Genomic DNA, 60971 nt, shown 5'->3' on the forward strand with positions numbered 1-60971 from the left:
CGGGATATTTTTTTATTGAATTTCTGAATTTTTATTTAATACTGGCATTATAGTGAGCATTATACCTCACATTAAAATAAACCGAAATCTTTTCTTCGTTGCAATTTCTTGCTTGTTTTAAAAGTTTAGCCAGTGGTATCATTCATTGTGAAGACGGCATTGTTTCCGGGGGCATCAGACAACATAATTTGTCTCTTGAAAAGAAGAAAATAAGGAATGTTGTAATACACTTGTTCTTCTTCATTCAATAACAAATAAAATATTCTCTATTATCTATAGATGACGAATGAATTTTTTAGGCGTGAGTTGAAATAAGTCGAACAATTTCATAAAGTAGGCTATTATTCCTATAAAAAATTAGGATTTGACAGAGGAACACAGTATAGACCCATGCCAAATTGGTAAAAAAAAAAGTTGGTGTGACTGGTATTCGTAATTGTATTTACGAGTTTGACAAATATGCAATAACTTTTTTTTTTCATTTCTTTTACGCCCAGTTTCTCAACCTATCATCGACCCTAAATGAAGGCAGTTTTCCACTCTGGATATTTATAGTCCAGATGAGATAGAATCCCAACAGAAGGCAGCTTAAATATGAGAACAAGAATCTTTTATTACAGTAATTGGTTCTCGCTTCCCTAATTGGTATAGTTATGCTGTAGGGTCGAGTTACATCTACTTCTATAGCCGTGTTTCAACGACCCGTGATTCTTCAGATGGAGCACGCTTTCCCCTGTTTCCCCTCTCTTGCGGTTTCCTGGGGTTCTTTGATGCCTGCCTAGTTTACCGACAAACAGGCGATAAACTGAGCAAACATCAAAGCACCCAGAAAACCGCGAGAGGGTTAAGGGAGGAACGCGTGCCTCGTCTGTAAGGGGACAGGTCTTTGGAACACGGCTTATGACTGGAAGGATTATACCGTAGTCTGTGATGTCCATTACACTCAATCGTAGATCCTGCCTCCATACTGCTGCAACGGCGATCATTTGATAACACTTAACGTCACTTGGCTGGGTGGGGGTAACCCCCCGTGTGTTTACTTTATGATACGTAGAGTACTCCAGCTTATAGGAATCTTAAACCATAAGGAAATTGGAAGATATTTACGATGTTTGAGTGTGAGTAAATTATCTTGTTCGATAGTATTTTTATTTAATCTTATTAATTATAATTTTTCTATAACTAGATGGCCTACCTTTATTTTAAAACTTTATTGACAATCTGATAATATATATGATACATTGAATGCACATATGCATGCATCTAAAAATTTAAAAAGAAAAAATGCCTCAATTTGCCTAAATTTTCTCATAAAACGGGTAATCTCGAAATAGTTTGAAAACTTAAAGCATTACATGACTGAAAATTATTTCAGAAATCCTCTTTTAACTATTTTAGGACGGATAATAAAATAATATCAATTCCTAAAGAAAGATATGAAATAAAAGGTAATCAACTAAAGTAGCGTTTTATCATATTTCTGGAAAAGACCTTATTAAAAAATATTCCTCTCGGCAAGCTGGAAGGCAAAGGTATATTTCTTTACAACTAAATTACTAATTACTATTAATTAATTAAAAAATATTGCAGTTATCGAAAAACTTTAACTACAAAAGTTGTTCGTCTTAATGAGGTGCTCATTTGGCTAATTGAATTTATTTCTCTATCTTCAATGATAAAAAAGTTACAGCGAAATGAAAATTTTAACCTCCCACTCTTTCCACCCCTTTTGAGCTAGATTGGCCATTTACGAACTCATCTGAGATTTTTGCATTTCTAACAACATATTTCAATCCGATTAAAATCCAAATAAAATTACTCTGGTTATTCTGTTTACTAGAAAACGTGTGTGTGTGTGTACACGCACGTACGTACGTACATATTTATGTATGTAATCTTGTCATAGTCCCGGAGGTTTGTCTACGTAAATATAGCCAACCTTAAAAATCAGAGATCATTTTTGGAACTCTCGGATGATTATATACTAGGCAGAGAATTTCACTCAATAAGTGCAAAGAAAACACATCCTTTACCATTGCCAAAGAAAATCAACAAAAGTTCTTTGATCTGTGATCAAACATATAATTATTTTGAAACATTCTTAGAGATATAGCCAAATGGATCTTTGCCGCTACTGAATGATGCAGGGGAGAAGTGAGGATTTCAATATTTTTTGATCGATAAAGAAAAGTTTTTAAAATATTTCTTGTTATTTCAAATGCTTGTTTTCCTTTTATCATTTCTTTCATTCTTTTTTGGCACAGAATTAGGATTTGATCTAAAGAAGACCTACTTACGAACTTGAAGGGAGGATTTTTTTTAATGTTTGTTATTGACTGATTTAGTTATTCTCTTTCAACGAATGACTTTTTTTTTGTATTTGTACACATGTTTACAGTTTTGCAATATATATATATATATAATATAAAGTTTCCATTTATAATATATTGTTAAATATTTTTTGTTTCTCCAAAAATATTATAAAATCACTTAAAATATTTTGATAAAAAAATAAAATTCGGAATTTCCTTATATTTTTACATGTTTCAAAATGTAAGCTTGCCTTAAAAAAATTAATTAAGGCAGTAAAAATTATTGTAAGACATCATTAAGTCAGCATCTTTAGTTAAACTTGGAATCAAAAATTAATTCATATTTATTGGGTTTTTATAACCAATAAAAAACAAACCCTGAGAATTATATTGTTTTCTCAAAATTAATTTTATTAAGACATAATCTTATTGTAAATACCATTCTTATTGCTTTGCAGATTTAATTGTGTATGACAATTTAAAGCTGAAACAAGACGGAATGGAAGAGCGCATGTACATAAATGTAATAAAATACTGATAAGATTTCTCTTGGAAGCGATTAGCAACTTTATTAGGCAAATATGTTAATTAGCCAATGGACACCCCAAAACGTTTTCGTATTCTCCAATAAGGATGTTATGGACATTGCGAGTGCTCAGACATTTACTATCAGAGTTCACACGTAAGATTTGTGTGCTTTTTTGTATAGTACAGAAAACCGGTACTTGTGTATTGAGTATGTGGTGTACAGGCAAACGTTTTTTGTACAAATAATACTATTCACGGAAATATCGATTATTTGCCGAAAATCTAGCGTCTTTACTGAACTTTGCATACGATCTTTCACGATTAATCGTTGAAATGTTATTTATATATAAGTACAAAAATATCGATACAACATTTTGGATTCCTTTTATTAATTTCTCGTATTATAGACACAATATTGTAATCGTCAAAAACTCGAGGTTTTGACGAAAACACATTTTTGGAAAATGTCCATCTGTTTGTATGTGACAACTCAAAAAAGACAATTGAAATTTGGTATACTATCTTAACACCAAATTTGTAGATATCTATCAAATGTTTAGCAAAATCCGCTCAGAGGAAATCTGTCTGTCTGGTTGTTTGAATGTAATTTAACACAATAACTACAAAACAATAAGAGTATATGGATAAAATTCGATACAATAGAATTAACATCTATAATTTATATATCTTTCGAATTTTGAGCCAAATACAACAACGGGTTGGCCATCTGTTGGCATGCACTTTTAAAAACATGTAGGCGCGATAACTCAAAGCTGCAATGACTTAAACATATCAAATTTGGTATGGGATTTTGAGACTCCAAATGCAGTTTCATCTCAAATATTTCTTTCAATCGTTTGGAGGAAAGCATCTAAAACACAAATTTGATTTTTGGATACCATTAGCCGCATGGCAGGAATTAAGAGCCAACCAAAAAAACTCGCCAAGGATTCAATAAAAATGCTAAATTCAAGCCGAAGTTTGAACTATTGTACACCAATGCTTCACAAGGCGTTCTCAGGGTAACATCTTTATTAGAGTGTATGCGAGACATTTTTGTGGTGATCATTCCAATAGTTCAACTATTTGAAACCCCAATTTAGTATAGAAATATAGATAGTGATAAGATGATGTAATGCCGGCGTCATGGCATAGGGGTGGCGCATCTTCCCCGTGATCTCGGCGTCCGGGTTCGAGTCCTGGTTTGGGCAAGGTTGTTCTTCCTGTTCTATCTGTGAGATGTGTGAATGTGCCCTCCTGTAAGAAGGGGTTGTGCAAGCGAATGAGTGATGCTTGAATAGTCAAGTCCTACTCTTGGCCCAAGTTGGCTCTACGATAAAAGCAAGAGGCGCTCCCCCTTAGGCTTAAATCGGCTGTCTTTGAAAGCGGGTTTGTCCGTGGCAAGTGCCATAAGAAACAACAACAGATGGTGTAACAGATTTTATTTTGATTTTCTAGAGTCTCGAGTCTCGATGGTGGGTTTATCGGGGTACCCGTCCTTGGAGAAGGACTATCCCCTTAATGATGTGACTGATAGAGCATAACTTTTGAAATAATGCCATGGTACTGTTAAAATTATTGAGTTAGGAGTTCGTATGTGGATTTGGCGAAGCTAGGTATGTGATTGGCTTGATTTGAGTGAGATTTGGAAAGTCGATATGCTATTGGCTGTTACTGTAGGAGTGGGTGAGTGGGTGTGCTGCCAGCAGTAACGGGTCTATACGATATGGATACAGTGCAGGGGAAGTTACATGTTAAGTTTAATAGCACTAGATGGCGCCGCGAGCAATTAATGTTTACATTATTTAAGCAGGTAAAGTGAAAGGGTTGTAACAGTTAGTGAAAGGGTTAGATGTGTTAGAGGAGTACGTTTTTTGGTCTTTTAATTCGGGGATTGGGATCGTAATTAGGGATTAGTTTTATAGCTTCGTTATCTATATTTATAAGATTGTTATGGAAGTTAGTGGCTATTTTTTGTATGAATTTTTTGAGAGGTGGGTAATCGAGAGCTTTATAAATTTCAGAGTTGGAGAGATATCTGGGTACTTTACAGATACTTTTTATAATTTGATTTTGTTGCTGAATAATTAATTTTAGGTTACTTTTGGCAGCATACCCCCACACTGGGCAGGCATATGTGAGTACTGGACGCAAATATTTTGATTTTCTGTGCTCTTGAGTTGCATTTATATGGTTGCGAAAGTACGGGCCGATGGACGGTCAACACCTTATTGCTCCAAAATTTTTGCTTGCGCACGCAAGCTTAAAAATTGATAATGATAGCTAGTTAAAAAATTGATATATGAATCTAGATATCTATTTCTGTTGACGATTTGATATGAAATATACCGATTCACAGTTTCGGATTTACAATTACAAGTCGATTTTCATCCGTCTACTATTTTATGCTTTTGAATTTTCTGAATCAAATAAAACATCAGATAAACATACAGACACGATTTCAAAAAAAAATTTTCATTCTCGGAGAGATTTTACAAAGTGGAAATCCATCAAAATATTAAGGTCGATATCTTTTACGGTTAAAAGACTTTCTCGGTAAATACTTCTTTAATGGGAAAATCAAGTTGCTCCTATTCCCACGTCTCGTAGAGGGACGTTTTAACTTATCTGTATTCTAAAAGTATAATGAAACATATCCATTTGTAGTTTCTACCATCATTTTAATCAAAATATGAAATCATCAATGATTCTTTTTCTTTAAATCCTTACAATGTAAATCACAAAATCGTCTTTCAACGGAAGAAAATGTATCCAATATTAGCTTTAAAAAACATTAAAAATATTACTTTATCGAATTTTCTTCTATTTATTGATGGGAAAATATATTTTACTTTCAATTAAAATAAGTATTTTAATGTTACTTTTGTTTCAAAGATATTTAACGTAATTGATTCACTTTTTTTCCTTTTGTCTTTCATCTTTTCCGTTATGCTAATTCATCATTATTTAATTCGTGTTTTTGTTACTGAAAGAATTAGGATTGTAAGACTGAAATCATTGTTTTAAAATTTTCCACATATTTTCACTCATTTTCTTAGATTTATTGAATTTATGATGTATTTTATTCTATTGTACTCATTCCAAAACAGCACAAAAATAATGCCGAGAAATAAAACTGTATTTTCTAGCTCTAGCTATTGTAGTTCTTTAAACTCAGCGTATAAAGCTTGTTTTTATAAAGTTTATATTTCTACAAATTTAGGCTTAAAAATATTTGTTTTTTGACAAATTTAGGCTTTAAAAATTTATATATCTACAAATTTAAATTTTGTAGAAATATAATTTATAAAGGAAATTTTAAATTCTAAATTTGCTCAAATATAAACAATTTTAAGCTTATATTTCTACAAATTTAGGCTTAAAATTGTTTACATTTGAGTAAATTTAGGTTTTTAAAGATTTTTTTTTCACATTTAGACTTTTAAAAGTTTATATTTCTAGAAATTTAAACTTTAAAAAGTTTGTATTTCTACCAATTAAGGCTTAAAAAGTTTATATTTCTAATAATACAGACTTCATATTTTAAAAATTGCAACTTACGTGTCTTAGAAGCTTACACTGTAATCAGACATAATTCATTGCAACGTCTTTTCAATTCTAACTTTGAGAGGGAAAAGTGCAATAAAAAAAAACTGAAGTGTAGATATTGAATAAGACTACGTTAAGCTTTAAAAATAAAATTTTCAAGCATTTTTACATATGAATAAATTTGGTAGCATTTGAAGTTGATAATTATGATAGGAAATACTGATGATGTGAACAGAAATAGAAAAACAATGAACTATGATACAATAACTTCTTAGAATGTTTCAGTTCGACAGTACTCACATTTCATAAAAACTTGTATTTCTAAAAATTTGAGCAGATAATTAATTAATTGTGCTTTATGTCATTAGAATGCCAAGACTGTAATCAGATGTTGTTAATGGTAATTGCTTTACAATTATATTCTATTTTAATTTCTTAGTAAAAAATAGTGAAGGTGGGAAAACTAAAGTGTGATGTCAATAATGAATGAAATTAAAATTAAATCCTCCCATATATTCACGCATTTTTCCTTTCTAAATATAAATAAACCTTTAATCGAAAATTTTGACATATATATTTTTAGTATTTCGATTTATCTGTGCAATATTTTCACTTCTTGTTGAATAAATCTTACTCGGATTATTTGTTAACATGGCCACACTTATAATTATAGTAGTTTAAAATATGAACATAAAGAGAAAAATAACGAAATGTAATTAGATATTAACTTCCTAGAATTTTTCAGCTAAATAATGCTGACTTTTCATAAGTTTCCATTCTCATAATTTTAAATCAGAAATTTTATCAACTTTATAAGCTTTATATTATTTTGAACGCTGAGACTGTAATCAGAAAGAGCTTTTAAATTCAAATGTAAAATCAAAATTGCGGAAGAGAAAGAAAGAAATTAAATTGTAATATAGATATTATATAGGATTGCAATTTACTTTAAAAAAAAGAAGGCAGCAAACGGTGATAGCTAGAACTTTCAATTAAATATTTTATTTACTTGCTCTTAATGATTTTCTCAACTTTTTGAACTATAAATTTTAGTAAACATTATTATTACTATTACTATTTTTTACTTTTATTATTTTCCATACCATTTTGAAACATATTTTTCTCTCTCTAGTACTTATGTTTTACTTCCAATTACTTTTCCATTTAACATACTTCTCTATCTATATTTTTATTCATACGGTTATATACAGAATAGAACATGAGTGTTTAAAAATGTGCACACTTTAAAATATTTTCACCATTCCTCGGTTCTGAAGTTTCGCCTTCATTGTAAATACAAAAAAATAAAAAGAATATTAAAAGCTTATCTTACACTGAAATTTGTTTATTCTACTATTAAAAGAGATATAAATCATTACAAATATTATACAGAATTTTCTTTTCTCAGCTTCCTACAGAGGAAAAAAAATCAAGCGATTAAATGTTTGATGAAATAATGAAAATAATTTTGGTTTCATTCAGAGCAATGAAAATATTATTGAAACATTCTTCAAAAATCTTCAAACTTCAACTGAATTTAGAGTAAAGAGTTCTTAACAGCAAATATATATCATTAAAAAGATAATTTTTTGAACTTTAAAACTGAGTGCTGAGATAGATATATTAGGATGTTTTGGGATATATTATTAATTTCCCTTAATTTTTAATTAAAAAAAATTTAATCACTCAGAGATGCGCATTTTAATACTTCAAATTGCATATATACGAAATTTGGTAGTTATGAGTCAAAAGATTTGGATCGTAGAGTTCTAATACACGCACACGCACGAACGCACACACACACACACACACACACACACACACACATTCTCTTGTATTAATAGTAATGATTTTGAACAAATATTTAATTAAATACGATTCGAAGATGTTGACTTTTAAATTTTTCGTAGATCAATTTATCTATACACTGTTTTATTTTTCATCGAATAAATCGTTGGCAAATTATCTAATAACATGTTAAAATTGATAATTATGGTAAGCCTTAATGATAATATGACTAAAAAGATAAAATCGAAAAGTTATAATTTGTTAACAAAACCTTACCAAAGATTCTGATTGCGCTAATATCACCAGATATGATGATTCAACTATTAACACCAGCAATACAAAATTAGTATTTTAGAAGCAAGATATAGACATTTCAATATCCCCAAACATATTGTTTCATTTCAATATCTCCACACACAGTGTTTCAAGATATATTTGGACTGCTGAATTGGGAACTTTAAATAATCCAGACTTTCTCTAAGTCTTAGCTAAGTCTACCCTGGACTATATCAAACATGTGTGTTGAATAAGATCCTTAATACGAAACCAGAAAGACGCTTATTGTTTGCCTCAAGGCTATGAGCTTGGGTGTAGAATGCAATCAAGGTAAGACCAAATATCTGCAGGTTGGATCAACCTCATATTCATATGGACGGACATCCGACATATTGAAATGTCGCAATATTCGATTGTACACAGAGTGGAGGATGGCGTAATATTAAAATCTTCACTATAAATATGTTCACTCATATAGCTTTAACGGTTAATGATACATGTCTTATATAGGACTTTATTTAAATTTTTAATTTAATTTAAATTCGTGGGTTTATGTTTTAGACGTAAATAAATGAAAATAAGTTTAAAATGTTTTTTTAGAGTTTTAGCGATCTGCAAATGTTTCATGAAATTTATCGTTTCAAGTTGGCAGAGTCATTTCCTTACATTTTTCTGGAAATAATTTTAAATCGTAATTCGATGAAATTTTTTTTAGTTTCAGTGAATTATTTTTTATTTATTTTGGTAATGACTCAAAGAGAGAGGGAAAAGGTAAATGTATTTTTCTAAATTTTTTCTAAAGGATTTAATTTTTTATCCCAAATCATAATTTAAATTTTTTTAAACTAAACTTTCTAATATGTATCAAATATAGTTTAATTTAATATTTGGTGGTTTCGTATTCAGATTTGATCAGTGTCTGTCTGCTTGTTTATTAATGATGTACCAACCATACTATTTTATCTAAAATAACTGCATTTAAAGAAAATGTATTTTGGAAAATAAAAATGGAAAATTGGAGTGATTTTTTTGAAATTTTAATAGGGATTTTAGTTAATTAGAAATTAACAAAAAAATTCTGAGTTTCTCAGTTATAATTTACAAAACTATTATTGTATAAAAAGGGTTTTCACCCCATTTCCTACTTTTTAAAAATCCTCTTTATACTGATTTTAATTTAGATGCTGTGAAACTTTTCTGCAATTTTTTTTAACTTTTGCAGTTTTCTTTAAAAAAAAATTTCCTAATAGCCAGCAATGTAATCATTGTTGCCCTGAAATTGAAACTGTTTCCCATTTTTCATCTAATATTTGATAGGCAATTTTCTTCCATTGTTGAATAGTAGAGAAAAAGGTTTCTGATTTAATATACTTATGGTTTAAAAGATGAATAAAACAGAGTAGCTACAATATCGCGAAATTCAAAAAACATAAATAGGACTCTTCAGTTTTTAATACCGCCATGATGATATATTATTGGTCTCCATTAGAAATATTCGTGCATACAATGTATAGAGACAATTAAGACAATAAAATAGACATATAAATAAGACATAAAATAGACAATAAAGACATAAGACAATTAAAATAATCCAGTTTTAATATCTGACAATTTACCAAGATCAATATACATGACATAAGTTATATTTAAATGATTTAACTGAAATTGAATCTAACCAGTAACCCAGGCGATTAATAAGAAAATAAAGTTGCAGAACTGGGAAAGACAATTCGTAATTAGAATATTGATTTTCCGAAAATTTAAGGTTTTATGAAACCGTAAAGACATGCGATTTGACTTCATTGGGAAGATTCATTTATATACAAAATAAACAGCGTAATGTAAGATTATTAAAATAGTACAATTTTAATGATTTTTAACTTAAAATTATATTGTTGAGGAAATCAAGAATATCAAATTGTGCATAAAAATTGAAATTAAACACCAATAATATTCCCGATAAACTTACAGCTGGCCAATGACAATTAATTACAAATAAATCTAAAATCAATTGAATCTTACAATGCATTTTTACAAAACTTGTAATCGGCAAAGTTGAAATGCTTCAAATTAATCTAGGATTGTTAAAGAAAATAAAAATAGAGCCTTGTGGGATCAGATATAAGCTTAAAGTAATTAATCCCCTATTTAGAAGCAATCAAATTTTATTTTGTATTGAACAAATTAAAAAGAAATTTCCTTTTTAATTAAAAAATATTCCATAATCCAAGTATTTTGAATATCATCTATAAAAAGAAGAACGCTTTAGAAAACAGAGGAATAATGAAAACTTATTTCTATTTATAATAATTTAAGACTGTAACTATAAACTTCTTTTCGAGATTTAAATACGGAATAAAAGAGAGGGAAAAAAAAGAGCATAAATATGAGAGTCATAAAAAAGAAGAGAATATTCCTATGAAGGGCTTTTAAAGCAGATAATAAGAATTTAATATTAATAAATAAATATTACGATAATGACTTGAAGATTAAAATTTCTTTCAAATAAATTCATTGCGAAACCATTTTTTACACAACCTTAAAGGAGTTTTAAATTTTTATCATATGCTTGAAGATAACAGTATAATGAAGAGTTTTCAACACAAGCAAAAAGTATATTCAAACACATTTCTAAATTAAAAAGAACGAGAATGGATGAGTGACTATACTTGAGTTCAATATTTTGACTACATTTATGTTCAATGAAATCATTCTAATTTATTACTTCTCACGGGAAAATTAAAAGTATACACAAAGAAACCAGGATTATGTTGAAAGATAAAATTGTTCAAACGGAGCCTATACGGTATTCTAGAGTGACCATTTTTATAGGCTAGTATATTTTCTATAAATTTCGGCAGACATGATTTAAAATGGTTCAAAAAGCTTCATTGATCTAATTGTTAAGACTTATAGTGCTATATATATATACAGTGGCTCAAAAAATTGAGAGCACACATTACTTTTATTTGATAAATCCGACTTTCAATATAAATAACACATTACCGAGAAGTGTAAACATGTTTTTATTTTTACCCATAACAAATGGTTCAATTTAGAGTGAAAATAAAGAAAAATCAACGGTAAACTTCTAAATTGAAAAGTTCCAGAAGTATTTTAAATAAACCTCATATTTTTGCCTCAAAAAATTGAGAGTACACTAAATGAAATTTTTGCAATATCTCGCATAGAAACAAAGTGTCACTGTTAAGTTGCATGTCTTTTGACTCTTATAATGGCTTCTAAACGTCATGGTACCGATTCGACCAATTTTTGACAGTATCTGAAGATATTTTATTCCATTTTTCTTGCAACATCTGCTTATGGATTTTGTTTCTAATTTTGTGTTTTTGAACCACCTTTTAGAGTATGGCCCATGAATATTCAATGGAATTGATGTCGGGGTACTGTGGTGGTGTGTGTAGCTGCTGTATACAATGAAAAAGACACCATATTTTGACATTAAGTGCCTTCTGTTTGTAGTCGCTTTCTGCTAGAAAATGGAATTTCCATATAAATCCAAATTTTTAATACTTTTCTTTAGATTGCTGCGACCATATGGTTCTTCCAACTTGCTGCAGAAACTTCTCAAATCATAGGTAAGTGTAAGTGCTTAAACTATGCGAAATGCCATTCGACAAGTTGGATATAAAAGTCGCACTGTTACAGAGACACCGTTCATCAGCTTGCAAATTCAGATAAAGCATTTAAAGTTTGCAAAAACTCATCAATTGAAGACCAATAACTTTTGAAAGAAAGTTAATTTAGTAATGAAAGAAAACTCAAAATTTTTGGCAGTGACAGCCATCGTACTGTATGAAGAAAGCCTAATACTGCTTTGGATCCAAAAAATTTACGTCCGGCAGGTAGACATGGTGGTGGCTAAGTCATGATTTCAGGTTGCATGGCTTCAACCGGGGTAAGAAATTTAATTCTTATAGATAGCATTATAAACCATATGGTTTACTTGGATATACTTAGAAGCAATTTAGAGGAAAGTGCTAAAAATTTGAAATTAGATGGAAATTACATTTTTCAGTAGGACAACGACCCCAAACAGAATTTTTGAGGCAAAAATATGTTTATTTAATTTGCTTCTGAAACTTTTCAATTTAGAAGTTTTTCGTTGGTTTTTCTTTATTTTTACTCTAAATTAAACCATTTGTTATGGGTAAAAGTAAAAACATGTTTTCACTTCTCTGTAATGTGTTATTTTTATTGGAAGTCAGATTTATCAAGTAAAAGAAAGGTGTACTCTCAATTGTTTGAGCCACTGTATATAACTTGTAGTTATTCCTTGTATCATAGAAACTTACAAAGAAAGAGTTTTACGACGTTTTTTTATCTTTTAATTTAAAATTTACAAACTATTAGATATTTTCCACAATTTCAAAACATATTATTGAATAAAAGTGGTGTTTACACTCCTTAGTGAATGTTTTTGTGCGTGCGTGCTCGCGCTTGGGCGCGTTTTTGTGTGTGGTGGTGCTCTACAGGTCTGTTTGTTTGTTCTACAGTTAGCAGATTTGGTACTTGTATACCTTGGAGGATGAGAAGTCAACCATCTAACTCTCCGACCCGCCCTAAGGCACACGGATTTAAACCATAGAACTGAATGACCGGACCGCCGCAACAGCAATTGGCGGGAACTGTGGTTGAGTCCTAAGGGCCGTCACCGGCCACGGTACAACCCTCCCCGAAGGAAGTACGTCCCGTCATCGATGGGAGGAGCCAGATCCCCCACCTATTAGTGTACCCTCCAGGGTGGCGAGATCCAACCACCATGCCGGAAGCATCTCATCCTCATTTCGAGGTGCCCCCCCCGAGGGTCTTGGAAGATGAGAACGTGCATTTCAGAGAAATTATATGAAATTTTAAGTAGAATTTAATTAATTTAAAATCAAACTAAATTTTTGCTTTTTTTTGCAATAACTTTAAAACATATTATTGGGTAAAAATAAATTTTTACACCTTCACAAAATATAAAAAATTGTTAATTTAATGATTCCGATTTCCTTATCGTACGAATTTTTGCTGAATTGTGGTAATTTTTTTAATTTTTTTGGCTGATTTGCAACAATTAATCACATTTTTGCCCTGAAATTTAGACCATTCTTCATTGTGTCATTAAATAATTAATCACGTAATTTTCTTCCATTGTTGAAAGCTGAAGAAGAAGAACAACATTGTGAAGTTACAACATCTCGAAATTTATAATATTTTATGTTTTTAATTCTATGTTATATGATTGTCTCTAGTACAAAGATTCATGTACGCGATAAATGAAACTCTACTAAAAAAATTAAAATAATACTGCTTTAAAATCTGACAATTTAGCGAAATCTTGAACACAGAATCATACAAAACAACTTATCTGAAATCAAATATAACCAATACTCCCGGCGATCCAATTAATCAGCAGACACAACTAGCACTTAGTAAAAACAGTAAATGCAAGCACATGAGATTACTTATCTTTGCGGGAATCATCTTAATCTACTGTATGAAATGTTCAATTAGAATGTCATTTAAACGTATATTTGTTTGCATGGCTTTAGTTCAAAATATTATGTCACAATAGCCGACTTTGATGACCAGTTGTTTAACCGGAAATATTGGTTTTACTTTATCTCAATTAAGTCTCTAAAGCACATAATCTGATAACCGTACCTTTAAGCATTAAAATTTTCACGATTATTAATACGGCATTATTTTCTTAGTCTTAATTATTTTGTATAATCCCATGAAATCATAGTATCATTAAAAACGTAATTGTTTCATTTTAAATGCACGTTATCTTTTGCATTATTGAAAGTTCATTTTTTTATTCCCCACATACACTAAGCAATTAATAAGAAAAATCCTTCACGCTAGTGCGGTGTGCAAGAAGTTTGGAGAGGCGCGTGCCAGCTCAGGTGTCATCCTTGTCATCTGACCGCAGTTCAAAATTACGAGATCCATTCCCAAATAACCCTAGTGTCGCTTTAAATCGGGACGTTACATAGCTAAGCTAAACTAAACTAAGAAAAATCATTCTTCCTTGTATTTCAACAATCTAAAAAATAACTCTGTTAATTACATGATGGATCAAAGATAAATTTTCAGTTTCATTGTTATAACGAAATGCATTCTTGAAAATTATGCAAAAATATGTCAGAATTGCAAAATAACTTAATTGTTACAATTTTAAAAATATATTTGTTTCAATTTTAAAATGATTTAAAAAGCAGTTTTGTGCAATAATATTTTCATAAGATACTAAGGAAAACGCTTAATTTTTGCTTAATTTAAAATAATTAAAATTAAATAAAACTTAATGCGCATTTCTGTACTCTGAAGTATATTTGGAACAAATTTAATAGCTCTAAACCAAACGGTCTATTCTGTAGAGCAGAGGCAGACAATCATAACACACACACACACACACACACACACGCATTTTACTTTACTGCTAGTAGAGATTATAAACAAAATAGAAATATTTTTTTATATTTTTCAAAATTTAAATCACTAAAATAATTGAAATATGCTTTAAACTATATTTTATTTTTATATTTTGTTCCACAACTGAATATATTTGTATTTTAGCACATGAGATGCTCCTTCGATAGGTCTTTAAATGGCGTTCCTCTTAGGTAAGGAGGTCGCTTACACACCATGCCTTTTAGATTTCTCAAAACTACATCATTGTGGGTAAAAGTGGAGTTCTTCAGCCATCGCAGGCGGCAATCACAGTACAGAGGAAAATCTGGAAATGAAATTGATTTAAGAATATGCTTAATAGTTAGTAAAAAAAAAAAAACAGTAATACAGAATCTCGTTGAGTAATTTGTAATTTTAACAATAATGAATAATTTTTGTTAAATTCCAAAAAATCGAATCATTTGTTGAGCATAAATATTTAATTTCAACTTAAATTAAAACAATATCTAACTAACTAGTTTGAGTTAATTAATTCAATTAAAATACTGTGGCAAGAAGTGTTAAATATAAGAAAAAGTAACTAATAAACTAGGATGTGTTTTGAAAAGCAAGAAATTGTATATTTTCTTTTAATCATAATTCCATTGAATTTATTTTATAAAAAGATAATTTTAGAATACCAACACAAGGCATTTATTTTACACTTATAAATGGAAATGTTTGTGTGTGTATTTGTGTGTCCATACAAATCTATCATAGATCCGTCACATTATTTACCATGAATTAGTACACAGGTATTCGAATTGGTGACTCACTATACTTCAAAAGCTTGAATTTTAAAACCTAATTTAGAAAATTTTCTTTTAAAATTTCATGTCTATTTGGAATTTTTTTTGCAATTATTTGTCCACAATACCTTTTCTAATTATTAAAGATAAAAATTAACTAGCCTTCGAAGGGAATAATCAGAAGTTACCGCAAATAAATTTGCTTTGCTCTTCTGACGTAATTCACAGAATGTAAAGTAATTTTTAAATGATCACCCTTCAAATATTAAAACTAGCATTAAATGTCCGCATTCGGATTTCTAGCTCCATCGTTTTACACATTCTTTTAGGGTTTTTTTTATATAAAATAAGAGCTGAAGATTCGGCGAGTTCAAAATTAGAACGATAAAAATAACTTTTTCATTCATTTTTAAATTCATTCATTTTGTACGTGAGATTTTCTTCACTTATCAACGAAAACAAAGCACATATCTATAGTGTGAAAGGCTAAACCTTCATTTATTTTCAAGGATCCAAATTATAAAATCAAAAAAAAATACTGTTATATAATTTAAATTCTAAAAGCATTGTTTCAGCTAATTTTCAAAATTCACTGCCCCTCTCATTCTTTTTTGTGGGTTTTCATTCCCAGTTATTTGTTTCAATTTTTGTCTCTGTTGTTCATTATTCACCAGCGAAATTATTATTGCGAAGAAAAATAAATTTTGTAATTCGTTTTCAGATCTTTATTTATATTATTGTAATTTCAATTTCTGTGATATTTTCAACATGTTATTCTCAAACTCACATGCAACTACCATACAGAATCTGCTAACCTCTAATAAAATGGACTGTATTCGGAATGTCTCTGTTGTAGAAGAAAAAATTTGAAATGTTACAAAATTTTTCTTCTACAAATACCGCCACTCAATTGTAATTACTCAGCGCATTTAATTGCTAGTGCAGCAGCTTTCTTGCTGTCTAATTCTCCAGTTTTTCTACGTGTCGGCGACTCCGACCACTCTCACACACCATCGCCTTTGACTATACACACACTTCTGACGATACACACGACTTCTGAGTGCCCGTCTTTTATAGTTCCGGGACGCGGGGCTAGAATCTTCTGACCAATCAGGGCGTATCTGAGTGTATCTCTGTTATTACTGGATGGATCATGAAACTTCTCGAACTTTCTGGTATTATCCATTTAGTCGCCAAACTCGCCAAATTCAATGCCAAGTCGCCAAATGGTCGCCAAGCTCAGCACGCCGTGCCGGATAGCAAAATTACAGATTTGTAACAATAGTAATATACTGAAAAATACATTATTGAAGACATAATGTATGATTTATTGATAAATTTTAATATTCGTTTTGTGGATGGAGTGTTTCTTAATAGATGTGTAATAAGGAAAAGCATCTCTTCCATTTATTTTATAACTTAAAAAATTAATAAAAGCACATTTTACGTGAGTATAATCTGTTACTTTTTCTTAAATATAATATTATACAAAAAGAGATTATTCTAATAGCCATAAATTTCGAGAATGTGATGAACGCTTATGCTTTATAACTTCAAAAATACCATTGTGTAGTTATATCCGTCTGTGAAACGATAAATCGAACACAAAAAGAAAAAATTATTCTAAAAACCAAAAATTTCAAGAATATGATAAACTTCTATGTTTCATAAATTCGAAAATATTTCTGTTTAATTATGCATGTATGTGAAACGATAAATCGAAAATGAGATGAGAAAAACCGAAATAGGATATTCCGAGGTAGAAAGAAACCATATTAATGTAGCAAACAACAAATGTATAATTCAATTCTGATAAAGGAGTGCACATATCAGTAGTGATAATATTAAATTCGTTAATATTTAATTAATTTCAAATAATACTTTACAGCGTATATTTTCATAAACTTCTGCTTGTTTTTAATATTCAGCATTTTTAGTGCCTTTTGCTTACTTAAATACTAATGCTTCCAAATTATATTGATTTCCACTCCCACCCAGGTGGGGAGATACTGAAAATATGGTGATTAGAAGTTGCCATATAAGTAAGCAGTTCATGATGGATACAAAATTAGTGTAGGAGTAAGTTACCTTCAGTTCAATGACGGATCGTAAGGAAAAAATGGACGCATAATTCACTCCATGATGAGTGCCCGACTAATTATCATGGTAATCTCACATTCAGATCATCTCTCGTACGTAGCTGGTAGAAGCTAGATCATTTATATTCATATTATTTTCCAAAAAATTCTTCATTCCCATATAATTATTCCTCTTTCTATTTTCAGACAATGTCTTCTCGTCCATTTTAAATCAAACAAGTCATTTATTAGGAACTATGAAAGAAAACGCTATGAAATGTTATTTCTAAACGAATATTTAAATAAGTAGGAAAATTCAATTGCAAAATCGATTAATTATATTCGATTTCATAAACTCTTAGATTATATCATCCGAAATCACGAGTTTTGAGTAGTTTAGACTATCCTTAAATTTCCTATATATCGAGAAGATAAATTCTTAATTTAATATTATTAATTGATTGATAATGTTTTTATACAATTAATACTTAACATTCAGAAATTTAGTAAAATGAGAATTTCAAGGGAAAGAACGCTTAGAACAACACATCCGAGAATAAAGACTTGAGTTTAGAATTTGGAATAGCATCTTGTTTACAAGACGAAAATTCTTTAGGGCATAAATTTCGAGAGGAGAAATGAGCAGAAATTATGAATATTTATTTCAAATATTAATTCAAAGATTTAATTTAATTTACAAGTAATTTAAAATCATTTCTCTGATAATATGTTTTCATCTTAATTGTAAAGCAATGATAAGTTTTAGAGATTAAATATATATATTTAGACGCACAAGCTAAATATTGTAGAAATGAGGAGAAAATTTCAGCATTAAAAAAGAAAAGGCCTTGAAACCATATCCTTTCTTAATTTAACAAAATAATTTATGAGAAATACTATTTTAAAACTAGCCAACTTTGGCAACAAGTTGGTTCAGCGAGAATAATTATTGTGTTTAATTTTGATTAAGTCTCTTAAGCATAACTTGATGCTCGCTATTTTCACAGCGAAATGTTTTTTAAGTCGTAACATTTTCAAGTATAATAAGATGTTTTATTATAAAAGCCTTACACCTGTTCTATTCATTATGTTCAGAAACCTTACTGATGGGATTGAGTACCATAATATCGGATAAATGTATATGGGTAATCCATTTCATATTGAATATTTTTATTTGTGACAATGAAATGTCAAAATTTTTATTGTGACAATGAAATGTAAATTCTGATTCAATAAATCTGCAAGAAAAGTTAACAGAATATTTCTTAGATTTAAATAATGAAAGATAATCACATTGTCACATTTGAGGAATCAACGAATTCACTTTGAATTTCATTGTAATAATGTAACCGATTATTTCAAATTTTGCAAAAAAACGTTTTAAATTGTTTTAACTGGCCATAATTCTGAATTCACGGAATTCCCATTGATATCATTAAAATACTATTTTTTTTAATTTTAAAATGGGTTCAAATAAGCTTCGTGCCATATAATTTTGGGGAGTTATTACTAACAAACCTTTCCATCTTTAACAATTAAATTTTTTTTTTAAATCACTTCTATTTAGACATTTCCGCCTTCCAAATATATATATGCCAAGTTTGATTGCTATAGGTCACACGATTGTCCTACAGATTCTCAATGTGTACTCATCTACGTTGTTCTTTTTACTAGAAATCATATATACACATTAGTCAATTACAGAGATTTTAAAATTTTCCCTTCTTTAAAGTTTCCAGGTATTAAAGTTTTTTTTTATCCTTCCTCTGAAAAAAATCTGAATTTAAAAAAAAAGGCATTTTATCTTTCAATATCTAAATAGAATACTTATTTCTAAATCTCCCATTTAAATTTCAAAAAATGGTGTTGACTCACTTAATCCCTAATTGCATTTACTTTTTTTGGCTTCCAAATTTATGTTGTACATGATAAATTACAGGACAAATGTTCTATTTCAGGATTTTTTCAATTTCTTTTTATTTTTAAAAAGAGACGATCGTGAAAGTTCTTTTCCTGTTTTTCATGAATACTAAAAGAAGGATAGTAAAAAAGACTTTTATGTTCCGACTTTGTTAGAAATTATTTCTTCCTCCAAAAAAAAAAAAAGGTGTTAAAGTTGGCGCAATCAGAAGGAAATGAAAAATTCAGTACATACAGAGTACATCCATTTAAGTTGGAAAGTATTTAAAAACCAAAATAAATGTACATAGAAATAATAAAAAATATATATAAATACATATAAAATATTTAATAATACAAAAACTAATAAAAAAAACATACATAAATGTAAACAAAATTTATAACTAAAGTAGACAACTACATTAGAAATTCAAATGTTGTCATTTTTAACATTTTTAATGTAATAACTACTTTTGCATAAAATATTATAATACACAAATTCTTCTTATAGTCTGAAGCTTCTTAAATTAAAATGACAATATCCGTTGAAACCTTTAATTTTTTTTAAAAAAAGCTGAGAGCTCTTTTTTTTTAAAAAAAAAAAAGAAATTAAATCGATACTGTCCTTTATATAATCTGCAAATCGTCTGCTTTTCAGTGGCATTTTAATATTCTGGATTTCTGCCAGCATTATTAATTAAATTGCTTAGTTATTAATTAAAAACTATCTTTCCCGCCAAAAAAAACTTCATTTCCCAACCACAACAAATAAGTAAGGCTTTAGTTTTTTTCCCCCACGCTAATGAGGTTAGGCTTAACATTTTTCGCCGCTTATTTCAAACGATAATGTTTATTTTCTTAATGTTTGGGCGCCTTTAAAATTAAGTTTTGTTAATTAATCGATCTTTCAGATTTATTCTGAAGAACTTTTGAATTAAAATAAAACACAATAAAGGAAATTAAAAATTTCTAATCTGCAACCCCAAATAGAAAAATTCACGCATTTGCGTTACCATAACTGGCATTGAAAATTCACGCATGCGCATTGTGTTCTGATGGTTGACAACTATTTTCAACGGATGTGGACTTGATTTAAATTATTTTAGGTTAGTTGTATGCTTTTGTAATTAAATTGTATTTATGTTAGTTATATATATTTCTGTATATGCTTATAGTTTTAAGTACATTGTTTTTTAACTAGTTTTTTTAACCTGTTTTCGACCGACTATTTTAAACGATTCTGTTCATTTTCATAGTGTTTGATGCATTTAAAATTAAGCATTTTTAATTAATCGATCTGCTCATGATGAATATGAGGAAAAAATTTTAACAAATTCTTGAGATATTACATAAATTAAGAAAGATATTCTTTAAATGCTCAGTGACTCTGTTTTCAGTAATCATATTATAAAAATGCTTTGTTTCAGTAAAAAATATTATTACATTAATTGCAAATAAATCATTTCCACTTTAAATTAAAGCATAAATTCTACGGGAACTAACAGAAAATTAGAGCGATACATATTACGTTATGACTGAATTCCTTTATAATATTATGGGTGAATTATATGACTATCAAAATTGGAAGTTTTAAAATATTTTGATGAAGAAGCTATAAAAGTAGGAATTACATAAAATATTTAATTATTAAAATATTAGCGAGCATTGAGATTGGCAAACCGGTTGGTCGAAAAAGGCAGCTAGTAAACAATCAAAATGCAAAGTTTAGTTGAATTTAGCTCAACTGTTAAAAGATATGAAATATATGAGTATGCGTAACGATGGTGACTTTTATTTGCATGGAGATGTGAATATAAATTTATAAACACGTATAATAAACACAATTTAAATATGAATGCACAATATACAAACTTCTTATAAAAAGGGTCAGGGAAAAAACCTATAAAAAAGTAAGAAAAATGAAAAAGACATAAAAGCAATACAAGCATATGAAATAACCTTATTCTGTTATACGATTTAGAGAAGAAGAAAATAAAAAGATGTATGTAATACAATATAGAAAAATAAAGAAAACTATATATGTAATGAAATTTAGAAAGTTGAAAAACTATGGTGGTATTATTAACTGAAAAATGGAAAGAAAAAAATGTGTCTGTGACTAGGTGTTTTATTAGAAATAGTTTGCATATAAAAGATACTAGGTGTTAAGAAATTAATACCACTATAAAACAATTTAATTAAAATTCATAAAAATTGCCTAATCTGATAATAAAAATTAGGACCTTCAATTTACTTTACACAAACATCAGTTGCCATAATTAATGCAAATTTCATATTAGATATTTTGCCCAAATTACCTGCCATTAGCCGGGTTATATTATTAATACCTTATAATTTCTTAGACAATTCGATATCCGTGTTCATTAATGTACTATGAGTGTGTAAAAATTTATGGCACATCTTGTAACATTCTTTAAGACACGCGTTAAATAGTTAATTAAACTATATCCTTCGATTATAAGAAGCAATTTTTTTTAATGTTAGCAATTCTTTTTGGGGTGGAGGAGAGGAAAAATAGTTTTCATTTCATTTACGAGTGTGGACTTTTTTCATCTCCATTAATACGGTTAAATAAAATGAATAATTAAGAGAAATAGGTATCTTTTACTAACTCTTCTCATACGGTGTTTTCCTTTTCTAATTTAAATTAATTCCCTGTATCACTCCGAAATCTCTATCGGTGTCTGTGCTATTAATAAAACTGAATGAGTATGTTTTGGCACAAACAGAACAATTTGTTAGACCTTGACTTATCAAATTTGGTACAGATATGCTTTGGAAAAAAAAAAGTTCAACTTTTTGAAATTCTAATTAAAAATAAAGGAAAATTTTACATTTTTGCTACCATATTTTCCGAAAACATTATAGAGCAAAATTGATTTTTGCATTATCTCAAAACTGAAAAATTCCTCTTTTCTATAATATCAATTTAATAACGTAATGTTTCTTATAATTATTATTAATTTTTAAATCTGTTTTTAAGTAGATTTGAAACAGTATTTTCGGTGATGCAATGAAATTCAAGGGATTCTTTGATTTCAGTGATGAAATGAATATATTTTAATTTTTGCTAAATGTATTTCAGCTTGGAATATTCTTCCACTATTGATAATTAAAATATAAAAATTAGAACTTTTTTTATCCTAAGATTAGGCGATTAATCCCTCAAATGTTGTTAATGGCATCGGAAAATCGAACTCGTGTTTTAGACGGGTTTTTTTCTGAACCTATAGAAACAAAAAATTCACATAAAACTGGACTTACAGTCACAATATCCCATACCAAATATGATACATTTAAATCACTGCATTTTTTAATGATCGTTTTTATATTGTTACGAGTCTGTGAGGCGGCTTTCCAGCATAGTCGGTCCCATAGGAGGTCTCAGAGATTGGCGACAAACTTGGCAACCATTTGGCGACTCTGGCGCCAAAATGGATTATACCCGAAACAGTGAGAATTTTCCCGATCCGTCCAGTAGGAACGGAGATACGCCTCGAACGTTCCTGATTGGTTGAGAGGTTTCTAGCCCCGCCCCCTGAGACCTATAAAAGGAGTGGCCCGCAGCTGCCGAGTAGTAGTGACCCAGTAGTGGTAAGTCGAGTGTTGAATTGAGTAGTCGGAAGCGACCGAGAAGAATGGTAGTGGACCAGTGGAGTCGTCGTAGTTGTGAACCGACGGTGAATTAAGTCGGGGACCAGTGGAGTCGAAGAGTAGTCGGAATCGACAGCAAGAACTGGCCTTCCAGAGATTAGCGGAGCAGCGACGGAGTCAAGTGAGTGCTGAATTAAGTTGTGCGCTACGGTTGGCATTAGAGTCTGTTGTCTGCACGTCTCGGCTGAAGATAATTGTGTGCTGTATATAGTTGTCGTCTTTGTGTTGTCCTGTGTGTCTTCGTGTAAATAAACATCGTTGTTTCATTTTCTACTGCCGCCTGCTGATTGAGTGTTCTCCACACCATATAACTCCCACTATCCAAACGAACCCCCGGAAATTTCGTAACAATATTTTTCTGAAAGTAGAGAACGACAGGCAGTCAACCATTAATTGAATTTGGCTCAAAATTTGTCAGGTATCTACACTATACATAATAAATATGTGCACCTAATTTTTATGCATTTAGCTCTCTTCATTTTGCAGTTATAGTGTTAACTTATATTCGACCAGCCAGATAGACGGACTTCCTATGAACAGATTTTACTCAAAATTGGATTTAAATATGCAAATTTGGTGTAAAGACCGTATACTGAATTTCAATTGTGTAGCTAAAAGCGCTTTTGAATCATCTTTGTTATAGACAGGCAGAAGAACATTTTCCAAAATTGCGTTTTTCGAACTCAGGGAGTGCTAAATTGCAAAGATTCGTCAAAATCTCGAGTTCGAATTTTTTGACGATTGTTATACTTTTTCTGTACTACGTACACGAGAAAGTAAAAATAGAATCATTCTGCAAATCGCTTCGATACGTTTTAAAGTGCTGCCAAAATTAGCTATAAAATATTATCAAATTTAAATATTATTTATTAGTTATTAAAAAATTTACCAAATAAAAACCATGTTGTTCCTCATTTCAATTTTTAAACACTTTTACTTATTTTGATATGTCTAGTGTTTATAATGAGAGTAATTTTTTTCATTTCTCGCTTGCTTATCGATATGCTAGAATCCACTACTTTTGCGTCCTATCGAAAATAACATAATATTTAATATTTTCGGAATAAGTAATCAATACATCCTTATTCTTTTTTAATTTTGATTGAATAGGATATATCGTATCGAATAAGAAAAATTATATTACAAGATATCGTAATATATATATATATATATATATATAAACAAAACTTCAAAATATGAGCCGATTATTTTGAAAATGGGGCGAGTCCATTTGTGAAAAAAATGGAGATAATGGTAGTTGTAGATAAAACTTGTTTTAAAGTTTTAAAAAAATCAGATTCTAATATTTTGGAGATGGATGTTTTAGCTCTTAACAATATTGATAATCTAATCATTTTGAAAGTGATGCAAGTCCATCTTAGATTGAAATTATTTTTGACCGAATATATTACGGCAAAATTTAGCTCCGGTTGCTGCATGGTGAAGGAAATGTGGCCGTTTGATATCGTGTCTGAAATCTAGGGTGCTTCTATCTATCTATCTTTGATAATGAAAATCGGTGGTTGTACAGTATTTCATAAATAACAAAAAGTATATCTTAATTTTGTGTTTCGATAATAGTATGTTTACTTCCGAAACCGATTGTTCAGTCCAGTGACAATGAAATAAATATCATTGATCACAAATTTTTGTTGACCAGACATTTAATTTTACCGAACGATGGTGATTTTGGAGTGGTAGAACTGGCAATCCGGAAAACCTGTTCCTTGTATATTCCCCAGGATTACTATAAAGTAATACGAAATTGTCGAAAACCTAATAAATGTTTAATACATGAAATGAAACGCGGATATTTATTCTCAAACCAACCTCTGGAGAAAGCGGTTTTAAAAAGAAATAAAAATACCAATGGAGAAACCGTGAATTGTTTAACTAATGTTGGATCAGATTTACAAGGGATGCACCATACAAAATGTTCTACAAAACTTACGAGATGCTGAATTTGAAATTATAGATACGCCACCACAACGAGGAAGACAAAGTAATTTCAGAAATATAAAATTATCTTTTATGTATGGAAAAAAGGAGATCTATTACATCTGAAAACTGTAAGGACGTGATGGATTTATTACCATATATATCTCCTGTTCATCGTAAACATTTTAAAATGTTAAATCCTGAATAAAATTCAATTTAATTATACCTACATATAAAATGAAAATGTATAATTTCATTGAAATTCTTAATAAAACTGAATTTTTTTTGTTATGTGATATTGTCGCAAAAAGGATGTTCTGTAAATAGTTAGCATGGCTAGGAGGTAAAGCACGAGCTTGAGAAGCACAAGGTCTGCAGTTCAAATCTCAGCAACGCGACATTACATTTAAGGTTGGACTTTAATTTAAATTTATTGTTATTCATTGGTTAACATAGTAATGCAATCGAAGCTTCTAGAACTTTCTATAAACTTCTACATAATTCCTAATTATTCTGTGAAGATATAAATTTGGTGTTCCATCAGCGGTGGGATCATTTTTCTTAACCTGCTTGTTAGATGTAGCTTAAAGCGAATAAACTTGATATTGTTTTACTTTGCGACTTGTTATTTTTTGCATCTTCGTGACAATATTTTCTACAAGAATATTCTTTGTTTTGTTTCACTTTTTATCAAATAAATAAATAATTATAAATTTTTGAACAGCATTTTTTTTTATTATTAAAAAAAAGACTGATGCAACTGAAATATTTCCCAATTAAATGAGCGTTTACAATAATTCATTCATTTTGAAAGTGAGGCAAGTCCATTTAATTATAATAAAACTCTTATTTTTTTAGTCAGCACTGTAAACACTATTTGATTATAAACTTACATTATCTGGTGCCACAAAATACAAAAAACATATCTATTAATACTTACCAATATTTTTAAATTTATTGAAAAGCAAACCTTTAAATATCTCGCAATAACAAAAAATGGACTTGCCCCATTTTCAAAATAAAAGGCTCATATATATGATAAAAGAATTGCTAACGTAGTAATTTGAGATAGTTAAAATTACAGTTATTAGATTAATCAGTCCACACTACTTGGCAAATAAAATAATTTTTTGAATTGTAATCTAAATGATTAAAAATAAAATAAATTTTAAAAGCTCTAATAATTTATTTTATTCATAAATAAGAATAATTAAATATATTAAATAGAAAATGATAAAATGCTTTAATGCACTTCCTTTAATATTTAAAATGATACAGAAAGTATATTTTCATAAACACAAATTTGGAAATAAAAGGGGTGAGGAGGTGAGGGGAGATATCATAAATATATTAAAGGATGAAGAAATTAAACACATTAGCGAAATTAAACTTCAATGAAAATCAAAAATAAAAAGGAAACACTTGAGTAATTGTTAAAAAATATATTTTTTTAGAAATGTAATTAATATTGCCATTCACTTAATGTATTTACATTAGAACTTTACAATTTCTGCTCTGATCTCCAGGTTTTTGATTTAAAAATCCTTTTTTACGTATTAGCTTATTAATAAAACAGAAAATTTTTTTGACATTTTTTTTATTCCGTTCTTTTGTACTTGCTCTTAGTATATATATATATATATATATATATATATATATACTAATATATTTAATAAAACAAATTCATACTGAAAAATAGTAAATTTGATACAAAATATTGCTACCAATAGATAAAGAAAAAAATTTCATTTACAGCGAAAGATGGCAACAAAAGGCCTTCTAAAGTCACGTTTGACTAGCATTAAAATCACTTTCGCTGAGTTCTAAGAGGTTCTTCGAGATTTCCAAATAATCCGCTTCTCGAAGAGTAGTTTGTGCATCGAGCGGAATTTTTCTTGTTGCTGAACGCTGCCGAGGAAAAATTTGATAACCGTATTAACTTCTGTTCTATAAAATAAAGTATATGAGGTATCGCCTGATATTTTCAAGAAATTATTTTCTTTTTCAGCCTTTTTGTTCTTTTTCTTTTTAATGAAAGTTGAAGAACAACAATAGGAAGATTTCATAACTTTTTTGTGGAGCAATTTTTAGTGGTTTTTGCGATTTTATTTCATTGAATAGGTTTTTTTGTTTTGTGTTTTAATTCTATGCTGAAAACTGCAAAGAAGACTATTTTCTAAATATTGTCAGAAATATCTGGCATTGAATATCTTTTCAATGCCAGATATTTCTGACTTTCAATGCCAGATGCATATGCCAAGAAGGAAAGTATAATAAACCACTAAAATGAAATATTTCTTATGAAAAAATATCTGTGAGCTGTGGTCTTTATTATTATTATTATTTTGATACTTATTTTTACTTGTCTTAAAAATGTGTAACATTTTGCGAAAATAGTTTTATACCAATGTTCCGAGCCTAATGTTTATCAGGAATTAAAACTTCCGTAAAGTTTTATCATCAAATGTTCCATTTTAATCGCTTATGCACCTTTCTTTCCATTATGCACATTTCTTCGTTACTAGAAAGATGTTTCTTTTCTATTTGATAAAGTACCAAGGTCAAGGGGACGTGCGTCTCATGAAAGAGCCTTACCATTAGAATTCTGCAATAGTATTTCCGAGATTTTTAAATTGAGTTTATTCTTATTGCTAGAAAGAATTCGAGGACTATATGAATTTTTATACAAAAATATAAAATTCAAATGACATCGTTTGTCATTTCCAAGAAATATTGTTTTTTTACCAGTTTGTAATTATTTATTGTTATTTACCGATTAGCAAATTTCATAACTTTTTTATCTTTATTTTCTTTATCTATACTTATCACAAAGGTGTGTGTGTGTGTGTGTGTGTGTGTGTGTGTGTGTGTGTGTGTGTGTGTGTGTGTGTGTGTGTGTGTGTGTGTGTGTGTGTGTGTGTGTGTGTGTGTGTGTGTGTGTGTGTGTGTGTGTGTGTGTGTGTGTGTGTGTGTGTGTGTGTGGCAAATTGACACATACATATTAGGAGAATTGAAATTGCAGGTCGAAGCAACTTTTTTGAAATTTTAATTAGGATTTTAAATAACTAAAAATTATGTGAAGTTTTAGCGTTTCCCCAGAGTGACTTCCGAAAATATGATTCTTAATGAAAAATGATTAGTTCTCAATGATGAAATGATAAAAATTATTTCTATATCATCTCAAAAAAATTATCTTTTCATTGATACCAGTGTTTTAACTGGCATCATTGAAAAGATAACAATAAATTCCTAAAAGACTTTTAATGAATTAAAAAAAAATATTTAATACATATTTCCGAATAATTTATTCCCACGAAATAAAAAATAAAATTTAACCTGCGCGAGCACGTTACTCACGCAGAAGAAAAATTAGCTTTTATCAACATGTTGCCATTACATTGACAAAAGCTCGAATTAAAAGATAATTTTTACCGTTAAGTTAAACCTATCAAGGCATAATTTTCGATATATATCTGTATGAAATGTGATATTTTCTAAATATAAATAAAAGCTAGGGAAAGATTTCTTTTTAAAATATTTATATTATTAATTCAGTAATTCGGCTTCATTTAAAGCGAAAATAGTTTAATATATACAGGATATCCACTCTAATTAGATCCCAATGCCCAATTTCAAAAACTTTAGTAATAGGCAATAGGCATCTAATAAAAAAAATGATCTTAATGGAGAAAATAATTGTATTTTATGCAATTCGAATCAATAAATATTCTGATGAATTATGATTTTTAAATTTTTAACAGATCCTATATCCCGTGAGTCATACTTAATAAAAACTTTTGAATAATTTTTTATATTAAAAAAAGTTCAACTTTTTTGAAATTTAAACTAGGTGTGTTATGAAAATTTTATTATCTCTATTATATCAAGACATGCGATTTTAAACTTTTAAAATGCACGTCTTAAAGTAATTATGTCAATCAATTTCTCCAAGACTCATTGACCTGATAAAGTGATAAAATTGTGGATTTTCCTAAAGTAATGAATAATGAAAATTTTGCTTGTTCTGAAATAATGATACTCAGAACTGCTTTATGATTGGTTGGATATGATTCCAAAATATTGAAACGTTAGATTGCCAAGATTATTTTACTGAATATCATTCACATAGTAGAAGGACTGTATAAAATTTAATCCTTACTACTGTTTTCAGAAGTATATTTATTGCCTAAAATAAAATAAATTAATAATAATAAATTTATGGCCTAAAATAAAATAAAATATTATTAAAATACTACATTTAAATTCTTCTGAAAGTAAAATTGAATTACATGAATAATCACAGATAATAATTGAATAATTCTTTGAGACATTCAAAATTTATTAAAAATATTCTGTAGTACATAGAAAAAATTGAATCTAAATGATTATATATTTTTTTTTGTATCTTAGATTTTTAAATAACATATTTGATTCCAGTAAAAAGTTAATGTATTTATTGAAGTTTTATTGCTTTGCTTTCAATTTCATGTTCAAAATTTACAGGAACTGACATAAAATGAGAACAAAGTACAATGAACAGAACCTCGTAGGGCTCCTATAATAGTATGAATTATATGAATACCAAAATTTAAAAAATTTTGCTGAAGAAGCTATTAAAAAACCAAGTTACATAAAATATTTAATTGAAAGTTTTAATGAAAAATAATCTTAGCAAACCAGCTGGTCTCCAAAGGCGTCTAATTAAAGAATAAATTTAACACCTTTATGGAACACTTTTTAAAGAATAGACTTTCGGCAGAGAAATTTCATCCAAAATACAGCATATATATATATACTTTTGAAGTAACTATATTGGAATTAACAGATCCTGCCTAAGCTTCCCGATTATTTGTCATGGCATGTCATCATCATGAAAATGGAGGTAACAGCCCTGCAGCTCTAATATTCATATCGGAAAGCAAGAAATTATTACCATACCGAAAACTTCTCATTTCCATATTTAAATGTTTTTCTTGTGACCGAATCCGGGTTTGAAGAAACGATTTTTTATGTACCTTTATTAGATAAAAACAATATTCTGAATTGCATCTGTTTGTACTGCTGCGTTTTCGAGTTGTTATTTTCACAAAAAAATAGTAGGATAAAATTCCTTTGGGGGGCGGGGTTAAATTGATCAAAAACTCGAGATCCATCAGTACCTCAAGGACAACTTTACAGACACACACACACATATATATATTTGCATTCATTACATACAAGAAACAAACTTAACTATAAACGGAATGATTTTCATTCACGTTATTCTAAAACATTTGAGTAAATTTTTTAAAAGTGACTTGAATATCCTTTTTACCATTCAAATCAACTGAACTCTTAATAGCCTTCATTATTGTACAGTAAATCATAAACGTACAAGGTTGAATTGATAAAAGGAAGGTGAAATGGAAATATGAGCAGAAAAAAAAATAGAAGTAGTAGTTAAATCTTGATAGATTAGAACAAACTGATTAATTGCCATTAAAGACTTGTTTTATCGTAAGGAAATTTTACATCGATGTATATTAAAATATAAATACATCAAACTTATTAAAGAGACTCTTTTAAGCTAAATTTATTGCTGAAAAAAATCGGAAATATTATTTTTAAATATTTAGCCTTTGTTATTTTTAATTATCCATTATTATCATGAAATACTCATTTGGAATAAAACTGAGTTTCTTGTTTCATAATTTTATTCGAATGACAACTTTCTGGAATAATTTTATACACAAATGGCTAATTTCTATCAAAGTTTTGTTTAAATTAAAATTTAATTTTTATTTAATTAAATTTAATAAATAAATTAATTAAAATTTAATTTTTTTTATTTAAATTAAATTAGATTTTTAGCTTCTAAAGGAAGCAGAAATTTCAAATGGAAATTCAGATTTATTTAAATTATAATTGGTATTCTTTTTATAAATTAAATGGAATTTTCTTAAAAATTAAGACATTTTAAACTCTAAAATATATTTAAATCTGAAAAAGCATAATTTTGATATGAACCATACTTACCTTCCCCCCTCCACTCTACAGAACTCATATGAACTCTATAATTATTCACTTTAATTAATAATGTGCATTCCAATTTTCTTGAATTTGCATATAAGTATTTATTTTGAGATGAAGGGATTTCAAAAAATAAATAACTGCGCCTTTTTTGCTGATTTTAAAATGAACCATCCCCTTTATAAAACAGAAAAGTGCTGTTACTGCTATCTTACTCTATTGCATATGAAGATAAATATTTTGCAAACATTGCATAATACGCAGACAAAGGGCTTCAATTCGGGGTTTCAAAGATATATTTGATATGCTGCACTGGAAACTTCAAAAAATTGATAGACAGTAGTCTCAAAATGTTAGATAACTTTATGGCGGGTTACATCAAACATGTGCATCAAACACGATTCTAAAATGAACACAGAAAGACGCATACTATATATCTCAAAGCTATGAGTTTGGATTTAATATGTAATGAAGGTAAGGTCAAATATCTGTAGTTTATATCAGTCTCATATTCATATGGACTTATATCTAGAATTTCGAAATGTTACAATATTCTGTTGCATATAGAATGAAACATGATACAATAGTAATCATTCTCTGGAAGGTCATCTAATTTAAGAGTCTTTATATATATTATAATATATTTTATAGCTTTTATATAAAGATCAAAGATAAATAATGATCAATAATTTTTAAAGAAAATTTTAGACAAATGTGAATTCCTTTTAATTTTTAAAGTTATAATCAATCATAATAATCAAATTCTGTATATTTATATTAACATGCATATATTTATAAAACATATAAAAGATTATCTATATATCTACTTAATTTCCAAAAATAAATGTTTTTAGTCAAATATTTTGTTAACCTCGTAAATTCATTTAAATATCTCTTTTCGGTAACTATATTCATTTATAATATAATATATTAATAAAAGCTTGATAATGTATCGCAATCTATTATGTTATTTTAAATATGTAGATAATTAGATAGTAATTTTAAATATGTAGATATTTAAAATACTTTCCAAAACAAATCAACCAATCCCCCATTCCAAACCCTAATCCAATTTCGTCATTTTTATTTCATAAGAAAGCTCCTGGTCCTTAGATATGAAATTAATTGGAACTCTCTCCATTTATTTTTACCATCGTATGGAATCTCAAAAACATTACTTCACTGTATATTCTCTATGGGAAAAAAAAAACAACGACAATTTTTCAGTTCCTACTATTGTACCGATTTCGCCAGTTTTTGTTTCACATAAAAGCTTATGATCCCTAGATATGTCATCAATGATCACCGAATTTCCCACAATTCACGAGAAATACTACAAAATAAATCTTAACACACCCTCCAGTCCCAGCAGCTAGATCGATTACGCCACTTTATATGCATTGTGAACCAATCAGAATATTTTATGTTTATTCCTCAAGGATAATTTAAAATACTACCTTCCTTTGCTGAGACAAGATAAAGTTAATTAAAGTTGGTTGACATTACTGAATTAATTTTATTCATAGAGTAGATGAAATGCTGATGTTATTTGTATTATCTGAATTTCATTTTTTCAAACATATCAACTTATATATAAACATTCTTTCTCTAAGGTCATTAATTTTGTGAAAAAAATACTCTTAAAACTTTTAACTAAAAAGCATTGAATTTCATTATATGCGTATTTGTAAGTTATAAATAGGCTTATTAATGTAGATTTTATATAAAACAGCATTTACAATTGTATGTAACTATTTTTCTATCAAGACACTAGTTAAAAACTAACAATTCAAACAACGTATTTATAGATATGTAAATTTTTCATTTTTACTATTTAGATGTGATACTCAGATAGGCTTTGCCTTTTTTATAATATTTTTCATAATTTTAGAAATTGCATCATCATCCTTGGAAATATAGAAAAATGATATTTTTTGGGAAATTTCTTTCAAAATGGTTTCCGAAGCGAAAACATATTGCTTAAAAGATAGATTTTTTTTAAAAATCTAAAACCAGTGAAGTAAAATGTATTTGTTTTATGCTAAATATTTTTGATCTCTTAGAATTTTCACTTTCAAAACTGCTCAGCCTATCAATAAAGAATAAATTGCAATTTAAAATCTAATCTTTATTTTCCTCAGAAGTATTAAAAATATGAATGTAATGAAAATTTAAAGTCAGGCAAAAATTTGTTGCCTATCTCTAGACAAATTTTGAACACAAATCATTTTTATATTAAAAGATTTTCTGTAGTTGTATTTATGCCCCATTTTAAGGCAACACTAGAGCTACACCTGGGAAAGCACCCCTTTCTCCAAACTTCCACACCAGTGGCAGAACGTTTGGTCCCAACGAATTTAACATATACCACACTCGACCACTTACATGTCGGTTCCTCGGTGAAATCGGGTCTCGAACCTAAAACCCTCTGGTTCCGAAGCTGAGACCTTACCACAAGGCCACCGCGGGCCGCTACGTTATCTGAACAGAATTAATTAGCTACTCATGGCCAAATTTAAAAACAAAACAATAGTAAGTTTGGAAATATTTATGTCCCCATGTACAACAAATTAAATGAAAAACGAAATTAATTATTAATTAAAGAATATTTAAATCATTTTTCAATATATTTCATTTACATTTTCCATTTCAATCGCAATTAACTCTTTAAGAATAAGAATAGATCATTAAACTATTTAAAAGAAAGTTTAATCTCCTCTTGTTGAATGGTTTTAATCTGCATTTAGCAGCTTAAGAATCGGAAATCTTTTTCCTTAAACTTTCTTCTGAATTCTTTAATCTTTTAAATCACCAATAAGAAGAATACGTTATTTAAAAAAAAAAAAAAATTTAATGGCTTATTATTGCACGTAAGCAATTAAAGGTTGTAAAAATAAATCCGCGATCTATAAAAATCTTTAAAACAGAAGGTTTTTTTAAAAGATTTTTAGGAAAAATATAAATAATGATTCCTTTTTTTTTTTTTTTTTTTTTTTTACTATGCCTTTATAACGAAGTAAATTCTTTTAAATCCCTTAAAGACCTTGCATTGCTATTGAATGTCTAGAAGTAAAAGAAGTCAATTCCTTAATAGGAGCTAAAAACATTCTTCAGAAACCGTTTTAACTATAAAAGTACAATAAAAGGATTAAACTTAATCCTCTGCTTTTATTATTTTTATTTCATTATCGTTCAGATTTATTGCTTCTCTAGAGATATTTATAAATCCAAGAAAAGATGATTTTGAAAAATGCAAAAGTAACAAATAAAAACGCCACTTAGTTTGCTCACAATTTAAATATGTATTATAATAACTTTCTTCAATTTATTTCAGAAAGCTTTATTTTTTTTTTTTTTTACTTTCAAAAATACAAAATATGCAATTGCAGAAAATATCGTAAGATGACTAAGCGACAAGTCATCGCATACATACATTTTTTATTGTAATGGGCTTCTATGTATTACAACTATTTTTTATTTTTTAGTGCATAATTTCATATTCTTTACTTGATAATATATCTTTTTATGTTAATACTTACATTATTTACTATTACTTTACTTACTACATAAAATCTTATAATACGACTTGAATTTATATAAATTTGTAGAAATTCATAATTTAAAATCGCATTTCTTTGTAAAGGGTGTCCCAAAATTAACCCAAGATTTGAATTTACTACCATTTGTGTTGTAAAGTGTTGACAGCCCGATTAAAAAAACATTTGACAGATGATAGTTTAGGGTTTGTAAAATGGAGTATTACACGATACAACAAAGTGTTCACACAAGATTTGAATTAAATAAAAAAATACATTTTTTTCCTTTACATTGTTATAATTTTGTTGAACCATAAAGTACACATGATTGGTTTATGTATGGAATAAAACATAGGGCAAATGTCTTCCACGGCTTTGGTGGTACATACGCTCTCTTTAATCAAAATTTTCCATGACCATTTTGCATAAATGTGGCTAAATTTCATTGATGCAGCGTTCAATTTCCTCCTTCAATGGCGGCGTCCTTGTGGGCTTGTTGGTATAGACTTTTGCCTTCAAATTACCCCATAAAAAGAAATCCGATGGTGTTGAATCACATGATCCAGGGGACCATTTCTCAAATTTCGAATTGTGGCCGACAAACTTTCATTATTTTTGAAATATAATTCAACAATGAAAACACGTTGTTCTATCTGTAATTCGCCATTTTTACTAATCCTAAACCATCAGCTGTCAAATGGGTTTTTAATAGAGCTGCCAACACTTTACAGTACGAATGATGGCAAATTTAAATCTTGAAGTAAATTTAGGACACCCTTTATTTTTTAAGTTTTTCTGTCACATTTTATGGCATATCTATTAAATTACTTATTTGGCTTCAGTTTTAAGAAATACTCCGACATAATTTATGTTTATTCTAAATTTTCCCCCAATTTTACTTCTGGCAATAAGAATTTTTTTCAAAGAAATCCATTATTGCTGAATAAAAGTCAATTTTTCTGGAAATGGTATTCATCATAACAATAAGAAATCTTTAGAGACTTGCATTGTCCGCTGAATTTTATCTATTAGCCCTAAAGTATTTTATTATCTAAAGAGACGCTTTGCATTTAACGTTCAGAAGTTTAATTTTGATGGTTATAAAGATTAAGCGAATATTTATATTCCTCTAAAGTTAACTATACAATGCTTTATCATTTCTTGTACTATTTCCAGACTATCCATGTATTGTACAGCAATTATAATAGTTATTCAAACTTATATTCTAAGTCAATAAAACCTACCCCTTTACATTGTAATTCAGTATCAGTGAAAAATTTGAAAAACATTAATGGCTAATCAATATATCTAATGAAAAATATCTAAGGAAAGATTGCCAAGTTATAGACAAGTTAATTATGTAATAGACAAATTTATTACATAGATAATGCGGAAATATAGCTACATCGGTAAACAAATACCAGAAAAATTTATTTTTAGATGCCATGTTAAATTAATGGGAGATTTATGAAATTGTCGATTAATATTTATGACATATGTAACATAAATGCTCAGAGAAGTCCGTAATGCAAGGAAAAGTTAAAAACATTATCATTCCTTTGATAGACGAATGCACAAATTTCAACTTTTGTTTCGGCGTTAAACAACGCAGCCATTTAGATGTTGTATTAATTTAATTGTAAGTTACGAAAACAACTAATATCTCTCATTTGCATATTGAAAACATCACAAATTAAATCCTAGAATAAATATTGTATCTTTAAAATCGTACGCATAAAAATGTTTATATATATAAGCCATAAAATCTTTAATCTAGAATTTTACTTTGCATTTACGAAATTTCGTGTTTTTATAAGAGAATTTAAACGTGTGATAAACAGATAATGTTCGAAAATCCATATAAGTTATTTGCAATGTTTAACACAAGATCAGATGGTTTCCAGTAATATTTTACTCCTCCATTAAATAGCTAAACGAAGCACTTTGATTGATTGATATGTGATGAAAATGGGAGTTTTAATAATAAAAACTGTTATCTTCTAATGCCAAAAGAGCATACTCAATAATTATCAAAAGATTTCAAAAATTGTTGAAGTATCAGATACTATTTATTAGAAACAGCGTTTTGAATAAAGGCTTTAACTGGTAAAAATGATTCAAGATTTAAATTTTTTGCACAAAAATTGGACCTTTGAATTGCGCATTTGAAACAAAAACAAGATAATGAGCTTAATGTTATTTTAAATATTGCAAAATTGACAACGAATATTAGTGTGTAAATCAAACAGAGTCGACATAATAATCATCCGGGTTAAAGGACGTGCAATTATGGTATCTTATTTTTCAGCTAAGAAGTAAGAGATAGCATGGCAGAAGAAACGCCAACAAATTCTTGATATATCAATTTTGAAAAATTTGACTCGGTTTTTGAAGACTCAATTTTTGAAGAACTTGTTTTTCCTGATTTAAAAAAATTAAAATATATACATATTTTACAGCATTTTTCATAAAATTATTCTCGGCAGTAATCATATGCCTTAATCTAGTTATTATACATTTTAATCTTTATGTGCTTTAAGAATTTATTTATAAAAAGTTTAAATGGTGCATTTTTCTTTTGATGGTTTTTTTCTTTGATGCTATGGAATGACGTTTTAATAGAATGCATTCATGAACGATGCACGCAGAATCTCCTAAATGTAGCGATGCCTTTTGCATCTTCACTCTAAATTCAAATAAGCGTATTACTTGCAATCACATTATACTAAAAGAATTAATCTCTGAAAAGACAAATATCTCATTGGAGCATTTTTAGAATTTCACATTATACATTTACTCAGAATATTGTTTTGATATCATTCTGAAAAAAAATATTAAACATATCGTTAGGGAAATTTTATTCCGAAAATCAAAGATGTGATGTAGTTAGTATATATTGAAACAACCCAATAAATTCAACAATAAATAACAAAGCTTTAGTGCTGGTGTCCTGGAATAGGGGTAGCGCGTCTTCCCCGTGATCTGGGCGTCCCGGGTTCGAGTCCCGGTTTGGGCATGGTTGTTCTATTTGTGAGATGTGTGAATGAGCCCTTATGTAAAAAGGGGTTGTGCAAGCGAATGAGTGATGCCTGAGTAGCAAAGTCGTACTCTTGGCCCTAGTTGGCTCTACTATAAAAACAAGAGACGCTCCCCATCAGGCTTAAATCGCTGTCTTCGTAGTAGCGGGCTTGTCCGTGGCAAGTGCCATAAGAAACAACAAAGTTTTATTTTGCAAAAAAAAAAAAAAAGCATAGGGCTTGCAAAAAAAGCAGCATACAAGCAAGAAATCTGCATTTAGCAAACTATGTAATACTGGTTTTCTAAAATCACATTAAATATCTTCCATAATGTACCGAAATAAAATAACAAATTATGAAATATGGTCGTATAGAAATTAAATAAATATTTATTGTTAACTAATCCCATATATCACAATCCTATTAAAAATGTAAATGTTCAGTTTATCTTTCTGCTGAATTTCATGTAATTAAACTTTACAGTTTTGCGTCTTGTAAATAGTATAGATATTAAGCCTAATCCTTCTTCGGCTTTTAATAGTGAAAGAAAATCACGCGATTTAATATTGGATGAAAAAATGAAAGCGGTTTAAATATGAGGACAACAATGTAATCTACTGTTGGAAACCGGGCAGAAAAAATATTTTGAAAAAAAATTGCTGGAATTCAGCAAATATTCGCACGACTTTTAATAGTCGCTCGAATGTTTAAACTAATATAATTAGAAAGACATTTTTTTTTTAATTTTGAAACAGTGTAAAATTTATTTTTGTGCTCAAATATTTTTAGAAATTTGTGCGGTAAAACAACAAAATCAAGCTTCATTTTTTAATTATTTAAAATTTTAATTAAAATTTCGAAAAATCGCTCCGGGGTGCGCATTGCCATCCTCCAAGCTGCACATGTACAATTTGGTAGTTGTAGGTCCAACGGTTTGGCCTGTAGAGCGCTAACACATATATACATTCATTTTTATTAGTAGTATAAATATAAATATAGATAATTAAAAATTTTAATGAAATTGGGAAGATTTAGTCCATTTTAAGTATTTAAAATAATTTGCATAGTATTTAACGATGAATTTTACAAATCATTACAGCTAATTTCCCCAATTATCATAAGGTATAATTATAGTCTTTTATGTATAATTAATGTACATGTTAAGTGGACAAATGCATTTACTGAGAAAAAGAATAAAATCTAGAGCATGTCATGGAAATAAAAAACGATTGTAATAAACTTGACTCTGCTCACATTCCCTGACTTATCAAAATAGACTCGTCTGATATCCCATGATGCTTGGTTCTCAACTGCATTCTTCTGAATACCAGGAAATAACAAACGAGAATAAGAATGACCTCAATATTACCATCTTATCATGCTAATCTGTGTAAAGCAGAATGCCATGTTTCAAATTGAAATCGGCTTATTTCATGCACAAATACATAGAAAAAAAGAAAAATCTGATATAGCTAGTCCTGGAATTTTCAGATAAATAATTTCACAAATTAAAGAAATGCAAATCTTTTGATATAAATAATGAGTTCGGGTTGAAAACCCAAACCCTTAGACCGACTATTTAAAAAAGCTTCGAAAAATGTGTCGTAACTTTCATGCACTCATTGTCAATATTTAATAAAGTCATTGGAAAGTAATTTTCATAAGCCTTGGTGAGCCTTAACAATATTTGTATCAGAATCGCTTCTAATATCATGAAAAAGTAAAAGTTAAAATCCATAGAAATTTCGCCATGAGCTTACAGTAAATAAAAATATCGGTTTGAATTTTAGAAGATTTATCCGAGTGTTTATTTGGAGTTATCTTATGCATTATTCATGTAAATAAAAAGAAATATTAGCTATTTGATAAAATAATTCAAAGTTAGTAAATGGAAATAATGACATGCTGGATGACTTCAGTTAGTTTTAAATTTTCTAATCTTTTCGCAAAATTTTATAAGATGTATATATATTTATATGATTCTTATTGAATACGAAATTTATGTATTCTTCATATGGATTTCGCTACTCCTTATATACATACTGAAAACCTTGAGCGTTATATTTTATGTATATTAACGTTTTTGGAAATAAATACTCTATTAAATAAAACAGAAAAAATCATTACCCGACAGTCCTTGCACTAAAGTTCTACCAATGACACTGCTGAAAGTTGCTTCAGGAAGAACGCGCAGAGGATTTCCAGCCAATGAAATTGTTTGCAGAGATGGCATTTCAGTGAACAGGTCTGCCTCTAACGACTGCAACTGGTTGCTCCTGAAAATCAAATTGATATTAGCCTTCAGAAATTTAGAATTTTCGTCAATTTTTCTAATTAATTCAAGAAAGTATTGCTAATAATTATAATTAAAATATGATTCTGATGAAGACTTTATACGAAAGTAATATGAATAATTAAATTCCATCGCCAATTTGAAAAAATGTAATCCACATTGTAAATAAATTGTTCGCATTATTCTAACAGATTTATATATATATATATTTATTTATAATTATTGTTCTATATATGAAACTGTTCTCTTGAAAAGTTTTCAAATATAATTATAAATCCAATCGCACTTTTTGATGTAAATGTATGCTATAATTCTGTAGTGTAACATTTACTAAGATCCAACCGTATAGAGTTAAAAGTATGTATGGTTCCCCAAAATTAGTATGATATGAATGGTTCCCTAATATCATACCATTGTACATATTATTTGTATAAACATCTAAATATAACATAAAGGTGTGTTTTCCGTCAACTATTTTAGTTTCAATAAAATATTCATCTTTATTTTAAAGTTAAAAAAATGTCTTGGGGAAAATACACTTTATAAAATATTATATAACAATTTTTCCAATTGTCTGCTATAAAATAAAATTATAGGATCAGGTTTCAAATTCGAGTGCAAAAGGTTTTAAATAAGCCGAAACTACATAACATTCTATCATGAGAAAGGTATTGTTGGAAGGTAGAATCGGGCACAGAAATTTTCCAACGTGAGAGCAAACACGAATTCTCTAATTTAGCTTAAAAGTAACATACAATAATTAATTTTATGTCAAATTAAAAGGAATTAAGATAGTTAGCTAAAAAATTTCTTAGAAAATTTTTGATCATCCACCCAATAGTCCAGATCGTATTTTTAAAAAGGTGGCCTGCTCCTAGTTTAACTGGATGATAGGTGTACGGGAAGATGAGGCGGAAGGTCAGAGATTGACCACTTGTGGCTGGGGGCCCACCACCTCGAAGAGGATGTCGGTTTGGTGAATTGACCGGTGTTATGGACGATTTATGATAAAGACAGCAATCGGCCACAACAAATCCTGTCGATACTGCTTCGTTCAGTGGTTGCGGGACGGTCAGCTGTACACAAAAAGTCCTGACCGTATATCTAGAGATATCCATCTTTTCCTTAAATGAAAGAGTTTCTGGGCGGTAATGTTTTAGAAGTCATTAAAAGTTGGTGAATGCAGTGACCACTTGGCTTAATGAACTGGCAGCAGAATAGTATAACATGGGAATTCTGAAGTTCGTAATCAGATATGAAAAATATTTAAAAGTTGGAGTTAATTACGTGCGTAATTGAAGGAAGCTTCGGCATAATGCAGAACTGTTTTCTCCAATACATTTTGTGTTTTTTATTTTCAATAACAAGACGGTCTTTATTCTGGATGACCATCGTACATAACGCAACCCCCTTGGCACATATCTCGATTTTTTGGCGATTGAATCTGCAAGCCGCTACAATGCGCAGATACCAAAAAAATACTTTATTTGAGAGTAAGAGAGAAAGCTTTAGGGAGATCTCCCCCGTTGTTCAAAAAAGCATCAACAGTAATATAATTTTCTTGACAAGGCTTATATATAATATGCAAAACATAGAAAGTAAACAGATTCTTGCTTATTTATTATGAAAAATGCATTTTTGGCACTATAAAAGAAATCCTATGAAGGTTGATTCGTTAGTGCTCCTGGTTGTTTATTGATTATGATGAGTTAAATTATTTGTTTTTATTTTAGATTTGTTTGTAAATAAATAATAGGACTACTTTATAGGCACTTTAAAATCTCTAAAGCTTTTAAATATATTCAAAGACGTGGATAAAACAAATGCTGTTTCAAATGTTACATACTATATGAAGATAAAATACACCTGTAAACAACATTAGCACTAATGAAATCAAAAATTCTAAAGATTTACAAAGAAGCCATAAATATTCAATGACTCCTTCCAGGGCAAGAGATGATACTCCAAATCAAATTACGATAAGGTGAAAAATCAAATACTCTTTATAAGAAGAGAATCATTTTATATAATGACTTGTGTTTCTTGCGTGAACTAGTATATGAATGTCATTATGAGAAACTCAGAAAGCACGCGAAATGAAAGGAAGTTCAGGGTGATATAAGTATTACATTTCGTCTTCATCCGACAATAAGAGGTATACCTGAGAACTTTATATAATATTGACATATTTTTCCTGTTAAGTTCATATTTGATTTAATAATTTATTTGAATAACACTTCTTGCATTTTCTGTTCCATTAGAATTAATTTTGTTTGTTTATGCTGCATTTATGGTGAATAATAAATAAGAGAAAATAAATAATTTCGCCACGTTATCTTACTGCATTATTTCTTGAGTAAAATGTTACTTATGTTCTCATATAATTTGAAACTTACATCTTGCACGAATTATTTTATTTACAATTTATATTTTATTATTTATGTTCTTTCGTTTTATGTATAGCTCAAGAATTGCGTTATACAAAGATCATTTATGCGCATATCTATGTTTATAAACATACAAATCTATACCTTTGAACTATCGTGGCTGACATTCTGGACTTATTTTACTTATTTATTTATTATGCTTTGCATTATTAAGTACAAATGAAAATGTGCATTATTTCATCTTAGTTACCCATTTTGTTTATATAACTAATAGTATTTGATTCTAAAAACACTTTCTCTCTGTTTGACTTTAAATTAATCCAGCAGATTTCTAAACTGGCCAGTAATATTTTGTGCCAAATATTTTCAAAGCCTTTGGCGATCTAAAACAGTTATACATTATGTCAATCTGAAGTAATCATAAATGGAAACTTCTAGATTAAGATTTCTTTTCGAAATAAGTAACAAACAATATAAATAAGAAGCATAAAGTTTTAAAGAATTTACTTTAGAAAAAAGTAAGATTTTTCTCAAAATTTAATATATTGGCCAATAACACATTAATCCACTAAATGTGAAATAATTTTTACAGAAAAAGCTTCTTTAAAATATATATTCAAAATGTCAGGTTTCATTAAATGCAAACTTTCATATCTTCTGTACAGAAGTGAGATAGAAAAAAAGATACTAGAGTAAATTTTAATAATTTTTAAGCTGGAAATTGCATCCTGCGATATGTATGATAAAAAAAAAGCATTCAAAACTTCTATAGAGTAAACGTTGAGCTTAAGTCTACTAAATTTGGCATGTAGTTACTTCTTGGGCACTATGTACTCTTGTGTACGTTGTCTCTGTATTTTAATAAAGAATACATTTTAAAGACAAAATAAAGATAAACAAAATAAAGAATAAAGCATTAGCGCTTTTTTGTATCTCAAATTAAAGATTTGAATCTCTTTAACATTTTTGCTAGCTATGATGTTCAACACCTATACTAATTCAACAAATAAGCAAGAAATGTAAAGGACTGAAATAAGAAAAATAATGTACTTTTAAACTAAAAAAAAAAAAAAAAATTGTATTTTACGGAAATGTAAGAACTTATATGTTTGAATTTTTGACTCCCGAAATTACTATCAACTGTTTAATGTCAGTCTTAAGTAAAAGTATAACATCAAATACAAAGGATGATTTGGTTTAGTTTTCATTACTTATTGTCAGGGATATTTTTAAAGAAATGTTAACTGTTCAATGAATTGATAATATTCATTGAAATAAACTGAAAATGTTCATTTCCCATATTCCCAGTCAATGAATTTATAAATATTAAATAAATTCTAAAGCAAATAATTTGTTTCCCCACGTCCTTGGCTATAAAATTTTGCTTTTCAAGTAGAGTTACATTCATTTTTATAATTATGGCTTTAACCTAATAATCTTGAATAACACAAGATAAGTATTAAATTTTAAAATCATACCAACTATGTTCCAAAAGTCTGCAGATATTTTCTAAACCTAATTGGAAAATGTATTGTACAAGTAAGTAAAAAAATAATAATAATAATAAACGTTAATATTATTTTACCAAATAAACCGTATCGATATTAAGTACCCTAAATTTATTATTTATTCGATATTCTTTATTTTATTGATTACAAACCAAGCAGAAAGGATTGCCACTCACCTGAGATCAATCTCTACAAGATTCAATGGTTCCATTGGTAGATCAGTTCTTTTAATAGATTTCAGACGATTTCTTGGCAACATAAAATGAGTCAGATCATTAAAGCTTGAAAAAGCCCCGCTTCCAATCATCTCCAATCTGCTATCCGATATTCTGGCAGTTCTGACTTTCCCATCTGCCACTCTGCCGAAATCCGATGACAATCGCCTGAGGCCGCAACCTTCCAGTTTAATTTCCACCCCTGCTCCCGATGACGAGTTCAGGTACTTCAGGGGTGTCCAGTTCCAGCCCCGCCGAACTCTAACCCCTAGAAGTTCGATCAAAGCTGCATTCTCAAATGACACTCCCTTGAAAGCGGAAGTATAGGGAGTGGCATCGAACAGATAATCGAACGTTGCATTCGTTATTTTCATGTGGATGTTCTGAGCTTTCCCAATTTGAGTGAAAAGATTGGGAGGTAATGAAAAGTGTTGCCCGCCAGTGATTGCAAAAGAAAAATTCGTGCATGGCCGGAAGGTTTTGGTAAGTTCCTGCAAAATACAAAAAGAATTATATTAATTACGTCATTTTGCAGGGTATTTTTGGGAACGGTAAAAAAGTGCGTTCCATCTTAAAATTCAAGTAAAAATTCAAAAAAAAAAATTCAAAAGTAAAAATTCAAGTATTTAAAACGTATATGTCCCAAGTCTATTTATACCCCCAACATTTACCGGGCGACACAAAAATTCGTAGAAATTATAAAATTCACACGCTAATAGACTTGAAAATAAACAGAAAAGTCTTTTTTCACACTGGAGAGGACTGGAATGGAATCCGGATTCTTGTCACAAGATCTTCTATGGCCTAATAACATGGTGTACAATTTAATTTATATGGTGTTTAATAACATGGTGTACAATTTAATTTATATGGTGTTTAATAACATGGTGTACAATTTAATTTATATGGTGTTTAATAACACAGTGTACATAGTTTACATTTTTATTAATTTTTATAATCGACAGATAGTTCTGCTGTTTCAGGTGCTATGAATTACATAAAATAAGACCCTAATTAATATAATAGCTTACAAATGTTTAACGCGTGTTAATGTATGTTAAATAAGTATAGTGTGAATCTAAAAACCATACATTCTCACAGCATTAAGCAAATATTCGAATATTCATATTCTGGCATACCATCAAAAATGATCCTTAACACTGCAGAAACATGTGGCCTTATATATGGTTGTAATACAATAAAAATTTGTTACATCTGCACTCAATTTTCTATCCTACATAGCGCATTGTAGAGATATAATGGTTTAAATTATAAAGTAAACTACTACTAAATTATGTTTTTCAGATAAAGAAAATCCAGGTTTCATTTTCATCCTTTTTCGAACAAAGCCTCTTTTATAATTTCATTCATTTTTATTAATTCTTAAAATAGCTTGGACTTCTTAAAAGCCTTAGAAAATAATGTTACTAATCTCAACAGGAGAGTTACAAATAATCACTATACAAAAATATAATTGCAAGAAAAACTCTTCTGTGATCTTTTAAACTATCTGTATTATTAATTAAATAATTCTGTATTATTTAAGTAAACATGGTTTATTTATATATTAGATACCCGGTCTAAACGGGGCCCAACAGTAGTTTTTTAAATCGTTTATAACAAATTCATATATCTAATAGGAAAAGCAGTCAAATTGTGATAAAGAATTATATATTATGTAGTTAGAGTCATTACATGTTCCGATGAATTATAAATTTTAAATTTTTATACAGACCCTTGATCTTATGAATCATATTAAATAAAACATTCTTGAGACGCTTACATCTTAAAGGGGAAAAAAGTCCATTCTTTTGAGATTAAAACTGTTTGAGTAATGAAATTTTAAATATTATTACTTTATAAAAATATACGATGTTAGACCAGTTTTTCTAGACAGTACAGTTTGTACAATTTACATACAAATAAAAAAAAAATGTGTATCTGTTACAATATATAAAATCGCTTTTCATATCATTTTCATTAATGCGATAAGTAATTGATACTCTACTGAGTATATATACTGCAATAAAGTTAAAATTTTAAATTAGTGATTACACAATTAAACATTTGGATGCAATAATATTTAGTGTCTTTAATTAAGCAGAAATATTGAGATCATAAAAAAAAAACTTACTTGAAAATCATCGTAAATCAAGGAATCGTTGCAGTTGCAGCCACATTTCTCTTTACTCCAGAAGCAAGAGCAAGGAATGGGTGCTTCCTTTCCAGAGCGTCCGACGGGATCATTAATATTTGAATTAAAAGGAGAATTACTTGATGAATTTCCTTTTAAATCTGTAGCTCTGTTTCCTTCAGTTTCGTAAAGACTTTCCGATACTCTATTTGCAGAACTGAGTGCCCCTTGGTTATTTCCTAAGTTTTTCGGAAAGAGTTGAAGATTGTTATTTTCGTTAATTTCTGAATATTCTTTTAGTTGTGTGTTAGCACCAACTGTGTTAATACTGGAGATCTCTATGCTACGTAACGGACCATCAAAATTGTGCCAAGAACTGGAAACATTTTTGGGTATATTGGGTAAGGGAATCTTCTTTTTTTGTATCCTTTTAACTTTTTTTCTGGTAAAGTTGCGAGAGAAAGGAATGTTAGAATTGGTTTCCTTATTTTGTTTGAATGTAGTCATCTGAGAACCATATTCCATATTATTTCCATAAATGTTATTTCTGTCTTCATTTCTTTCAGAAATATCTTCACTTAAGTCCTGATTCATTGACTTGGTGCTAACTCTCGAACCAAACAATGAAGCAGCATTTTGTCCAATGTCATTTCCAGTTTTGTTATTATTTGGGAAGGAATTTCCATGTTGTTGGTAATCTTGACCATGAGCAGAATATATAACAAAGGACATGAGACACATGAATAGAAAGTGATTTCTTTCTAAAAGCTTGAACATTTTCGTCTGAATCCTGAAACATAAGTCTTAATTATAGAAAAATAGCAAATAGTTTAATTATTTTTTCTTGTCTAAAAGTATGATTAATTTCCCTGGTTATTTTTTTAATTAATTACAAATTAAGGCTGAATTATTTTTCAAATTGTAACATAAATGCGCAAATTTGTTAACGATTTATTTTTTTTATAAAATACATCGTAATTAATGTGGCTTAGTATTCTTCATCTTAGTATTCTATAAGTACTCCTCGACGTACTGATGTTTACATTTTTGGTCTTACTCCAGATGAAAGTTTTATAAATTCGCAAGATAAAACTGTATTAATTTTATTACGTCAGAAATTTATACTGAATTTAACTGTGGTTTTTTTTTCTTGTTGTAATTATTTTACTATCACATTATTGAGTATTCTTTTCCGTTTAAGGCGGAATATATTTTTTAATCTCATCATTGTAAAGGGACGAGACTCTTTATAACTTCATTATGAGGTAGATAAAAATAAAAGACAAGTTTCAGAAACAATTATATAATTATTTTCTGAGTTCCGCATTTCACAAGATAAAATAAACACCAACACGAAAATGCACGCCATTCACTTAAAATACAATCTAATAATGAACCCCAAGAAGGATCATGAGAAATATTCCTTGATGTTAATAAGGTACGCCATCTATTGTATCAAAAGAAAAGATAGTAGAATTATCTAACCGCTACATCATTTATTTAAATATAAAAATTTTATTTGGGTAATTGGTCGGAAAAAAGTAGACATTTCCCTCTCCTAAAACTTCTGAAATATTAAAGAGAAATATTCTTTTTAGTATGTGTGGTGTCCTATTGTAATTTAAAAGTATTTAATAGCTAGTTTTAGTGTAATAGATGTAAAATTTAGAAAATTAAAGTATTAATATTCCTATTGTATATGCATGTGAAAGAAATACTAATCTCTATCTCGCCAGTAAACATTTAGAGTATTTTTTGCACTCTCAGTTGACTTGTATAAAACCAAATAATAACGTGCTTGCAGTTGTTTATTTATGTTTTCTGGACATTCGTACTGTAAAATGTATTATGCTTTCTGGACATTTGTAAACTGTGTCCTCGCCTCCATTTCTAACGCTCAAAACATTCTCCATAGTATTGTAATATTCAAGTTTGTGAATGAAAACCACGGGACTCTTCGATAGAAGATTTCTATGCAATAATTAGAAAATTTTAAATGCAATAAAATTCTGATTTATTAAGTATACTTTTCTTAGTACTTCATACTCTACCATTTTGTTTTAATTTGCATAATAGGATTAAAAAAATTAATTTTTTTTAAACTTACACACTAATAATCTTTCTATTAATTTTTGTTTCCTTTATTTCTTAATTTTTCTTGATTTCTTTTTTTCATTTTCTAGCCTTTAATAAAATACATGAAAATATTATCTTTTTTTAACATCACGACATAAACCTGATTCGTAACGAATCATGCTGTAAAAATGCTTCGTTCCAAAATTAATGTGATTCCGAGCAGGTGTTGGTCATCAAATCTATTTCTCGTGTTATAAAATAAAAAAAAATCTCATTAAATTTTTAACGATATAGCTTTTAATGTACGTGGTTTAATTTCCCACCTCAATTTACATTAAAAAAAGAAGAGATAACGCTGTATTCATTCTGCGTGTCCTTGTTTTTATTTCAATAATTTTCTGATCAAATCTTACTAGGTATAAGTTTACAATTGCTATTCACTTTAAATAGAAAGCATTTTGGCTAGGAAAATCCAATGCTGATTTACAAATCATGACCTATTTGTGGAAGCTGCTTAATATACCTACTTGCGAAGTAAACAAGTTTTTCTTTATAACGGTTTTATCCCCCAAAATCGTTAATGGGAGCTTTAGCGTGAGTTCAAAGATCACGGAGAAAGAAAAATGCTTTGGAGGTTGATGATCAACCTTGAACGTGCAAAAATAATGATTGTTTTTACGGTAGGAAGTGTGACCCTAAAGTGTGGGAAATACTTTATCGTTAAGCTTTGGAGCACGTGGATGATGTTGAATTTCCATTTATCATACGCAACTCAACTTTTGAAATTTGAATGAACTCGAATATTTTATTCGAATAGCAGGTGGTCATTTGGTCACTTGTGAATCAAATAAAGACATGGAAAACACCGCAAAACTCATCTATGGCTAACGAAAATTTCTATGTCTATTTCATTTATGTAATAATGAATCATTAATAACGTTTCAACATAAATCGGCAAACAAAGAAATATGCATCAAAGATCATATTGCATCCTGCCACTTAAAAATTATCGTTATTTTTTTCATTATTATTATTATTATGCAAAATTCCTTACACTCAATGCATAATGCTCAATTCCTTTTTTTTTCGTATACATGTTATAGAGAAAATATAATATTCGTCAAAAATTCAAATCCGAGATTTTAACGAATCTCTACATTTCAGATCTCTCTGAGTTCAATAAACATATTTTTGGAAAATGTTTGTCTGTGACAAAAATATCACAAAAACGCTTTGAGCTAGATGATTGAAATTTGGTATACGATCTTTACACCAAATTTACAGATTTGTGCCAAATTTTGAGTAAAATCTGTCTGGAAGAAGTTTGCCTGTCTGGCTGTTCGAATATAAATTTACACGATAACTTGAAAACGAAGAGAACTAGATGAATAAAATTCGGTATACAGATTTAGCATCCGCAGTGTAAACACCTGTCAAATTTCGAGCCAAATCCAACTTAGTCTGTCGGTATGTAAGTTGAGAAACTTGTAAACGCGGTAATTCAAAAACGCGGTGACTTAAACATGTCGAATTTGGTATGAAATTTTGCAATTATAAGTACAGTTTTGTGTCAAAATTTGGTTTCAATCGATTGAAAAAAACGTGTTCTAAAACACATATTCGATTATCGGATGCTATTAATTCATGCTAGGGATTAATCGCCGAAAACTATGCCAAGATGACACAATAAATTCAATAAAATTGCTAAGTCCTGTTAAAAAGTTAATATTTCGTAACTATTGTATGCCAATACAATGCAAGTCGTTCTCTGAGGTGACAAGTTTGTTAAGAAAGTATGCAAAAAGGCTTTGTAAAGACCACTCCCAATGCTTTAAGTATTAAGTGAAAAGCATTTAATACTCTTTTCATGTCATTAAACTAAAAATCATATGTTGGAAATAGATAAGACTTCATATTATATTGTTTCAGATTCTACCCAGGTCCTCAAGCCTAACTTTGACCATCAAAAGAGATGATATTTCTTATTTATCACGATATGTCTTCGTTAATACAAACCTCTGTCTGTCAGATATATTATATTAAGTAACATTAGAGCAAACATTGCTATCTTCTATTACAGCTTTGACACACTCCGTAAGGGAACGAATTGAATCGGAAATTAATATGATTTACGTGTTACTTTTTTTCTTTTTAAAATAATGGCTCACCGTTATAAAATCTCCTTCCTGCACCATTCAATGAGCTATAAACCGTTTATAAATATATATATTCAAAGTTCAAATAGTTATGAATGTCGATTATTCGAATGGCGGTTCTTATAAGATAATCGCATTATTTTTTTTCTCGTCTTTGCTAATCTAGGCACTTTTTTTTAATGTGTAGTATATTTTATAGATAGTAGGAATTTTTTTTTTTTTAGAAATTTAATTTTTAGGACGATAAGAACTTGATTACAAATAAATATTTTCCTTAGTAATTAAAGATCGCGTGCTTATTTAATCTACTTTAAAATAGAACGAAGGATTAAAAGATTATAGCACCGATCTAATATTTGTTTTAAGCTACAAAATAAAGCAAGAAATAACAGAGATAATTTTGATATTTTTAACTTCTAAATAAATAGGCAGTGAGAAATGTCTTTTCTTTTAAAAATTGTATTAGCATTTTTATATAATCAAGTTCGTCACAAATCCGATTACCATGCGTAAATTTAGTAACGAAAATATAATTTTATTTTATGCATAATAAACTTTTGAAAGAAGAAAATAGAATTTTAAAAAAATGCGGGAAAGCTTTATAAATCTTTTAAAATGAGCAGCTAGGAAAAATATATCGAAATTCTGAAAGAAGCAGAAATACAATCGCAGATTTGTAAACACCGCCAGTATAGATTTCAATATTTTTTTCATCTTTATTTCAAAATACAGTAAACTCTTGATTTATGGTCTTCCTTAGTCAAAATGTTGTCAAAAATGTCAATCACAAATAATAAAATATGTTTTAGAGCAAAATTTAAAAGTAATCGACCTATATTTTTGCAAAAATATAAATTTTCAAATCTGTTAACTCAGAAATCTACTGCTTATCTTTACTAATCATAAAGTTACAACCAAATTTGACTTAGATATAATTTGGAAGGTGAAATTCGCTCCATGGAGCAATTTTTTTCCATAAAATTTTAATTATAACTATGGTTAATTTTAAAAGTAGACGAGTTTCGTCTTTTTTCAGTATAAAATAAGAAAATATTTTTGTACATAATTACTTTTTATGTCATTTTAATATTTTAAAAAATTGTCTTTTTAATGATACCAATTTAGTTGTGAAGCAATTTTTTCTAAACGTTGAAAATTTTTAAAAACATTTTTTTGCGAAGATTTTCGTTGTTACAATGAAATTCAACCCACTTTAATTGTTTCATCAAATGCTTAATAGCGTGCTTTCCTTCTATAATTGAAAGCTCAGGATGAAAGATTTTGATAATTATCAGGACAGTTTTAGATTAATCAAAAATTGGTCAAAATGGAATCAAAAATGGATATTGCATTGCAGCAAAAGACAAAGTGAGATTTGAAACTGATTATATTGATTGTCTTGACTGTTACATTTTAAGGCACTATAATATCAGAGGTCTAAGGCCAGTAGGCCAGGCTCATGTGCCCATTGAACAAAATAGGTGTAAGACTATTAACTATCACAATATAAGGCTTAAAAGTATTTTTGATAGATTCATGAGCATCAAGTTATTCATAAGAGATTTAATTGATTTCAATGGCCCATAACCGTAGGGAATTAGCTGGTCAACCAAGGCTATTAACTAAACCCTAGTTCTATATGTAGAACATATTTTTTAAATCGGCCAAAATAATTTTTATGGTAATATATGACCGGTTTTCTGCAATTTTTTTGGATTTGACACAATTGCAGCGCCAATTGATTCCATGAATTACTTACAATTTTACTATATAATTCTATAAACTCTCAAGATCCAATAAAATTTCATATTATCTAATTTTAAGGCATTAGCCTTAAAATAAGGTTAAACGTCAGTAAATATAAAATCTAATTTGTTCTACTTGTAAAAATTTATTCAGAATACTTTACAATAGAATATTTTTTAAGATAATAATTTTGTGTAGTTTTTATACACAACTGACATCAATTCATAATAAACTTTGTAAATAATTACCTTATAAGTGGTTTTTACGTTTTTACTATTTAAATTCTTGTTATTTATTAAAATAGTATGTTGGAGATGGGGGAGGTGGGTTAATATAATTTAGCCAGATTTTTTTTCACTTCAATTCGGGACATTCTACACCAGAAAGAAATGAAGAATCCAGCGTAAAGAATCTAAAACGAAATTTGTTAAGAAACTATCGTATATAATCATTTTTCATGAGATTCATACTAGATTTTTTTAAGTAATAAGCGGTTCTCTAAAAATAAAGGTTTTGCTACCTTTTTATATAAATGCTTTATTAAATCTCGTCTAAATTCCAGATAAAATAGAATACTGGGCTTTTCGTACCATCCAAAATATGTAGTCATTTTAATTAATATCTTGTCAGATATGCAAAATATTATTAGGTGTTTTTATAAAAGTACACTGTTGCAAAATATACTTCTTGTTCTATTCCAAAATAAGTGCGTAATAAGGAAGTGAAATTTGTTCTTTTAAAGGAAGAAATTTTTATAAATTCACTAAAATTAAAATAGTGATGATTTCATATCTGTTGAATATACAAAAATATTTAACTCAATTGCTTATAATTTTATATTAATTTGGAATTTTCGTCGCTGACAGTCGTTGTTAAAATGCGCATGTATTATCTAAACCATCTATATTAAGAATATATTTTATCATTCTTACTTCACCTTGACATTTAAATTGAGATACTCATAATTTTATTTTTACAGTTCTACTCTTCTAGAAGGTCACTACAGGAGGGAGAAAAACAAGCACACGATAATGATTATTTACCGTTATAAACCTTCACCCCATCATGATCCTTGCATGTCTTATAAAATGTGGTAAGGAAATAAATTAACTCCATGTGTAAATTAAGTTAACTTTTATTTTTAGATAAAAATCTTAAATTCTTGCAGTTAAATTTTTTGATAGCCTGTAAAGTTAATTTTGCTCAGAAGAAACATTTTTCTCTCATAATGTACAGACACTCCCAAAATTATTTGAATTCTTTCGAAAGTTTTTGTAGTAGACTGTAAGGAACAAATGTCTTCATATATTTTTTAGAGAAAATAGTAGACTTATTCTCCTTTAAATCTTTATAAAAATTTTCCCTGAATCCGTAAAGATTTTCAGTAAATATATTTTTTAAATTTCAATTTTTCATCAAATATTTTAGTAAAAATTCTATAAATATTTCAACAGTTGTAAAAAAAAGGACTAAACTTGCTTACATAATATAATTTTTTTCTCTTTTCATTTTAGAATTTTTAATTTAAAAAACTCACGAAATTCTACAATTTCTATCTCAGAATATTAAACAAAATTAAATATTTAATGAGAATGGCAAAAAAATGTTTTAATAATTGCTTTAAAAATAATAAAATCCATTTATTTTTATTTTTAAATTGCAACAATTGCGAAGTTGCAAGAACTAAACAAAAATGAATTTTTTTTTTTTATAATTACTCAGAAAAAAAGCCAATAATATTTTAGATTCAAATTGAAACCACAGCATAATTAAAAGCATACGAGAACAAAAAAAAACATATTATCTCTTTTTACAATTAAATTTATTTCTAAGCTTTAAATTAACTACTAAGATTTAGATTTATATTAAATCATTTAAATAAAAAAACTAATCTTAACTAAACCCCCCAAAAAATATTTCGAAAACTCATAGTTAAGCAATTTTATTCATTCTGTTAAAAGAAGCGGATGTATTACTCCTTTTTGTGTCAGAAAATTCTAATAAAATGGTGGTATGAATTTCGTACATAGTTGATACTGTTGTTCTGTGCCTTATCTCTGCTACGTTCTGTTCAGCAAAAAGTCTGGAATTTTTCCCTTCAGTGATTTTTACCATGACATTTTCATAGGGATGTTTTCACCACATGTCAACTTACGCAAGGGAATCTTAGGTATCTTTGAAAGTTATGTAGAAGTGTTAAAGATTTTTTTATCCCTTCGTTCCTTGCGTGGGAACCATAGAGTCAGAAATTTTGTTAAGCTCGTGTTAGAAATAATTAAATAAAAAGTGGGAATTGGATCAGGGAATAAGGGAACATTTAAAAATGTAGTTAAGAAAAAAATTATGAAATCAATTAAGATTTAAATTAATATCATTACACACACACACACACACTTATATATATATATATTAGCAGCTCTCACATGAGAGCTAAGTAGTTTTTAACATTCAACTTTCGCAGCTGTGGTTAAGATGAAAAAATTTCAAATGTCAGTAATTTCTTTTCTTTAATATAATCTACAAAAAAACGCGGGAGTGATGTATCCTAAACTTTCTCTTATACATAGCAATAAATGCATTTGAATACTATCCGCCATATATTTTTAGAGAATGATAATCACAGAACAGTCCATTAGCGTGCGATCTTTGGTGACTTTTTTGGCGATTAATCTTAAGAATGCGGATAATAAACAAACAACAGAACATCGCATGTGTATTTTGAACTTCTGTTTTCTAATCGATTGAAATTAAAATTTGACACAGAATTATAATTATAGTTACAAAATCACATGTCAAATTTCATATATTTAAGTCATTGTATTTTTGTATTATCGCGTTTACATGTTTGTGATAGTACAGATTGACAGACTTTTAACCCTTGACTCATTTCATTCCACATTTGATAGGTATCTATTCTTTATAAGTTAAATATGTGCATCAAATTTCATCTATCTAGCTCTCTTTATTATTGCAGTTATCGTATCATATTCGGTTAGCTAGTCAGAAAGACATAATCTAAACGTATCTCGTTTAAAATTTCATGGGATCTTGAGGGAAATTGAGATTACATACTAAATTTCATTCGTCTAGCTCAATACAGATAGGTAGGCAGCTCAAGAGAGACAGAAAGACATAATTCCAAAAACGCGTTCTTTGGACTCTGGGAGTTCTGAAACGTTCAGAATATTCAAAAACTCAAGTCTGAAATTTTTTTGTACATTGTATATATTTCTCTCTGAAGACTTTTTATACTAGGAAGGAGAATAAAGCCTAAATATAAGTGGAAAGATGCCTGTAGCATGAAAAACGCCAGGACTAAGGAGAAATTTTTAAAGGGGCTAAAACAATCAATAAGGACATAGGGGGAACGTAAAAAAGGATTTGTTTTAATTATTTTCACAAGTTTTTCATGTATACTCAAAGTGACCACATGTATGAAAGTGGGAGGACGGGGGGATTCATATATCGGCAAATATTTTTAAACTTATTCCTTAAATTTATCTTAAGAAAGACACTCTGTGGGTTCATCATAATTATATCAGTAGGTTATAACCAATTTAAGCCTTGAGGGTGAAACTTAAGCCTAATTTTTAAGCCTACATTTTATAAGAGAGCTTAACCACGTTAACTGGACAACAATCAATTTTATACAACTCTAACGCGAAAAAATTAATCTGTCACTATTCCTGCACGATAGCATATTATAAAAATTTATATGCAAATACAGTTATATCAATAATTGGCAATTCAATTATTCTTTCTAAAGATTATTACTTTAATTTATTGAATGCATAATTGAAATTTTCGCAGAAAAAGCTTACACCGAAAAAAAATTACTAATGTTTTTGCATTTTGTTACACATTTAATGTAATGTAGTACATATTAAAATATTAAGCAAGTTTAACCCAGCAAATAATTTATAATTTATTATTTTAATTTATAAGAAATACAGCTTATAATTTATAAGAAAAATAAAAATAAAGGAGACCCGAGAATTTTTAATAAACTCTGTTTTGGAGGTAATTATTTTCTTCTTCTATTGTATTGCAGCTAGTATATGGATAACTTTTTTAATTTTCATGTTATCACTATTGTTTTAGTATTTTAAAAATATAATACAAAAATATTATCCCATCGTGATATTGGTAAGATAACAATCCGAATAAAAGCCGAGTATATTTTTATTCGTAAAAGATATGAGAATAGAATACTAATTAATTAAGCAGTTCTCCGTATTTTTTCTGGTACTAGCAAGATAACAATCCGAATAAATGCCGAGTGTATTTTTATTCTTAGAAAATATGAGAATAGAACACTAATTAATTAAGCAGTTCTCCGTATTTTTTCTGCAATTTCATGTTATGGAGAATCATTGTTCTTAAACTCTAATTCATAATCAATTCATATAAATCAAAACATTCTTTTTTGTTTGTCATTTCACAAATCAAATACAAATTTGCCTCCACGACGTGAGCATTCCTCGTGCTATCATGTGTAGTTTTTGCAAATAGGATTAACAAGAATGCGATACAAGTAAATATTAATAATGAAAAGCGCATTGTCTAATGTAGACATGTTTAACAAAGAATAACTATATTCTCTTCAAGTATATGAGATCTTATGTTTGGAAATTTGAAAATGAATACACTTTAAACAAAATACTCGAATATGATTTAACAAACAATGAAAATGATGTTAGTTACAAAATAAGTAAAATATGACTTAGCGAGTTATTAGTAAACGCTAGAAAATTCGTAAAGAAGTGAATATTAACATAAGGTAAGACATTCTTTATCTTGTCAACTTGTCCCCGGTCTCCACTGCACGTTGTCAACAGTGGAAAGAAAAAGACTTCTACAGAAGATTTATGAAAATAATAGAAAAATAACATATAATAAAGAAGCGCGAAAGCAAAATTTTAATTCTTCTCGTGTATATGAAAGATTCGTGACATTTAACAGCTTAAGGAAGATGGTAAAATTTTAAAAGCTTCATATGTCAACTACAGGACTTAAAAGGCTCTATTTGAAAACTTGAAATTAATTTTACCCAAAATTTGGAGTTAAAAGAAACGTTTTGCTAATCAGATATTTCCGGTATATCGACTGTATAAAAAATTATTTGTATTAAGAAAAAACATGGATGGATCACTATATGTACAACCATAATATGTACATCATTTTATGATTATGTTAATATAGTTTAGCACTTTTTTCTATTCATATGTTTCTTTGTAAAACAATATTTGATGTGAAACTCGTAGGAATATGTATTGAAAGTCCTTGTAACTTGATTATAAAGTTTGGATTTAAATTCATTAGCCCATTTTTTAAATCAACTGCATACCACATAGTGCAGAGCCTGAAGAATTGTAATTCAAAATTTCGTAAACGTCTTTACAAATATTATTATTATGTACTATTAAAATGTTCAATAAAAATGCTGCTTATTTCTTTTATGAATTTTCAAATGAAACTCCGTGTTATATATTGACATATTGTAATCAATGTATTTTCATTTCATTGCCACAAAACAATACCAGATAGTAATGAGCTGTCATTTTTTCCACACATTCGTCTTTGCTTGTTTGTTTTTGTTTATATACTATAAGCGCCAATCAAATAATCAATCAAAATCGTAAAATAAACTATTCCGAAAAAAATATCCATATTTTTATCGACCATTCTATTATCAAATACAATAAAATAAATATATAACTAACAAAAAAGCAGTATTTATGTAAAAGTTTTGCCCTTTTAAAAATTTTTAGTTGATTAAAATTTTAATTGCGAAAATTATCGAACTATCGCATATATTTAATTTTATTTGTAATAGTAATCCAAAGCAAAGGGATATTCCCAAAGAGTTAGTTTTACTTTTGAAAATAATCCAAAACAAAAGAATATACAGAGATTTAATTTTACTTTTGAAAATAATTCAAAACAAAAAGAAATACAGAGATTTAATTTTACTTTTGAAAATAATTCAAACAAAATGTTATACTAAGATTTAATTTTAATTTTGAAAATAATCCAAAACAAAAAGAATATACAAAAATATCATTTTTTTTATCATCTCTCTTTATTATCATTTCTATATACCTTTATTTTTTATTATTCTGTCAACTATAATCACTATAAGAAATACAAAAAGATATTTTTTTAATTTAAGGTGTATTTACATATCTAATTAAAATTAATTATTTTAGAAAACAGCTATTGTTTTGTAAAAACTTTTTATTAAAAATTTTCCGTACTTTGAAGTAAATAAATTATTTAATTAATTATTAATCTACTTAAAACTAATCTTAAAATTCCAAAAAATACATTAATGAACCAAAATTGCTTTACTGTTGGGCGTATAATTAAGCATTATAATAATATTATATCAAAATATAAAACTGCACATGGATCCATATAACTTACTTTGATAAATTTGAGAAAAGAAATGTGAAAACTCACCAACGACAGCACTGTGATCAAGTCTGAGAAGATCATAAAATATATTCAATATTTCATTCCTTATGACAGCAAATGCTAAAGGTTATTTAGGGGAAGATCAATTACCTGGCCCTTCCGCTGAGCTATCTTCATCGAAGAAACGATTTGCGAGACCGGGGCCCAATCTGACTCAGAATTATCCAGCTGGCCTTGTAGCCATCACCTTGAGTAGTAAGATGATAAATAACGATGGGAACGTAATTGTCAAGGAAGTGAAAACTACCGAAAACGTGCTGGGAACTGATGAATGATGAAAAAAAAACCGATCATTATTATTTGTAGTAAAACCGCAACTTTTGAGTTCCTCTCTATGGTTTTTGGTGAAACATGGATATCTCGACCAATCATATTGAAAAAGGTAACATTTGTATAATTTTTATGAAACATTGACAAGATACGGTTTGCCGAAATAACTAAAAAAAAAACGATACATTTTTCGATGAATTTTGGTCACTTACTAACGATTAAAATAGAATTTACTTGTCTAAATAACAAAAAAGTATGCTTGGTTTTTCTTAAACTTTTTTTTACGGATTTTAAAATATACAGAGTCATTCAATTGCTCATACTTTGGTTATAATTTCTTTGTAAACAATGACTGGAAAAAAATATTTGAACATAATACTTCAAAGCTTATTTGTTCAAATAATCATCATCCAATGAGACTTTTTTTAATGATTTAGTAAAGTTTCTTCCAACAACCTGTTCATAATTATTTGTGAAATAGCACATTTCATTCTTCAAAACAAAAACATAAACAGTCTTTTCTTCTTTACAAAACAAAAAGTTAAATTCTTCAATAGCCTAACTTTTTGTTTTCTTCAAAAGAAACACTAAGTAATAGAATCGAGAAGCCTCCTCAGAAGAATTTAGAATTTGTTCTTTATAGACCCCAGAATTGGGAATGTAAACTGAGTAATAGTTACAGCTCAGTACCTCTTGATCTGCTCAGACATAAGGGATACGACAAAGAGATCAAGCAAACTTTTATTATTATTATTTTAAAGAAAATTTTTTTTAATGTTCTTTAACAATAGGTTTATAAAAAAAAAACTTATTATTGCATGTGTGTGTGTGTGTGTGTGTGTGTGTATGTGTGATTTTAATAATGTTTCTTCTTACTGTTATCTAAATATTTTTTTTTCAAATACGTTTCAGCATTATACTATTATTAATATCCTTTATATCTCTTTGATTACTATGACTCTTTATTTTGATTTTAAAATTAATATCGATTTTCTAGTTGTATTTCTATGTTCTTCTCTGTTCTGTTTTTATTGTAAAAATCGGGGTGAGTCATAAATTTTTCTGTCCTTGTTTGTTTGTTTTGATTTTATAATTTCACAAGCTATACATTTTCTTTTATCCCAATGCAATTACTGCCATCAACACAGTCCTTTAAATATTTTCTTCTGCACTTTCTAGACCTTATAATTAGAAAATCTATAATGTAAGTGTGTGTATGTAGCGTTCCTATATGCATTTTAAATGCTCAATATCCATAATATATATAGGCATTAATATATAAAGCCATGCGGACGGTTGTAGGCATGGTGTTATGAAACAGTGTTCTGTGTGACATCGTTTGGACACATGTGCAAAAGTCGATAATCCGTCTAACCATAATGTATGGCAATCTATCAGCGTACCCACAGCTCATTCTGAACTTCACTCAAGAGATGCTATGACAGAATCTATGAATTGACCGATGTCTGATGGGCCCTCATCTCCACAGATCGTTAGGTTGAGGTGGAATTGGCAAGGAATTCGTACTACAATAAATTGTTATAAAATAATCGTATGAATTGATGGGGATTCTTTCTACGGAATACAGCGGCTAATGCAATTAAGTCAATCTGAAACTAGGTCGAAGAATCAAGTCGGCAACAGCATCATGAGAATGATGTTTCAAACTAGAAATTAGGAAATGTTTTTACCATCGTCAGTTTTTTACAGATTTTATAAATAAAAATCATACTATATATTAAGTTTGTTGAAAATATAATGCAAAGCATAAGGTGAAACACCAATCAACACATTAATCGCTCACCGAGGGATGAAATTAATATAAAATTACAAAAAGAATTCTAATATTTTTCGCATGCAATTGGCAGTTGTTTGTTTGCTTGTCTTTTCCCC

At 28.7% G+C, this 60971-nt stretch overlaps 1 protein-coding gene across 3 annotated transcripts; it reads right to left on the reverse strand.

The window, feature by feature from the left end:
• Positions 1-14988: 14988 nt before the first annotated feature.
• LOC129984801 (uncharacterized) lies at positions 14989-58951 on the reverse strand. Of its 3 annotated transcripts, none has more exons than XM_056094759.1 (5): positions 58899-58951; positions 46354-47143; positions 44181-44710; positions 39944-40092; positions 14989-15201 (listed from the first exon to the last, which is right to left on the reverse strand). In XM_056094759.1, the coding sequence occupies exons 2-5, from the start codon at positions 47128-47130 to the stop codon at positions 15038-15040; spliced, it is 1620 nt and encodes a 539-aa protein (XP_055950734.1). In that variant the 5' UTR covers positions 47131-47143; positions 58899-58951; the 3' UTR covers positions 14989-15037. The 3 variants fall into 3 exon arrangements, with proteins under 3 accessions (XP_055950734.1, XP_055950732.1, XP_055950733.1); XM_056094757.1 differs by having other exon boundaries at positions 58794-58936; XM_056094758.1 differs by lacking the exon at positions 58899-58951 and adding an exon at positions 58758-58798.
• Positions 58952-60971: the final 2020 nt, after the last annotated feature.

The sequence above is a fragment of the Argiope bruennichi genome, chromosome 9, assembly GCF_947563725.1.
Source record: "Argiope bruennichi chromosome 9, qqArgBrue1.1, whole genome shotgun sequence".
Lineage (NCBI taxonomy): Eukaryota > Metazoa > Arthropoda > Arachnida > Araneae > Araneidae > Argiope > Argiope bruennichi.

Excerpts from the sequence above, each read along its gene's own strand:
- LOC129984801 (XM_056094759.1), bottom strand. The coding sequence starts at position 47,130 with ATGTTCAAGCTTTTAGAAAGAAATCACTTTCTATTCATGTGTCTCATG. Across the intron at positions 44,711-46,353 it reads TGATTTACGATGATTTTCAA|GAACTTACCAAAACCTTCCG; the intron begins GTAAGTTTTTTT and ends TGTATTTTGCAG. Across the intron at positions 15,202-39,943 it reads TTTAGTGCAAGGACTGTCGG|ATTTTCCTCTGTACTGTGAT; the intron begins GTAATGATTTTT and ends TTTCATTTCCAG.